Source organism: Sander vitreus, chromosome 15, assembly GCF_031162955.1.
Source record: "Sander vitreus isolate 19-12246 chromosome 15, sanVit1, whole genome shotgun sequence".
In the NCBI taxonomy this organism is placed as follows: Eukaryota; Metazoa; Chordata; class Actinopteri; order Perciformes; family Percidae; genus Sander; species Sander vitreus.
In genome coordinates this window covers 14,984,737-15,056,825 of record NC_135869.1, presented here as the reverse complement: position 1 = coordinate 15,056,825, position 72,089 = coordinate 14,984,737, and the positions used below count along the sequence as shown (strand labels likewise).

At 40.1% G+C, this 72,089-nt stretch overlaps 1 protein-coding gene across 1 annotated transcript; it reads right to left on the bottom strand.

The window, feature by feature from the left end:
• Positions 1–26,645: 26,645 nt before the first annotated feature.
• baiap3 (BAI1 associated protein 3) lies at positions 26,646–66,763 on the bottom strand. The gene is made up of 34 exons (XM_078270133.1): positions 66,591–66,763; positions 58,701–58,843; positions 50,744–50,831; positions 49,584–49,667; positions 49,307–49,414; positions 49,082–49,141; positions 47,971–48,037; positions 46,940–47,153; positions 46,664–46,708; positions 45,904–45,981; positions 44,754–44,859; positions 44,493–44,600; positions 44,309–44,401; positions 44,032–44,135; positions 43,823–43,940; positions 43,525–43,649; positions 42,301–42,391; positions 41,504–41,560; positions 41,282–41,379; positions 41,101–41,152; positions 40,813–40,964; positions 40,532–40,655; positions 39,559–39,699; positions 39,304–39,399; positions 38,836–39,051; positions 37,264–37,332; positions 37,084–37,163; positions 36,350–36,458; positions 32,325–32,396; positions 32,151–32,234; positions 31,711–31,831; positions 31,494–31,617; positions 31,214–31,419; positions 26,646–31,025 (listed from the first exon to the last, which is right to left on the bottom strand). The coding sequence occupies exons 2-34, from the start codon at positions 58,832–58,834 to the stop codon at positions 30,922–30,924; spliced, it is 3,528 nt and encodes a 1,175-aa protein (XP_078126259.1). The 5' UTR covers positions 58,835–58,843; positions 66,591–66,763; the 3' UTR covers positions 26,646–30,921.
• Between the last annotated feature and the right edge of the window lie 5,326 nt (positions 66,764–72,089).

The following is a 72,089-nucleotide window of genomic DNA, read 5'->3' as shown; positions in this document are numbered from 1 at the left end:
TTCAGATGGCAGGGAGGAAGTAGATAAATAAGGGGTGGAAGAGCTCCTCTAAGTCACTATCAAGTCAACATTTACAGCTCACACAGATGGTTGATGCAGGATCCTGCATACTTAACTAATATAAAATTAGACAGCATGAAGACTTCTGCCTTTTAATAGAAATAACCCATGTTTTAATGATTGAAAAGCAGACTTAATTGCAATGCATAATGCATTTGCACACACCCACACTACTAAAAACAAACAAGTGCAACGCTATGTAAAATGTTGATATGTACAGCTGGAGAGCAGAGCTTAGATACTCCCATGATAATCAAAAACAAGTTCATAATATAAACATCAGGATAAAGCCTGCAGCTTGTTTTTGTTTTGCCAACTGATTCACCGCCACACTGGGGTCTGTCATCCTGTCAGACAGCTTCCTTGAAAAAGGTTTCCTCTGTAGCAAGATGTGTTTGTGTCACCAGGCCTGTTTATGGAGGCAATGCATGTGTGTGTATCATCCAGTTTTTTAGTAATGTAAATGTGAACATAAATACAAATATGCAAATGTTTTAAATGGCAAAATAATGGTGTTGCAATAGCAGTGGAGCCTGGATTAATATGACCCCCCGTAAGCCTGTCTCCAAAACTGTGTGTGTGTGTGTGTGTGTGTGTGTGTGTGTGTGATTTTTTCCCTGCCGGGACAAATTATGCTTTGGAAAAATAATTCATTTTGACATTCCCCTCCCATCTGTCTGTCTCCTACTATATTTACTTCTTCCCAACAATGAATTAACCTTTGCCAAATAATGCCATGAGCAGTTGTGTTTTTGCTTTGTCCTGGCTCACAGCCATGCTTTTTGTTTATGCTCAAGTGAGTATTATGCCTTGGCAGAAGATGGCAAATAGCACATCTGCTAAACTGGAGCTACTTCTTCTAGTCTCAAAAACAGCTAGTGCAATAAAGGATTATATCTTCAGACATGCTATAATTTCCTTTTAAAATCATGTTCCCTTGACCAAGACCATGCATATCAATTCTGTGTACATGCAATTCAATAGCACCTAACAATAGCAAAGCCAACTGCAGAGGAAATGTTATACTGCTGCCTTTCCCTGAGGTGTGCATCAGGTTTCCCCTTTGGGCTCCTTTCAGTTTATCTTGTTCCTACCAACCCTTGGGCAGATAAGTTATACTTTTATAAGGTACTATGCAGATGATATCCATTTATTTATTACACACAGATTTACATGACTTGTTGATGGGTAAAGATGAGTTTTTGGCAGCTTAATGCAGGACAACATGAGGTTCTTATTTGTGCCACAGAGGCAGTTTTATTAAATTGGAACAATGTATTGGGTCTTTTTTCTTCATTGGTAAGGTCTGGTAAATTCTTAAATATGTAGGTGCACTTTTGATTAGGTCTTTATCAGCATGTCAAATTAGTGTTTTTTGACTTATTCTACTGTTATGACTTGTAGGTAAAAAGACTGCATTTATATAGCGATATGTGGGCAACCCACTCTACTTCCTGAACTCTACCTTCTGAGCCACATCAGGCTCACGTAGGTCATGTAGATGTTCTGACTGAGGTGTGTTGGTTGCCCCTGTACCCTAAAACCTGTTACTCAATACATTAGTTTTCATATCTGTAATGTCTACATTACTGTAAAGCAGTTCATGATGTTTGCTCACAAAGGGCTATGTGAATAAACTCACATTTTACTTACTAACTCAATGGGCTTTCTTTGGTTGCCTATCCTACAAACACAATGTGAAGTTTTATTATTGCTTGATTCATGAGCAACCCTAACCCTGCACACGTCAGCATGTAGATATTATCTCCTGTAGTGCATAGATGCAGAGAGGCCTGCATAGCTTTGTAACATTCCTGGAGTAAGTGAAGAGGACATGTTTTGGTAATGGGCGTGTTTAAAAGGAGGATGAAGTGTAACTGAGGTGGTGCAGGGAAAAAAAACATGCAGACAGCTGTTTCCACCCACTGCTCTGCTGTTAGTTTGTCCCCAGCAAAGGAATGAGCCCTGACCTTAGGTCAACCTTGTAATGTATCCTTTTCAATAACATCCACCTCAGCAGTATGCTTAAACAGTAGTTTTGTGGCACGTTCCTTGGATTTTCACTGGTTCTCAAGGGACATTTATCTGTTGCCTTTTGTCACAGAATAGGAGTCTAAATCAGGTCAGCTCGCATGAAGCTTTTAGTGTAAATACAATCTAGAAGATTGGGGTGACCTCCATTAGGAATGTGAGTGATTAAATAGCCTCCTGCTCATGTGCTTTGTCTCTCGCTGGCAAATTGATCATCACTGTGATGTTTGGATCATCTAGAGGCACTTACATTGTCCTCATCCTTATTTGGAGTGTTGTTCATATGTTTTAGGTTGCTTATAAGCAGACCCAGACGGAATCTAGGGATTTCTTTTCACAGTTCTCAGCTGTGATCCAGAGTAAAAATTGAATGAAGAATTTAGCTGAATGTGTTTTGCTTGGGGTAGAGGTGTGTTAACATTCTGAGTTTCATCAGATATATTTTTTATTTGTTCAAAATCTGCGGAAAATCTGCAGAGGCGTCAACGGAATAACATGTGGGCCAAGTTATTGGTTAGTGGTAACAAAACATCTCTCTGTTGGTGGTTTTTGGTGTCGGTGTGAAAGGCGGATTTCAGGAATTGTTTTGCTACTACATATCTGTTTAACTTGCAGAAAGATCATACTGAGAAAAAAAGTGTATAAACATACAAGAAGACACCTGTGTCCTACAGACACTGTTCATATATTCTTAAAGAAAACTTAAAGATCCTATGGGTAATATGAAGTCATTCCTATTATAGGGGAAAAGAGAATCATTTCATTATTGTGTGCAGATAAAGACAATCTTCAATCTTCAAATTCAACTATTTGCTTTTAGTTTTTAGAGCTGCTGAGTCTGGGGCAGCCATGCAAATCCTCTTGCACCTAATCAAGTTAGGAATGTATTGGTTTTATTGCATAAGAGTCTGGTTGCTTTGTGTTGCCCTTTATTGTTTTCTACTTTTTATAACAAATATATAAACAAATATAACTTGGACACACAATTATATTAAGGCATCAGTTGACCCTGATGGATATTTCTAATTTGAACATTATCCTCACTTGAATGAAAAAAACAACAACTTATGCACGTGTGGTTGAGGTCCATATGTCCTCACCACATTTTCTTCTTTCATGTTTTTTCTCTCTCAGTGGGACAGAGAGGAGTGGTAGGGGATCCGGTGAGGGCCCTCAGGACTCCCACCTCATGGGCCCCCTGCTCCATTCTGCTGTGGCTGTAAGGCAAGATTATTCCGCTGTTTAGTTCCACCAGATGTGGCAGCGCCACTGGATGGGCACTGTCTGGCCCTGATGAGCAGATTTAAGAGGGATTAGTGGGCTGTTGTGGTGGTTCGGCAAGAACAGTGGGAGGCTGTCCACACACAGCTGTGTGTTTGTGTGTTTCATAATGCTCTGGCCTCTGGCCTGTATCTGGCTTTGGCTCCAACCCTGAACCACCTTTCCCTCCCACTGACCTCACAGTTCAGGGAGCTCTCGGACTGCAGACAGCAGGAACTCCGAACTTTCTGGAACGGCATGAAAGCTTTTAGAGAAACACGATTCTCCCTCAAGGATTGTGGGAGAGATGTGCTCAGACAGACACACCGTATCATCTGAAAGTGTTTTTTTTTTGTTTTTGTTTTTTTTATCATTGGCTGCAATTGTTTGGGATTCCTACAGCTTTACAAATATGTAAAGCATTCATCAACAAATCATTTTAGAAAGTATTTTTTTGCCAAAGAAAGACATTTTTGTATCAATACTATATTAAAGGTATATTTCCTGAACATGAGTCAGTGTAATTCTTGGCTACAAACTAAATAATCCTCTCATACATAAATAAATCCTTGTTTGGACCTGAGAAACTGTGTCCTTTCAGTGACATTAGTCATATTTCAAGTCCCCATAGCAGCCACTGTTAGCTGGTGACAGGTTTATTGACAGACAACAATCCCCGTAGTCGTGGACAAAGATTTGGTGGAAAATGTCAGGTGATAAATGTCTCATGGAAAGAAAAGTCTCAACATTCCAGCATTAAAAAGGCCTGGAGAAGTAGGATAAATATAAAAAACACTGCTACGTTTATAGGTTTTGCAAGTGTTGGAAACCAGCATAATTCAAATAAGTCACGTCATCACAGAAAAGTGTTAAAAATCATTATTTATTTTATTTTTTTAAAAAATAGTGCTCTAATCAGAGAACTACACAAAGCTAATGACCTCCTACTCTTAGTATGTTTGATTTCACTGAACTATTTCCTAACATGAGACTCACACTAAAATAGGAGCACAAATACAAAATCCAGCAGCAACATCAGTTCCCTGTCTGATCTCATCGCTTTATTGACCTAGAGTTTTGTTTTTGGCGTGGGCCGCATTGTTTTCTCCTCTCTTTTTCTCAAAACACTTTTCCTCAAAGACTTTTCCAACGAATCGGAAAGTGGAGCGGTCAAGAGAAATTGCTGTCCTTCCAAACTTTTTCTTGAATCCCTTTTAGTCCGCACACAACATCGCTAACAACTGTTTGGATTCAGTGTCTCTTTCCTCTCACTAGCTCTCCGTGTGTCTGTGTGTTTGATGTAGTGGTTTGGCTGTCCTCTAAAGCGTTCATTTCAGAGTGGTTACTTTGGGCCTCATTTTGACTCACTGGCTGTCCGCCTACACCCTGTGGTCTAGCATCCACTACAGCAACTGCCTCTATGTGTGTGTGTGTGTGTGTGTGTGTGTGTTTGTGATTTTTCTTTTTGTGCAGAAGTACTGTACATTCCATAATAAACTGTCTCTGCTATACACTGTATGTTGTTCTCTCTGGAATATAGGCTTGTTTAGTCTGGAATCGGTGGTGAACCATAAAGAAGAGCCCCTGGCTGTCAGTGTAACAACCAACTTCCAGTCAGCTGATGTTTTTCAGCTCCACTCATCATGCAGAAGCATGCAGTATATTGCTGTCAGCTCATAAGCCTATTAATGTAAGGATGAGGAGCGTACATGGAACATGCTCATTATTTTTTAATGATATCCGTCATCTTTAATCACAGTCAGAGCTGCACTCTACGCTGACTGCTTATATACTGTAAGTGCAAAGCTTATCTTGTTAAAAGTGTTCCCTTTTCACTTTGTCAGATAAAGTAACTTCTGCTACACTTCCCCCGATGCCTTCCAGACACAGAAAAGCCAGAAGCCTCTTTTACATTCATTGTGGAATACAGGAATATGCTACTGTATGAGAAATGATGGCTTTATGTTTCTGGACAGCCATGAGATCCCTACTAAATCAGAACTTTGCAGCTTGGGAGATAATTGTGGAAAAGTTAAAATATTACCTACGAATCCTGTTTGTAGGCAGAAGTAGACAGACAGACTGTCCTAAATCTCCATAATTATTAAATCCTCATGTTTTGAGCAGCATTTTGAGCAGCTTGCAGACCTTGCAGGTCTGAGCAATATACCTACATAAGGCAGATGGTGAGCCACTACCCTGCGTAGCTGGGTACAAGTACTTCCACTTTTACAGTATCATGTGTTAATCAAGTAATTCCTATAGGTTAGCTACTCCACACATGCTTTTTCATATCCATCTTTCACTGTCAGTGTTCAACTCCGCTCTGTTACTGCAGTAATAATCTCGCTTTGCCAGACCATCCACACGCTGCAGAGCGGAGGAGGGTCTGGCGAGTCCACACAGCATTCCGCGATGGGAGAAAAATGTGCTCTGGTTTATTGGCATTTCTTTAAACCAATCACAAATGTCAAGCTCCCCACGGAGCAGCTGTAAAATAGTTGTGCGAGAGAAAACTCAGATTTGACAGATAGTCTAGCTAGCTGTCTCAATTTAGCATGCCAAGATCTGAGGAGCAGTCAACCATAGTCCTCATAAATCCACCAGAGTTTAAAATTCCAACACCAAGAAAGCACAAAGAAATGGACATCGGCAAAAATACATGCATCCGGCGGAATTTCCTGCGGCTCCTGCGGCACTGGAGCAATCCCGGAGGTGGAACGTCGAGGATATAGACATGTAACGTAAATGAGCCACCAGATTTGTCTATATCAGAATCAGAATCGCCTTTATTGGCCAAATAACAAACAAGGAAGTTGACCCTGGTTCATATGTTACATGTCATATATCAACTAGTATTCAACCATACCTTTCCACAGGCTTAGTTGAACACTGAACACATCATCAACATGCTGACATTATGCCTGATACATGAACATGTGACAATGAAAAAGCTAGAACACAGTTTTGGTTACAAATGTTGTGGTTATTGAAAATGCATACTTTTTCTTCTTATTTTCTTTTTTACTAGGATCCTCTTTGACAGAGACACACATTTTGAAAAACAAAACAAAACAATGGCGTATTTTTCTTTTCATGTGTGATGCCTGAAGGAAGTTCAGGCCTATTGCCTCTGAAAACATTTTCAGAATAACTGAACCAGACTGACAGGAACTGTGCGGGGAGTGACTGGAGGAGAAAAAGGAAGTAAATCGAGAACAAAGAGCCCATGGACCTCGGCGTTTATGACTCTCGATCTGCGCATGGAGATTGTCTCTGCTGCATGGCTGTTTGAGCTACTCACTGTAAATCAGGCCAGGCTCTCTGAGTGTGGAGAATTGAATTGGTGTGGATGTTTGTACAACTGAACAGAAGACAGCAGGGGAGGAAATGCTAATGATCTTCATGGGCAATAAACAGAACATATATCTTAAGGTTGATAGATGCACATGACCTTTGGGGTGATTTAGTTACACTTAGGAATCTGAGTGAGTGTCTGGGGAAGCCTGACGTCAGAAGGTCTTTTGGAGTTCTAGTAAAGAAGAGTTGACAAAACACAGAAGTGGAGAAGCCCTTGCCTCAGAAAAAAAAAGATCTAGTCTCGATCTCCTCTTTTCTTCCGGGAACCAGAACGTTTTTGCTTCACCTCAGTCCAAAGACTACAAAATAGTATCCCAACTCCCACCTTCATTCAGACTCCCAGTGACTCACTAACATTAATACAGTATATCCCATTGTGTCATTTGTGTAACATTATTTATCGATCTTTCTGGTATTTTCTAGTCTTTGACCTGTGTGTATTTGTGTTTTTAAACGTTTAAAGCTGTCTGTGTTGTACTTTGTGATCAAAGCTGAGGAGTTTTACAGGCAAAAGACTGATGGCGGCAGCCTTCACAGTGGATATATATACCTCACTCTGCAGCTCTTAATGGAGCAGAACACCCCCACCTTTCTCGTTTTTCTCCTTCACCTCCCATGAGCCTCCTCTGCCACTACCAACTTTGGGGCCCCTTCATCAGATAACACTGCAACTGATAAGGCTCGTCTGCTGCCTATAGACTACTCTGCGAGGGGGCATTCCTTGTAATGGCCAACAAATATTCATGTACGAACAACTATGTAGTAAACTAGTATATTAAACTAGAAGAGCATTCTAAGAGCGTAGACCTCAGCCAAGGCATGCAGTGTGAATTTTCCCGGTCAGGACCTAATTTTTCTGATTTTTCTGAAACCACATGAATGCAGCACAAATGCCCTATCTCGCAATGTTAACGAAAGGAAAACAAAATTTCCGCCCTGTGATTTGGATCTGCGCCAAAATCTAAAGGGTTCTTGCTTGGCCCATGCTACACCCTAACACCAAGTTTTAAATAGGGCCAGTAGTTTTTTCTGTAATCCTGCTGCCAGACAAACAAACCAGCAAACACGTATGGTTTTTGGCTTTCTAGCTGAGAGTTACATGAGAAGATACCATTCTCATATCTGTATAGTAAATATGATGCTACTGCCAGTTAGCTTACTACAGAGACTGGAAACAGCTAGCCTGGCTCTGTCCAAAGGTAACAAAGTCTGCCTACCAGCACCTCTAAGAGCTGTTACACACCAACCAGACGGCCGACCGTCGGCAGAAAAGGCAGTCGGACTGATCAGTCGGGTCCCTAGCAGCAGGCGGCGCTTCTCTGTATTGTTTCCCAGAAAATGAAAACCGACCGCTGATAGAACGAACGCGTCACGTGGGTCTTTTTCTCCGGAAATTCACAGCCAGACTGTCATGGCAGCTTGTTCAGAATACGATCTCATGTTGTACTAAAATAGTTCACCGAAACGTGTTTCTGAAAACATTTTAAGCGAGAAATAGGCCATACAGTTACTGAATCTGTCTTCATTTCAGATCGACAAAGGTCAGTTTAAAAGATTTTAATGACCCATGAGCATGTCAGGTCGGCCCAAATAAAGGCCGACAGCTCCTCCGACGGACGATAGCACGGAACACACTGAACAGACTCGAGTCACTGACCTCGCCAGACTGTCCGACGGCCGATAATCGGGTTGGTGTGTCAGGGCCCTAAAGCTCACTAATTAACACATTCGTCTTCAATGGTACAGATTAAACAAAGCGATATAACATACAGTTAATTTGTGAACTTTAGAGGTGCTGGTAGACAGTGCCAGACTAGATGTTTCCCCGTTTTTATGCTAAGCTTAAGGTCCTGACACACCAAGCTGACGGCCAAGAACTGATGGCGATGAAGGCCGACTGTGGCGTCGCCTCACGTCGGCCCACGTCACCCTTGTCTTGGTCCAAAGTAGAACACACCACACAGACTAAGTACCACGTACGTTCTGCACCTGCATGTCTCACAGCCGTTTGTTTACTTTCCTCACTCTCATTTTCAAGATGAACAGCCAATCAGATAAATTGGCTGTTTGGCCGACAGCAGCCGACGAAGGCCGAGCGCGTGGTGATGGTGCATCTTCTTATCTAACTCTTGGTAAGAAATGAATAAGTGTATTTCCCACAATGTCAAAATGCCTTTCTTTATTACTGTATGGTAACAGATATGTCGACACTTACACTTTTTGAAAAATGTATGTTTAAAACAACTTCCCCCTTTCACTTATTTCATCAAACTGCCAGACAAAATTGTCCATACATGTGTTTTCGGTGTTGGAGAATAAATAATATGTCAATTCTAGCCAAGAAAGCTAAGGGATTTAGCTCGTCGTTCTTTTTAACTGCTGCGACAAAAATGTTTCTGACACCTGCTGATGTCAGTTTTTGATAGAGTAGTGGTCTCCTTCCTTTTAATCACTGATGATGGATTTCTGCAACAATTTTGTACTGTTGTACTACATATGACATCCACATGTATTCTAATCAAAATGCTCTATACCTTCTTGTTGTGGTTATGGCTCATGTTGTAGCTTCACCACCAGATCAGGCAAGAACCACAATTTCTAAGAGATTTATCTTTCTCCACCCTTGTGGTGTACCAAATGGCCGCCAGCAGGGGATCTAACTTCAACCAGCCATTTGTAGAAAAAAAAAGCCGCAGAATAGGACCACATGTTTCACAGTCACATGAGGTACACGTTGGCTTGAAAGTGTTTGTACAGCAATGGCTCAAGTCATAATTTCTAGATGGGCAAAATATACTGTATAATATAAAATACACCAAAGAGACCTCATGTGTTAGCAAATGTATGCAAACATGGCCCAAAACTACATATTTATGTCACCTCTTTTGCCTTATCAACCCCTGCCAGCACCTGCGGGTGGGATTTTTTTTTTTTTGGCTGACCTTTTAGGCATAGCTTTTATTTTCTTGTGGTATGTTGCTATGGTATAAAAGCCACTCTCTCATGTGTGGCAATGTAGAAAGCAATCTTTGCTTCTATCTAGTCTCTTATTGTCCTATATCAAGACACCTCAGTGTATTTTTGCCTACCCATACTTGTATGCGTACTATCTTGTTTATTGGTTTTGGTTTGGTTTTATTGGTTTGCACACATTCATAGAAAACAATACAACATAAATCACAACATATGTCTTTCACATGGAAAGAGAAAGACTGGTGGTCAGAAACAACTAACAATAACAACAAATAACATTTTTTACAGTTTACATAGAATACAGGCCATACAACAACTCTAGACATCACAATACACCTGTTAGTGTGTGAGGAGGGAGATGCATTGATTGTGAATTAATTTCCTTGAACTTGCTTTCAAATGGTACCAAGCTTTCTTAAGCCAGAAAACATACAGTGGGCTGCATTTTTTGTATAACCAGCTTCAAACACTAATAATCCACATTCCTACACTAATGTTCCTCCAAAGTTCAAAGAGTACCATTCTCCCTCCGGGGTTATTCTATGTAGTACTGCAGAACTCAGAGAATATGAAACTACACGCTCATGAAGTCCATTGATCTTGCTCTGATTCAAATGATATGGTTGACTGGCCACCTGAAATCTCTCAGTACAATACACAAAAAAGTCTCAAATTAAAACTGTCTGTTGTGTGCATGATGTACTTCAGTTTGTGAACTTTCATACAGAATCTTTAGTGTTCAAAAATTGATTTAATATTTTTTTCTGTGTTATTCTCAACTTAGTCTTTTTCAAACAGGGGATTTCTGCTTAAAATATCACTTAAAGTAGAGGAAGGAAGACAAATAGATCTGAAAATATGAACAATAACAATCATAGTGTATTTACACAATGCTGCTCTGACTCACATGAGGATTACAAAAAGAGGAAAAACAATATCAGCCTCTCTGGCATAGTTAGATGTGCTATTAAATCATTATCTTGGTCGCAGGGATAATCTTTTGTTGCGCGCCTCCAGCCACAATGATGGAGGTCTGCACAAAGTAAAACACCATAGGAAAAGGGCAATGATGCTGTGGGCTTTTGTCATTATTCAAACCTGTCACATGTCTCTATTGTGCAGTAACAAACTTGTGAAACAAAACTTGTGTCGATGTGCGAATAATAATAGATAACAAATGTGTTAACCAACAGTTTGGTGCATATGTTAGAATCCTTTCTAAAACATACTGCAGCCAACACTTTGGCCATTTTGTCTCAATGTTGTCCTGGTATTCTGTAAGATAGTTCGAACATTTTCTAGACGTTTTTTTGCTTGTTCCACCCTTCATATATCACCAGCACTGTCATTTCAGATCCCACAGACAAACTTATGATACAACTTGAGGGAATCATGCACCTCATCACGTTGTTACACGGATCAGGCCAGGGGAATACTGAATTATTTGTTTGTTTGTTTTAATGGCTCACATGCAATAATAAAGACGTAAGCTGTTGTCAGCTTATGTTGTACGCTTTGACGTCAGGCTGTCCTATTTCAAAGACTGGATCCTCCGAAGAACGCAGGCAATGAAGGTAGGTCATTCAGAGGCCTTGAAGGCCAGGCTGAACCTGTACACCCTCCACAAATGTGACAGCGTAGCCACAAAACTGACAGTCCATTAGGTTGGTCAACTTGTAAAGTAAAAAAAAACGTTATCACTAAAAAGATGTCCTCAAAAGGCTGACAAAGTATAGCAATTGGGTTAGCTTAAGCCAGGGCATTTGCTTTATGATGACCCATGATGATGGTAGCCTGTGTAGCCTCCATCCAAATGCAGGCCCACCATCCAAAGGTACATTGTATTGAATTTACTGTAGTCATTATTTCATGGAGGGTGTTGGAGTTTTGTGTCAGATAGAGCTGACATATTTGAAATCTGATTTCATTCATTGTTCAAAAAGCATTGCCCCCCCCCCCAAGAATTTGATGGTACAATTTCTAGATTTTGTTATCACCACTATGTCTGAATAACAAAATGTAGCAGCTGATCTGTGAACTGGTGAAAGATGATGGCAAAACTCATTTGCTGTGCTGTTTTCAGAGTGGTGCTGTCAGCATGGCGCTGGTTGCCTCCCTCTCTCTCTCTATCCTGTTACACTGTGGGCCTTTCAGCCGCCCCTCTCTGGGGCCCCATCCCTTCCAAAGCCCTACTACTCTCTATTGTTTTTGTGTTTGGTGCTTTGTTTGAGGCCTTCCCTTATCAGATGTGCAGGCTCCAGCACTCCTATTTATAAACGTCTCAAATATCTCCCCCTTCTGACTTTCTCCTCCGTGCTCCCTAAAAAAAAAGCAATATTGAATATAACATTAAACAGAGCTAATCGTCTGACAAATCTATGGGCTGTGTCTGTCTGCTTCCATCACATCTCACCATCCTCTCTCTACTCCCTGGACATTCCCCACTCTTTGCCTGCTAGCAGCCTTGTTTATTGGCCTTTTTAATGCATTGTGGGAGGTTTGTGTGGAGGTAGAGCTGAGGTGGCCACCCTTGTCTGAAAGCCTTGTTTTATGGGAGGTCTACATTCACCACACAGGATTTTTAAGAGACATGCAGACTTTAGCAGACGGCAGAGCATTGGGACATACCCACCTCCTTTTCCCACACAGAGCTGGAATCAAGACATTGTTAGAGCATAATCCATTGTCCTTATGTTCCTCATGTGTACAATATTTATGTATTCAAGGTGGTAGAAGGATGAATTGTGCGAGCATAGTGAGGTCATGTGAGGGACTCTATGGTTATAGCCAACACATGGAGGACCTTGGGTAGGATCAGTGAGCCACAAGGGTGTCATTACACAGTTTTTCTTACATCAGCCACATTTCCTTCACACCCAAAAATACACATGACTGTAGTGAAAACAAAGAGCATGCCTCTGCTCTGTCCAGAAACACAAAGACATATGGACTGCTAGAAAACCATCACCACAAAGTTTTCCTGGGTTTGTCTGGGTGATATCTTGAACTTGAGTCACTCTGCTGCAGCTGTGTAGGAGATTTAACCTCAGGCTTAACCAGTTTGTATTAGAAAGCCTAAATAAACGCATGGGCCTCTGTGTGCTTTCAATCAGATAAAAGTATGTCCAGGGAGCAGGCATGGAGCATTCCTCTGCCTACACACTAGGCAGTGTTTGTCTGGCCTCCATATCTGTGGCCACTATTCCAATGGCAATGCAGGATGAATGCTGCTTATTAGATGTAGAAGCCTTTAGTCACTTGCACCAAACTAGATCCCACGGAAAGATGACATGATCAGAGCCTACATCTACTGTGCATAATGGGCCAGCCAGCCATAGTATGTGGCATTACATGACATGGAGATAGCAGAGAGTCAATCACTGCCTCTACATATTATGTTATCATTATGTACGGTTTGTTTACACCACTGCATTTATTACATTTTTGGTGTTTACTTGGTGCACTTGACCCCTATTTTCCACCGGGTGCGTCTGCACTGCATTCCGGAGGCGCCGCGATCCCCGCGAGCAATCGCGGCCATTCAAGTCAATGCTCGATATTCCACCAGCCGCGCCACGGAGCGTCCCAGAAGCGTGCATGAATTGGCTCTCCGCTCCTCACCACTAAAGATACGCGCCAGCCAGGTTTATTTTCATGCGGGCCGCTCGGACAGCCGAAACAGTGAGAGCATCCAGTCAGTTTACCAAAATACACCCCCCCAATATCGTATATGTCTCCTTTACAACACCACGGACAACAACAGATTCATCTTGGAGATGGAAAAACATAAAAGACACCACAGGACAATGCCAGAAAAGATAAGGCATGGAGTTTAATTGCAGGAGTGCTTGGAGTGGAAGGTAGATACTAGCTTAATAAACAAGTGATTGTTCTGTAAAGTATTTGTAGAGACAATGTAATCTGCGAGTCAGGCAGCAAGATGCACTGCTTCTGAGACGCTCCCGGTGTGGAATGGCGTGTGGCGGACGGAACAAAACCACGCCGCTGTCGGAACGCAGCACAGACGCGTTTAGTGGAAAAAAGGAGTGAGAAGGTCCATCTGTCAGCATGTGTGAGTTACACCACAATAAATCTTGAGCTGCTGATATATTGTAACATATGATTTAACTGAAGCTGTATGAGGTTAATGGTCTCTACTGGGACACACAGGGAGAAAAGGTATCATTATATTTGGAACGCTCTCAGGCATTCTGACATTCTACACCTGGATCCATTAAATTCAAAGCAAGTATGCTGCAGAAGTAAAAAAAACAACTGACAGACAAAAGATGATTTACATTGTGGTGGTGAATAGAGTGTCATCTATACTGCCTGCAACAGCTATTTATGACTGTGGTAGACAATAGATTATTTTAGCTCATCATGATATATGTCTCTTAAGCACAAACAAAAGGGCAAATTATGAGCTGGGTCATACTGAAGTTAATGTGTCGCATTTTGAATAAAGATTTTAATATGAATACAAAATATGACTTTACCATGAAAATAAAACAATGTGTTTTGTGCTTTGAACATTTGGACAGCTGCAATTGATCCTCCCTCTACCTCTATGACTCTGTCAAGTAAACATCTTCCTGCCTTTTGACTGCAATTTAATATTCACCAAACAATTAACAATCTCTATACATGACCTGAAAATATCTCCAATAATCCATTGCTTTATTCTCAAGTGATGTTTGAATAACACTGCTTGCAGAAACAAAATACTTTCAGCTTCTCAATTTGACTTGAAGACGCTAATTTCCATATGTTTAAATATATGGAAATCTTTACTCTGCTTAAAAGCTGACATTAATCACAAATTGCCCCAAACTCTTTTTGTTCATGTTGTTGAACTTCTGAGGTTTGGCTGATGGATTAAATTGTCATGAAGTATTTCCATGCCAAATTTAATTAATATCTGATGTCATTATGTTGGCATTTCTCCTTTTCAGAATGAGACCTACCATAAATAATACCTCATTATGTCTAATGGCTTGTTTACTGGTTTTGGCTTGGTTCAGTTTGATGTATGGCCCTTTAAACTGTGTACACTACACTGTAATTCAGCCACTGTGCCATATGGCCAGAGATTTATGACACTGATTATTTTATAAATAGCCGGTGATGCAAAAAGACTTGTGTACTTTTGCAAACTGTTGTCTCTTTATACTGTAACTAAGAGTAAGTCATACATTTGTTATCTGCTTGCTCCTGCTAAAACCATATGTAAATGATGGAGAAGAGAAGTTTGGGATAGATAGAAAAATAAACAGACAGACAGACAGACAGCATGGTTTTACAGCATGACTTCTTTACCGAGATGAACCCATCATTCCTCACTTCAAAGAGAGCAGTGCACTCTGGGGCAAACTGCAGGATTTTGCTGTTGTGTAACAACCAAGGGGTGTTTCTAGGATCTGTGTGTGTGTGTGTGTGTGTGTGTGTGTGCGTGTGTGTGTGTGCGCGCGCGTGTGTGTGTGTGTGTGTGCATGCGTGGGCTAGTATATGTGAGTGTGTGTGGCTCAGTGAATGCATTTGATCTGATAAAGTATAGTCTGTCTGCTCATGCACTGATTATCTGCGTGGTATTTTCCATAGAAGGTTTGATATGCATGCAAATGCAATTGGTTAATCCCATACTACATTATATGGTGTGTAAAAGGTGCTGTTCCTGTATTCAGAACATTAATATAGCAGGAAACAACTATTGGCTATGTAAATATATAGTGGAGTAATGGCGTCCTGAGCAGAGAATAAGGTCACAATCCCTCTGCGTGTTGTAATCCAAGCTTCTTTGTTCTTTGTTTTGATAGTCAGTCCGGCTACGCATGCATGTGAGGGCCTTGTGCGTTGTATCAGACGCCAATGGGAGGGCCGTGACAAAGCATCAGTATTTCACGAGTTGGGAAACTGTCTGTGAGAGCTGTGTGGAGGCAATCCCATTTTCAGAATTTCAAGTACAGCCCCTTTAACATTGGAACAAGAGAAGCAACAGCAGGTATCTTTATCCTAAGTTTAAGTGGAATCTAAAAGTTGTGAATGTTTACCTTTAAATTAATCCAACCTTCACCATGGGAAAACCTCTCCACACACATATTCAGGCTTTTACTGATATGTTCTTAAAATTCAGCATTTACACAACACATTCTTGAGAGTTCCCTTTAGACCATGAGCCAGATTTCTCACAGCTCTCTCTATTTCTGGACCCATGCTGCGTGTTATTGTTAGATTATTTTCAAATTTCGAAAAGATCGTCTGATCATTTCAATAAACTTCCACCAAAGTCAAGACGTGTACAGAGTGCTCTACTGTCATTGGGGGAGTCCACCATGTTGTTGATGGAAACCAGTCAGGAGTATAGGATGAGACAGTGCTGGTGTTGCCAAATAGCAGGCATCTGGATTGAGTTTCACCCCGTTAGGGGTACAGATGGTGCTCACCAAAAACAAGCAACACAACTCTGATTAGAACCAGAGGGGCGGTTCTTGCACTTACGGGCACTCATTTTACTGCATGCTTGTCAAAAGGCCAATTTTAATAACATGTAGAAGAGAGCTTCCACACTGTTCTGTGGTAGGGCCAGGGAAAGCTTCATCTAATGTAAAAGCTAGTGCCGATAGATAAACATGTTTCTTTCTGCTTCTGTTAACCTCAAGGAGAACCTTCAGGTGCTTAGTCTGAATATGTATTTTAGGTTTTAATTAATTTCATCGTGGGCAGCATTTTTGTATGTAAGCAAAAGGAATTTGGGACAGATGGTGTTGTGTAAACAGTTCAATTGAAGCAGCTCTGCAGTAAAACATCTTCATCAAGCTTGCCAGTGAAAACAAACAAGCACAAGGTGACATATGAGTGAGATGTCACCTCGCTGCAAGCTGGCACACAGACTCACAATATTCCCTTCTTTTCATCCACACTGAGTGTACCCTCGAATTACCAAGCATTAGCTCCTGGATCCTTTGCAAGGGGGGGGGGCACTGAGCTACTGTTCTGCTGGAATACAGGATGGCAGGTTCTTTTGAAAAGCTCACCACATGATGTCCACATGATACAAAAACGCACTGCAGCGCTAACCCACAATAGCCACAGAGTTTACCAGCTGTGTGGGAGCTGAGGAGAGCAGACTGTTGGCAGCTGCCATGGTGGTCCCAGCGACTCAACGACGACATCCATCAGGCTTTGAGCAGACTAAAGAGGCTGAATGTGAGATTTTGGCTAAAGAAAGCCCATGTGTAGAGGATTTTGGCATTTTTGGCATTTTGAGGGCCATATGGTTTGCCTTGCAGTAAACTGTCACCTTCAATTAGTTAGCCCCTCCCTGCAGTGGCATCTTTGTTCTTCTGACACACTTGGGTACAACAGTGTTAAAGACAAGATCCACCACTACAGAGACTGTAGTGACTGAAGAGGGAGTTCACTTTTTATTTTTAAGTTGCTACTTTATTCAAGTGGCTCTTAAGTGGTCGTATATGTTTAGGCGAGAATGTGCATTTAGGGAGAAGGAATGTGCTGGAAACAACATGACTATTTAAAGAAATACTTTTGATGGCCCTCAATTTGCTTTTGGCTGATGTGGAATCATTTTTTATTTCAAAACAAGTAAGGAAAGTTAGAGTTAGTGGCCATTACAAAGCAAAATGGACAAGAAATGTGTTGGTTTATATGCTAGAATACACTGTATAACCTATACTAGAATATATTCATATACAATAGTCTACAGTCATTTTGTATCCCACAATCAGCAACATCTAAATAGGTTGTCAAGGGGGAGGAAAGTTTGTATGCAGAGACTCAGTTATCACCTACTCTAATAATGTGTCATGTTCATTTCTGAAAGCGTAAATGGGCTCTCAAAGTTAAAGTCAAGATTACAGGTGACAGCGAAACAAAAGATGGAACAGCTGAGCCAGTTGTGAAACATCATGTGCTTGGACAGAATGGTAGGATAACATTTTAACAGCTGCTCCTGTCCTGAAAAAACACAACTTGAAAGTGCCAACACTGATCCCCCCTACTACCAGTGTGTGCTGTGCACAGCACTGCTGATGTACTGCAAGAGGGAGGAGTGGTGGTATTTTGGCCGGACAGAGGCTTTGTCGGGGAAAGCTGATGTGACTTATGTGAAGGTCTGGGGGCATGAGAGCGAGGACGACAATCATACACTGTTCCTTTGACTCACTTACTGTACCCACAGGCCCCGTGACCACAGAGGCTCTCTTGAGATTTGTGTTTCTCACCCTTATTCCCTTTGGGGAGGATTCCAGCGGTCCTTTCCCACAGCCTCCATGTGAGGGTCTAGTTAGAAGAAAGACAGAGAGCGCTACATACAGTTGTACCTCCCAGCCTGTGAACTTTGACTGTGGAGACTTTTAATGAACCCCCCCTGAAAAATTTATTATATTTACGTCCTTTATACAATGCCTCACATCCAATGACTGCATGGAATGAAATGTGGCAGGATATCTTTCAGTCGAGTGAAAATATTCCAAGGAAACTGAATAGTTGGCACTGGAAGACTCTATACAACACTCCAATACATTTTATGAAATATTTGAAGCCTATACAAAAGCATGGAAAGAGCAAGCGAGGAAGCACATTGTGTCTAAGTCGGCTTCAGGCCCAAGTATGAATCATAACATCGGTTTCCAAAGGTGCTGCAGTGTTCTGGTGCAAAATGTGTTTCTTGTCCAATAAAGTTTGGGAAGTGTGAAAAGTCTGCTGACCTTGAAATGAACCGGGAGATTTTATCTGTGGCAACTGGTCACATTCTCCCCCTTTAACCACCGGTGGCCATGGATACAGTCGTCTTTGTTGGTTAGTGGCCATCAAAGACTTCAAAGACAGAGCAGTGGACACTTTGGCTTTGCGACTGACCACTTGACCCTCGGATGCCCTGCTTGTGGAGAGCTGTAATAGGAAATGAACTAAAGATTACTCCGAACACAGTCAGTCAGGGGATGAAAAAGGGCTTTGCACCAGGGGATATTAGCCTTTGCAGCACGAAAAGAGAAGAATACACAGGCCATTCAGAGATAAATGCTAGGGTGGTGGTCCTTCAGATTCAATTAATACTGACTTTGGGTGGCATGGCTGCTACTTTGAAGAGTTCAGACTTTGGCTCTGTTATTTCGTGCCTTTGAAAAAGACAACAGTGAAGGAATAAATGATCATAGGATTAAACAGCTCTGGTTCTAAATGTCATCTTTACTGTCACCATTGACAGTGAATGTGCTTTCATCAGCAGTGGATACAAGTCTTTTCCGCTAAATCTTTACCTTTTGTAACCTTTATGCCCTCTGTGTGTAATTAAAGTGGATACAGTTTGTGTATTTCTCTTACAAAGAGAAGAAAGTTATATTACAGCCATCACTGCAGTCAACATTTGTTCGAAACAGAAAAGGTTTACATTTGCTTGTGAATTGGTAGTAAAAAGCAAAACTGTGTCACACTGTATGACTAATGTGATGAAAAATACACGCAGTGTCGAAGGAAAATGATTCTGTTCGAACTGTTTCATCAAGGCCAGATTACTGGCATGATCCCTAAATACAGTTTTCCTTAATGTCTGCCATTGTGCTCTCGCAGCGCCAAAGCAAACAGTTGGAGTGCATAAAAGCACAGCAGATTTAGTAATACACAAAAAGGTCCTCATGAAGAGAGAAAGAATTGTATCTATTTACAACCTTAAATCATCTCATTCTCATCATCTTCTCAATGTTATTGTGATATTATGAAATTGAAACGGTAGCTTTTTTTCTTCCAGTATCATATTCAACATTAAGATTCGCAGCAGTATACAGTTATGCACATTCTCACGCTAACTTCTTTTTTAATTTCAAACTTTCTCGGAAAGTTATCAACAATTGTACAGCTCCTATTTGGAATGTTGTCTGCTGCACATTAAATGTTAGTGACAACTTCCTGTTTAATTAAGGAAATCGTGCATGTGAAGAAGGATCTCACCATATGGCAACAAAAGTGTGTAGGCCAATGTTTCTAGGCAAGGTATCATTTTCACACCAGTTAACAGCTAGTCTCCCCTTGCGCACATAAAACAAACTGCCAAGAGAAAATGCATACACACTTTCCATAGACAAAGGAGAATACCAAGAGAGCTGATGAAGGCCGTCTAATGCCCTCTTCCAATCCTGAAATCACTGTAAACACAGGCATACAATAAAAAATGTCCAATGAAGGCACCCTGCAGTCATCAGAACCAAACAAAGCAAACGTGAACTTGAGCCAAAATTCGAGTACTGAAAATTTTCCACCATTGTGATTTGTTTATGAGTTTTGAGGGAGTACACAGAAATAGCCAGGGATGGATGTGCATGTTTGGGACCAACCGAGGGAACCACAGTTGGTGTGCTTGCCGAACTGAGTGGATAAACAGAGGATTCATGACGACATTCCCTACCACAATAATGACTTCTTCACAGAGCCCTCTGTAAAGAAAGAAAACAGTTCTGTTTTCATTTAAATCCCAAAATGAACATTCTTCTCAGAGATCAAATTATGATGTTGGCCAGCTTCCAATGTATGCTCTTCTCTCTACATGTCACGCTGTTTTTTGTAGAACCTCCTTCTCTGCGATGACTCAGCCATTCATCGTCTACCAGCAAGAGAGCTACAAATGACAAAATGATGAAGTGTTTTTAAAGGAATCAAAGACTCTGGGGGATATATCAAAGGCTGTAAGGAAATCAGATACTGTTCATGTGATAACCACTTGGGCTCCAGCATATACTTCTTATGTATGTACTGAGCCATTGCATATGTGTGCTGTACACAATCTACTTTGTGCAGCTGTAATAACTAATTATATTGAGCTCTTCACAGTTTACAGCACAATTAACTGTGTGGACGCTGGACGCCCTGAATATTTTTCACCAAGAGTATGCATAGAAAGTTGGGGTTAAGGCTGGGAGCCAAACTTTGCAGGTGCACCAGCAGGGGAGGAGCTAAACAGTGGGGTGTCTACTTGATTAGTTTGTTCACTGTCACCCTCTCCAGGAAAGAATGGGGAAGACGTTAATTATTACTGCAGTTTCCAGGGGCTATTTTATATAATGTAACAGTGGACAAAGACTGAGAACACATAAAAAGAACAAAAAGAGAAGAATTCAGTTGTAGCTCTGAACCCTCATAGACTTTAACTAACATCAGCTCAAAGTCATTTCTGTGGTGGCTCATATTTTTTTCATGTAGTTAAATATGAGTGTTTGTTACCCAATCTAAGTGTATTAGCAAAATCATATTGTTGTTGGCTCAAATCACGAAAACATTTGGAAATTGTTATTATTGGAACCACAACACACAGTGATTGCTACTGAGCTATGTACATGTCGGTCTAAACTTGTTCTTGCCAATGTTTTTTCAACAGAGTTCTGGATTTTCCCTTTTTAAAATGCAACTATGCTATGATTTGTGGGTAATTCTGTTAAGCGAGGTTGGCTGAATTGTAGGAAGGAGCCCTCAAGCACTTACTGGTTTTACAGTGGGGTAAACCTAATCAGATCGCGTCAAAGCCTGTGTGTGTATGGAGTAGGATTGGACCACTCACTGTATTGACATCAGTTGACTCTGCTCTGTGTGAAGCTGAAAGGATGATTCTGTGATGGGTTCTGTTAAAAGGCTCAGTGGAGTCTCTGTCTTTGGCTCAAGCACTGTCCCAATTGCATTCCTCAGGGGCAAGCTGTCCAATATTGTCTCTGCTCACTCCGACAGAGGCCCCTGAAGCCACAAAGGACTTGCTGTGTTGGCCTCTCCTCACCCAGGGCTCATCACATTTAGTTAGGAGGAAAGGCAACATAAAGAAGTGCCTAATTATGCGGTTGCCAGCAAAGAATGCACCTGCAGACAACAGGTGTTTATGTCATTAGTCAGCGAGAAACCTTCCAATATTCTAAAGGAAACCTATCATGCTTTGGTAGTAGCAGACGTTTATTATTTGGCACATCTGATGTAATCTCATTTCACTTGAACTTCCAAAGGAGGGAATTTTTGTTAGTGCATCAGAAGTATTCCTTCCTTCACTTCTTTGAAGACACTTAAAATAACTTAATGCATGCAAGCAAGCACATGCAGATACACAGGCATACTGTACACACTATAGCTTGGATAGTTTAAATTAATGATCGTCCTTGGCAGATGTAAATTCATCAGGGGCAGTGTCATGACTAAACCTGTGCTGTCAGTCTTCAAAGGAAACGCACACAGTGCCACGTCAGGGAATCTGCAGGTGTGTGATCTAAAATCTTTAATAGAAAAAAAAGTGGAAGGAGTGTCTGTGTGGGGGCTCCAGGTCGAACTTTTCCAGTGGGAGGGGACAGGCTCTGGAGTGTAACATTTCTGTATGGAGGATTAGGGTTGTTTGAGGGAAGATAAGACACCGCGGGATCACAGTGCTGTTAAATGTATCTGCCAGAGCCAGCAGAGGAGCAGCAGCAATGCAGAGTCTCTGCCAACATTCCTGGGGATCAACACCAGCTGAAGGCTCCGAACCTCTCTCCCCTGCGGTCAAAACTTAGAGAACACCTGACAAGGGAGGCTCACTGCAGCCTCCCACATCACAAGTACTTTTGAATACTTATTTTTAATTTATTTTTGTAGCAGTTAGATAAGGACCTCAAAAGTGCATTAATGCAGTTTGTCCATATGACAAGATTAGTCATAGTTGCCCCTCTATTTTCAACTATATAAGCTGTAGTATAGTGCCACAATATGTTGGATATAGTTGTGAGACATGCTGATTCATTTTCATGTAGCTTAAATAATTAAACTAGCAGCAGTTACTTGGGAAACCCCCAGTGTAAAGAGTAAAGGTTCTTGTTTACTTAAGTAAAAGCACAAAGGTTTTAGCATCAACATATACTTAAAGGGGCTATACTCGATATTCAGCATTAATATAGAAGCAAACAGATATTTGCTTTGTAAACATATACAGTAGTGGAGTAATGGCCTCCTGAGAAGAGAATGAAGTCCCACTCACACTGTGAGTGTTGTATCTGCACTTCTCTGATCTTCGTGCTGATAGCTGGTCCAGCCGCGCGTGCATGTTAGTGCATGTGGTCGTGAATTGCAGATCATGGTGCACGATCACTGAGGGCTTGCGTCATGTGGATGCTCCGACAGTGTTGTTGTCATTACTTAGAATTCCTCATAGGGACAACAGAAACTATGCACTATAGCTGAAAAGTAGGCTACCAAAAATAAAAGTAATCATTATGCAGAATGCATACCCATAAATGCAAACCCATTTCATTATTGGATCATAATTATTGATGCATTAATGTGAACATCACTTTAATGTTACAGGTGGGAATGGTAGGGCTAATTTTGCTTGTGAATTTACCCAATAGTCAATCAATTAATCAATCAATCAATGTTACGTTTTCCTTGTGACAGAGATGTTATTCTCTGTTTCCTGCCCAGGGAATACAGATGAAAATTAGCGTATTGCTAACTCTGGTACTGCTAGGAGCTGTGCATTGTCCCTGTCAAACAAATGAATGAATAAATCAAGTCTCATCTTAACCTATAAAATACATAAATTAATTGATTATTGGCTGTATTTTATATTAAAGTGCCCATATTATGAATTTTTTTTCTTTTTTTTTCTGGGATTTGGGGTGTTATTTTGTGTCTCTGGTGCTTCCACACGCATACAAACTTGGAAAAAAAACATCCATGCTGTTTTGAGTGAGATACAGGTTTCTGAATGTATCCTGCCTCCTGTCTCTGGGTGAACTGGTCAAAATCAGCAGGGCCATCTACGTCATCTGCCGAAACATTTGAATTCTCTGAGTCTCAGGTTCTGCAGGAGACTCCCCTCCTTCTTCAGGATCCGATTCTGGTTCGAACATGTATGGTTGAACTACTGCCGCCATGGCCATAACTTTGACACGTGATTCTATCCAGTCACATTAGTCTACACTCTCCCCGTTACTAATGTCTATGCCCAAGCACTGACTAAGTGAGTATCTACTGCGCATGTGCGACTCCCAACAAAGATGGAACAGAAGTGAGATGCCTCATTCGGTAGCTAAAACAGAGAGCTCAACACACAGGGTGAAAAAAGGAGCTGCAGCAATGTGCAGTACCATGTGTTTTTTGAAAATTAAATCTTAATTTAGTTTAATCTTAAACATAAACCTATTCTGGTACAACCTCTAAATACAATTATGAAACTGAAAATGAGCATAATATGAGCACTTTAAATACTCAAGTACAGTATAAGTACCTCCAGAGAATGTCTAAAGGCGCTGACACACAGAGCCGATTATTGGCTGTCGGACCGTCTGGCGAGTTCGGTGACTCGAGTCTGTTCGGTGTGTTCCGTGCCGTCGTCCGTCGGAGGAGCCGTCGGCCTTCATTTTGGCCGACCCGACATGTTCAGTCGGAGACAGGGCAGTCGGGCCTCACCCGGAAATGGCGAGCGGATGAGCCTCTCAAAATCTGACGAAAATCTTTTAAACTGACCTTTGTCGATCTGAAATGAAGACAGATTCAGCAACTGTATGGCTTATTTCTCGCTTAAAATGTTTTCAGAAACACATTTCAGTGAACTATTTTAGTACAATATAAGATCGTATTCTGAACAAGCCGCCATGACAGTCTGGCTGTGAATTTCCGGAGAAAAAACACCCACGTGACGCGTTCGTCCTATCAGCTGCCGGTTTTCATTTTCTGGGAAACAATACAGAGCAGTGCCGCCTGCTGCTATGGAGACGTATTACGTTTCGTGCACGCACAGAGCGTACGCTCAAGTCGGCGTCGCCTCAGTGTGTTTTGAGGCATTTTTTTGGACCTCGGGGACCCGACTGATCAGTCTGACTGCCTTTTCTGCCATCGGTCAGCCGTCTGGTTGGTGTGTAAGCACCTTAATAAAGGGAGAACTTCCACTCTCAGGAAAACTTCTGGCTTCTGAACTGGTTGCAGTTCCACTCTGGTTCTATATGAGGGCGTTCACGGGCAAGTGCAGAATGAATGGAGGTCTATGGATCTATACCCCTCAAAACCATTTTTTGTCTAGTAATTTGAATGTTGCATTCAAAGGGGAGGCAAAGAAAATACACACTGCTGGGTGTTAGATTTTTTTAAAGTCGCTTTTTTGTTCTAAAAAGCCTTTTAAAATGTCATTGACGTCATACGAGAAACTGCTTTATGGCAAGCTCTGAGTCACTTCCTTTCCACAGCTGACAGGTTAGGCTCCTCCTGTCAATATATATGCTAGAAAGAGTTTTGGTTTGCTAATGTTTTAAAGACCACGCCCATAGAACATTCTGGTTCCGCTTCGGATGCCATCAAGCAGGATCTCTGGTCGTAATCAGTCCTTCACTGACCAATCGGCATTCATTAGCAGAATGCTAGCGTGTTATGGGCAACAACGACTCAACCTGTAAGAAATCGAAAGGACATAAGTATCATTCATTCAACCATGTTGAACTTGTAAAAACTACAATCAAATCTGAGATTTCTCAACAACAATCAGGCGAAAGAGACAGATTAGCCGTCTAGCTCCATAGAGTCCCATTCATTTTGCACTCGCCCGCGATCACCCCCAGTGGAACTCTGGTGGAACTGCAACCAAATTTGGTACAATGGGACTTAAAGCAACACTAGATAACTTTTCCCGCTTCGGTCCCCCTACAGGTTGAAAGCGGACTTGTCCATTACATTGTCCAGTTCATTCGAACTACAGATCCGCTACCCGATCTGGCAAACTTGCATAATGTAATGTAATGGACAATTCTGCTTCCAACCTGTAGGGGGACCGAAGCGGGAAAAGTTAGCTAGTGTTGCTTTAATAGAGAGTGAACAGGCTCTCCGTAGAAGGGCTCTGGTACCTCAAAAGTGTACTTAAGTACAGTACTTGAGTGAATGCTCTTAGTCTCTTTCTACCACTGCAAACATTTAAAATCAGTCATCCCCTTGATGGATGAGGATGATGATGAGCCTTAAGAGGCTATCTGGGGATAGAGTCTTGTTTTGCTGCTCTGTGCTGCCATGACTGATGGCAATGTCGTAAGGAATCAGAGGACTACCAGCATGACTCACTCTCAAGAAAGTATTTGTAAAATTACGAGGACATCTAGTGGTTAAACTCAGAAGTCCCTAATGAAAATGTCTGTCTCTTGAGCCTCTCTGTAACTCACATGTATTTTATCTGACATGTACTAAGTGCAGCTGGTATTTTACGATTCAGAATGGATGAGAGGGAACCAGTGAGAGCATTATTAACCTATATGAAGCTCCCAGCTGCAGAGACATTTAAGCAGCAGAGAGCTGTCAGGTGCACCGATGGATGTAGTGGGTGCAGGCGCTGACCAGAGGGCACGATGTCTGCACTAGATGAAAAGGTCTTCTCCACACCTGAGACAGCACACTAGTCAATACCCTTTTGAATTAAAATGTATCGACCAGCATTCAGAGTACCAGTGCTCATAGACACTCATATCCTCCAGCTATGAGAAACCCTTGTCTAATCTACTATGATAGGAGCTCTTTGAGAAACGTGGACAGTAAAATGGTTATGTCAGGGTGAGCCCTCTGGCCCTATGATCTCTGGACATAATAACACTCCTGTTTCCCACTATTTGTATGTGGTCTTTCTCTAGGGTTGCTTTGGTGTGACAGGATGCGTTTGATCTGCAGGTATAGCTGCTGCAGAGGGGAAGTAATTTTAAAGGTCGAGGCGAGACGGAGAGACAGAGAGAAGGAACATGGGAGATTGAACGGGCAGATGATGACATTGTAGGAAAGATGAAGTGTAGAGAAACAGGTCAGTGTCAGACAGTGACATGTATTTACACTAAAGCCTAGAAACAACAGGTGCATGAATTACTCCACTTGTTCATTTAGACATATTAAAACTATTATTCATATATCCCTGCTACTATTCAAATGCATTATGCTCATGTCAGTGAAAGCAGCAAGTTCAAATTTAAATACAATCTTTATTTAAGGTGATAGACATCTCCCAAAGGTATAATCCAGTAAACAGCAACACAGGCATTTACAATTCAAGGACAAATAATTCACTTTTACGGTAACAAATTGAAGGTGTTTTGCTTCTTGAAGATACATTTCAATAGCTGTTGCCTTTAAATTTGGACAGCAGACGACAAAACCAAATACTCAATTCAATAAATATTTCTAAATTATTACCTTAAATAAAATATGTCCATGTCAGTGCTGACAGTCATGACATTACATTGTGATGCTATTCTGTTAATTTAGTCTGATATCCTTTGCCTTTTTTAAATTATGGCCAGCAAGACTAGTCTTTTAAGAAATCCACTTATTAGGAAATGAATATGATAATACAACTGACTTCACTGAACATTTAAAGACTAGAATACTTTCTTTGAATTTTTTTAAAATCACTTTACTCAAGTAATACTGACCAGATTGCCTGTTTAAGGGCAACATAAGGACATCTACAACACTGTGACTGAACATAGACAAGTGTATTTAATAGGAAAAGACTCTTTCCTCACAAAGAATCTGGAAAAAGATTTTCCATTTAAAACTGTCCCTGTTAGAAATGTGTAAATTACCTCTGAAAGTTTTCTTGTGACCCTAGTATAAATTTTGGTATACAATATTAGCTAACTTTTTATTATATAACGGTTTAGATTCAGAGTGAGGTTGAATTTATTTGTGTAAACATCTGGCCAGAATATCTGGTTTTAAAGTAATTTAGAGAAAATATCACTGCCACTCAAATCCATTAACTATTCAAATATACTGACGCACTTCTGTGCTTGTTTAGGACAGCACTGTTAACAACAAAGATGGCAGCAGATATTAATATACTAACAATGACAGAGTTCAGTAACAGTTGTTAAGACAAATTCTGCCTGCGATATCTTAAAAACAAAACGTAAAAGCAAGTGCTGTTCAGATGGACTGAAAGGATTCCTCGCTCCTGTTAAGTAAGGCAAGCTTCTTGATCAACTGAACAGTCCCTGCAATGCAGCACACTCTTCAGGCATAGATATGTTTTTTTGCGTACTTCATCCTCACAACTTCACAGAGTAACGACAAAGCACTACACAAGCAGCTACTGTTAAGTTACATCACTGACAAAACGCTGTCGGTGTGAAATCTCAGGTGCTAAGCTCTCGGTACTTGCTACAGTGTTTTTCCAGTGTTTCTTCACTACACATCTGTTGCTATTTTCTGTTGTGTTGTCATTAAGATACAATACAAGTGCCACATTTAAAGTGGCATCATTCATTAACAACTCCTAAAGGCCTGATTTGTATATATTACTAAAATCCTTTTAAGGTGCATACAGAAACTCAACATCATGATACCCGTTTTTTCTTATTGTTGGGTGGTTTTATGTAGGGTAGAGGAGTGTTCCTCTTCTGCATTTTTTTTAGATGCATATAACTGCCTTGTCTTTTACCAGTTGTAAACTTGAAGCTACATTTGTGACAGTAAGGGCCAGTTTCCTGGACAGGAATTAAGCTTAAATATACTAGATTAATTGAAAATAGTCCTACATTTAAGTCAGTTTTGCACTGGAACGATTTCCTGAAAGGAAGATTAAAGTTTCTCTAGGACTAAAGGGGCTTAAATTAAACCTCTATACATTTGCAGTCTGTAGAGACATTAAGTATTTTTCATGCTTTTAATGTTTTATCTGGTTTTTTTTTGTTTTCGATTCCACTATATTATGGGGTTTTTGGAACCAGTTTCAGCTCTCATGAGCAGCTTCAGCCCAACGACACAGGTGATTGATATTAACCTCGTTAGTGAGAGCTGAGTACACTCTCACTAGAAGACGAACACAGCTGACTGAAATTAAGCTCGTTAGTCCAGGACTTTGTATGAAGTAAAATCGTTTTTTAAAAAATCATTAACTATTTTAGATGTAAACCTAATTCTGCTTTAATTGAAAGCCTCTACAGGAAACTTGACCTTTAGACTTGCTACGATAGAATTATTTATTATTTCTTTATACGAAAATATTAATCCCTACCCTTTAGTCACAGACGAGACACACAGCTTTGGAGGACTGGTGAGAGCATGGTGTTGAATTATACCTGGCAGGCCAATGAGAGCTGGTGCAGGGAGCGAGGTCTTGCCTTACCCCTTAAGTATAATTATGCCACTGCAAAGGTTCATTATGCTTTTCCTTTCTCTTTACCTCAAGAGATTAAGCCCCACACAGAGACTGAAACTCAAATGTAAGGCCTGTCATGAGCCTGCATTGATTTAAAGTTGGGATAAAAAATGGGTTTGCCACATTTAATGGCTGTTTCCAGAACTTTCTGAACACTACATGAGCTCATTAGCTGCCATTAGCTACCATCTGGCCACAAACTGTGCAACACACTGTGTAATCTTTGGGGACGCCAGGATGTATTTTCTCCCTTTCAATTATCAGGAACAGGGTGTATCCCCATAACCATGAAAGTATGAATGGTTCTGAATATAGCTTCTGCTCCCCGAGGAGGAGAAGCAAGGTGCAAAAGTGATTAATTATTTCACAAATTAAGTATTTGTTTAGTTAGACTGTGTTCTTGTTTACACAATAGTTAAAGTTGACAAAAAAGTATTTTTTTTCAAAATTAAGCAACTAAAACTTGAAATAGTATCTTAAATAAATTATAACATTAAAAAGCAAAGAACCTTGTTGGTAATGACTTTAATGCTGGTTGGCAACATTTTGGGAAATACACTTCGTTTTCTTGCCCAGAGTTTAAGCTTAAGTTTCCCATCTGCGATAATGAAGTGACTGAACTGAACTGAGAGTTTGAGCCGTACAAAAGCTGAAGTGTAAAACACATTGTGGTTTTATGGGGGTTATGTGCAGGTCTATTTCTTGACTGGGCGCAGTCACTTCTAGTTCGTTGGCTAGCTATGGACATTTCACTCTTCGGTACCACTCAGGGTGGCAAAATCTAGTTGACATTTTTTAATATCTGTATTGAATATTTGTCTATATATTATAATTTAATAATTTCAGGGGTCTTGTCATGACCATGAGGTGGCCAGGCAACCAGCAGAGACTCCAGTAAGTCACTGTGCCCGGTCATTATCACAATTAGTTTTTTGTTTGGGTTAAATAAACAACATTTAACGTACTAATTAGTGAGCTTTAGAGGTACTGGTAGGCACATTTGTTTTACCCTTGGACAGAGCCAAACTAGCTGTTTACCCCTGTTTCCAGTCTTTGTGCTAAGCTAAGCTGCGAATGAAGCTGTAGAAGGGTCAGTTAAGTCAGTTCTCTAAATTAACCTGTTCATTATTCAACACATTCTTAACATATGACAGATGGATTTGTTTCTGTCAATGTGCTGATTTTGTACAACTTATTTGCGAACTTGTGCCAAAAAAAAAAGAAACTGTCACATACATTTCTGCACAGATGTTGGCTCGCTGATGTCAGACAGCAAGAAGCAACTGAGTTAAAATAATTGGTCCTCCCTCCACAAGGTTCTGGGCCTTTTCAATTTCCCATCATGAGCTTTGTGAAGAGCAATCTGAAAAGACGAATGAAGCAGAGCCGTGGCCTGTGCCTCAGGGGAGTATTAGGCCTCCCTGCTGCTGAACTGTCTGTCTGGCCTTAAAACACTAAGTCTCAGAAAGTGCAATCCCCCAAAGCTGTATGTGTCTTCATGATTTCCTTCATGACAGGTATTTTTTACACATAGCTGTTTGTTCATAAGCCACTGTATGATCAGGAATACAATGTGGGTTCAAGCTTTCACATCTTAAATAGGCTTTCATGCAATGTATCTCCACAATGTCCATGGAGAATGAAAAGTCTCAATGCCTATTACACTCCCCTGCAACTAATGAGCATATCTGAGGTATAGATTTAGACTTTGACTGAATACTTTTGGATACATAAGCTACTTCCACAAAATAGTTCTGAAATGTTAAATATATCATATCAAAGATCATACAACAAAGATAACAATTACCTCATTACAAAAAATATAGACTAGTAACATTCAGGATCAACTATCCATTAAATTCTAAAATATAGTTTAACTGAGACAGCATAAGGTTGCACAGTGACAGGATGTTCATTTCCCAGATAGAAAACAGTGTTAAGCTTTACTGTTTTCCTTTTTTCTTTTTTTGGTATAATTACTGAACAAACAATAACATTGGAAAAAATTCAAATATTGTAAACATGATACCAGTACAAAAGCACATATGTCGCAAGACGTGGTCAGAAAACACCAACACAGGCAGCGCTGACAGCTTTTACTCCTCCTCCATTGATTTCTCAATCTCCTTCAGCCTGCGGACAAACTCCTGAGCCTCCCTGTCACCGATGCGAGCGTCCAGCATCCTCATGATTGGCTTTTCTGGAGGGGAGAACAAACAGATGAGAGTGGTTCCGACACCTGACACAAATATCTCTAGATTGAATGGCTTTTCATGTTGTATTGGAGAAGTAATTGGAAACTCAGTCCAACACCCTCTGGTTTCCCAAGAAGCCCAAATTATGTTTGTGTGAAACAAAGAACTTGCTACAGCCTGGAGCTATATGTACCGCTGGGTTTACTGCGAGACAGGTGGAGGATGAAAGGCTGGACGCTCTTTCCGGCGGCTGAGGCGTTCGGTCTCCCTGGCCAGCAAAAGTCGCTGAGAGGAGCCACGGCTTCACCGGCGAAGTCGTTGGTGGAAAGCCAGTCATAGTCCATCACAGTGAATGTCAAACAGGCAAACCTGTGTCTGTACTGTTCCGGACTGACATGGCTGGAAGACACAAGAACAAATTAGACTCAGGGTATGCACAAACAGGAATAGGAAGAGAGGAAAACAGTACTCACAAGTAAAAGAGTTCGTCGAATACTGGGTGCAGGGTCTTAAGTTTCACTTGCGTGCGTTGACTCTTGGCCATAGGGAACAGGTGGTGAGGACAGAGCTCCACTATGACAAATGGGTCACTCAGACCTGAAGAGGACCAGAAACAGTGAATACAAAAAAAATACAAAAATCTACTTTAAAACAACAACCTGCATTTTATTTTGACTGTTACAGTTTTACCGTTAGCATCCAGTGCAAGGATATCTGCAGCGTGCAGAATCTCCACCGTCAGCCTTTGCTCCGGAGCATCATAGTAGCACTTCACACTGATCCGACCATAACAGGTATGTTTGAGTGTTTTCTGAAACAAGTTTTTATCACAGAGGATTATTATAATCAGGATGCAAAAGAGAAGTAACATTGAAATGATGTTAAAATATGATGCACAACTCATTTTGAGTTTCCCCCAGCAGAAAAAAGGTGAAGGAGTTATTCAAAGCATATATCAGTCTGCATGTTGCTTCACCTGGCAGAATCATGTTTTTCAAGAGTCCAGAAGAAGGCAGACTTTCAATCAGAGGTAAAACAACAGAAGACAGGGTGTTGCGCTATCCAATCAATACACCTCTGTGCACCTTAGGGCTAATATGAGAGTGTCAGCCTGGTAAGTGGAAACACACCTGTTGGGAAATCTTCTCCAGATAGTACTGTTCAATCAGCTCAAAGGAGGAACATTTATTCAGCCTAAGCTCTTCATCCAGAACCTAAAGCAGCACGGTCAGAAAGGGAAAATGATTAACAACACCTTAGGTAGGAGGATATAAATCCTAAAAACAAATTGCAAGAAGTCCCACCTTGTAGTCTCCACTCTTCATGTCTTCCAAGGAAAGACCCTCTCCCTTCACATGCAAGAACTGCAACAGGGTCTAAAGCAATCCAGTAAAAAAAAAACAAAAAAAACTTGTGAGCTAGGACTCATCACATTCATCCCTCTAATTCTGATAGAATGAAGTCTCAGCATAGTAGCGAGACATGTTGTTCACATAAACAGCATGAAACCTCTGGCAGGAAAACACCAGATCTGACTGCCAAACTCCAAACTCAGCCCTCTTGTGTAGCATGACTTGACATGCAAATCTGTCATGTCCACCGCCAGCTGGCTAAATTGGCATTAGAATATATACACAATGCATATATACACACAGCACCAAAGTGAGTTCTCTCGAATTACAATGTAAGCTACATTGTAATTCGAGAGAACTCACTTTGGTGCTGAACTGCTACTGAACGACTTCATAAATATCTAATATATGTTAATGATTGCACAAGAGCAAGCATAGAGAGCTAATTAAAGGCTGATGGTAACAGTAGTGATGATTATCTGTACAGAGTTGACCATGGCCGCGGGAAGTGGGGGTGCTGGGGGTGCTGCAGCACCCCCTATTGGCGAGAGAGAGATTTTTTAAAAATGTATTAAAAATATTTTGCACAATTTATAAATTCCTTATGAATATTTTAGGAAATGATTTTGACATACGTAGGCTATTACGTGTATTTTGGATTTTAATTTAATTATTTTGAGGCCTAATCAACACAGGTTCGGAAGTTACGTTGTCAACGTCAGGCAGGCAGGCTAGTGGTCGCCGAGGTTTCCCGCTCGTTCCATGCAGCATACATCCATCCATGGCAGCAGCAGACTAGTAAATTTACATAGTCTGATGACAGAAACGAGGAGGAAATATGGCACAGAAACGGATTTCGGGTTTTTTTGGAAAACCACCACCAGCGAAGAAGAACACTAGTACCGCAACCATGACAATGGAGAGCAGCCTGAGTGAGGAGAGTGTCCGTCTGACCTGCCTGCAGTTGCACCGGCAGGCCCAGCCCTAGCACCCGCAACCCAACCTAGCGTGATTGGATTAGACAAGCCCTTCCAGCCAACATCCAGTTTCAAATTTCCTGCCCGGCGTTGTGGTAATGAAACGTTCTCACGTTTTGTGGCACCGGCTTGGTTTGCTAGATGGCAGTGGCTGCATTATGTGGAAGAGACTGATCATATTTTCTGTTTTGTTTGCCTGAAAGCAGTCGGAAAAAAAGTCATACCTAGAGACAAATTTAAGAAAGACAACCCCTTCGTGAATGCCGGCTTTTCAAATTGGCTTAAAGCCACTGAAAAATTTAACGAGCATGAGAGATCAGAGTTGCACAGCGAGTCAATACAAAAGTTGGCCGCTTTAGATGACATCCCCATAGATGCTCGCTTATCCAGCGCTCATGCCAGAAAGCTACTGCCCAACACTGTTTGGAGCTTCTCTTCAGGACCACCCGATTCCTTGGCAGCAAGGAAATTGCCTTCAGGGGCGACACAGCACACAAAGGAATACTGTATGAATTGATGCTGGAGCGCACCTATGATCTCCCTGAAGAAAGAAAGTGAATAGAAGGAAGAGACAACTGGATGTCGGACACTATACAAAATGAAATAATTGAAAAGTTTGCTCATGCTATCCAGAGGGAAATCGTTCATCGGCCCGCTCATCGCACTGCCGATTTTATGGCCTCACAGATGATGGTACAACTGACATTAGCACCATTGAGCAGTTCTCCTGCAGTCTGAAATATGTTGACAGCAGCTTGGAGCCTCACACTGTGTTTTTGGGATTTTATAACGCCCGGGACAGCACTGGAGAAACTCTTTTCAGTTGCATCAAGGATATTTCTTTAAGACTAAACATCCCCATTGAACGCATCGCAGGATTTTGTTTTGATGGAGCAGCTAATACATCAGGGTGTTTTTCAGGCGTGCAAGCTCGGCTTAAAGAGTTAAACCCGCACTCACTTTATGTGCATTGCAGCAACTACTCACTGGATTTGATTCTTGAAGAAGCCGCGCGTGAAGTGAGTCTTGTGGCCGAAACTTTGAACTTTGTTCAGGGTGTCTCATCTGTGATAAGAGAGTCATCAAAGCGAAAACAGCTCTACCAATCGTTTTTTTGGCTGTGATGAGGTTTCTGTCAATATCTTAGGCCTTTGCCCGACAAGGTGGTGTATCCGTGACATGTCCATTAAACGCGTCACTACAGCTTACCCCCACTCTCCTGACTACGCTGCACGAGCTGAAGGATGACAAGAGTGTCAGGGGGGACAGCAGAGCAAAGATCGGGGGACTCTACAAACAGGCTTTAAAAGGGAGAACATATTTCAGTCTTTCATGCTGCCATGCCCTGTTTGAGCCCTGTGAAGCAGTTGCCACAAGCCTACAGAGTGCCACAGCAAGTGTGCAAGGTGCACTGGAATGCACAGGTGTGCTGAGAGAACAAATAGCCACACTCCGGGATGATGCAGTTGTGGACGAGCTGATCCGCAAGGTTGAAACCTGCGCATCACAAACCTCCCTGAAAATGCCAGACACCACCACCCCTAGAGTGAGCAAAACCCCAGCTCGCCTTCGCCAAACTAGAGAGCCAGAGGCAGTGTCGCATGGTGCACAAACAGTGGATTGGCGACGTAGCTTTTTCGAGGCTATTGATGTGATATTGGCGGAGCTGGACAGAAGATTTGATCAGACCAGTATGAAGCTTGCCGCAAAGCGTGAGAGGGTGGTTATCAAAGCAGCAGAGGGAAGGAGTGTCAATCTGGAGGCTCTTCAGGTCCCGGAGGAGCTTGACACAGACCGCCTTGAACTCCAGCTCAAAATGCTTAGGCCAAGCATCGCCAAGCAGCTGCCAATGTCACAAAAGACAGAGGGTCTAAGTGTGTCACAGTCCAAGACGTAGCATCATGTTTGACAAAGCTCCAGCCACAAACAAAAAGAGCCATGTTTTCAGAGACAGAAAAACTGATTGAGTTATGTCTGTGCCTACCCTTCTCCGTGGCCTCATCCGAGCACACTTTCTCCGCCTTGCGTCTTTTGAAGACATAGGTACGCAGCACCATGACCCAGAAAAGACTCACACACCTTTCGCTGATGCATGCCCACACAGACATTCTGAACTCCCTGGACATTCGTCCCCTCATGAGAGACGTTATCTCCACGACCCCAGAGCGTACCTCGACATTTGGACACCTGTAACCAGGGCACCCTGCCTGTAGTGCATGGTGCCACCGCGCTTGTAGCATTTATTTTTGTGTAAGTGGGATCAGCTTTGACTAACCAAGCAATTGTAAGTAGTACACTATAGTATTTTTGCCATGTGGTGGGGATGGAGATGGAGAGTGTTATTTTGATCGTGTGTTCTTTGCGTAATGGATGTGGAGAACTGTTAAATAACGTTTAAATAGTCAGAGATTATTTCCTTGTGGTGTGCGTAAAAGGATTTTGGAGCTAATAGAGTTGCGTGTGACATAAACGTGCAGTGACTCAGGTTCATGCCAGCTGACCAAATCGATTGCATTGTTATAGCGTTATTGTGAAGTTTAATTAATATTATATGTTGTTATAATATTATATGTTGGATGTAAATATGTTGTATGTATATCTGGAGTTGTAACGAAAGTAATTCCCCCCTGGGATTATTAAAGTATTTCTGATTCTGATTCTGCTTCTGATTAATAGCGCATATATTCATCTGAGAGCTGATGATGTCTGTGTGTTTCAGACCCTGGCTGTGTGCACTGAAGTGTATATGACAATAACGTAGTGAATCTCAATGTATTTATTTTTAAAATGTATTTCAAATAGGCCTATAGGCTCATAGGTTTTTTGTCCAAAAAAAACAAACTACAACAACTACAAACAAATTTTTCACAGCATCCCCTATTCAAAATGACTTCCAGCGGCCCTGGAGTTGACACGTCTTTTACTTCTCTTAGTCAAACTATGCCAGACTGGAAATAGCTATAAAACTGTATTGTGTGATAAAATGCAGTTGCCACTGACCTCCACTGTGTACTGGAAGCGGTTGTAGAACTCCACCTGAACACCCCTGTTTTCTGCAACCGCATCTAGGATCATCCGCAGGAGCAGCTCCCACATGCTTTGGAGAACTCTACAAGGCAGCAGACACAATGAGACACCCACACGTTTGTGTTTACCGGCTCTTGTTATAACAACTCAGTACCCTCACTTAGCCTTGTGTATGTTTTCATAGATAATAGCTTGATAATGGTTGTCTGAGGGGTATTATTATTATGGCAAAGATTACACAATTACAGAATCTTATTTGCTGAGCTGTCACAGTTTTCACCTGGTACTATCACAAAATGTAATCTTATTTAGAGAAGAGGAAACAGTGAGTATGGTTATGTAAGTTGACGTAAGGATATGTCCGTTATAAAGTTCCACAACAATCAATTTCCGGTGTGCTGGCATTCTTCCTGGTTTACAAGTCAAACGTATGCTGATGACGCAGTGTTATATTTGTCTGCTAAAAATAGGCAAACGACTGGACAGGAGTCTTATTCTCTTGTTTGTATTTCATAATTTTGTACTAAATGTTTTATTTAAACTTTTATCATCAGCTGCACAGGCACACTAATGAAAAGGAGCAATTAGGCAGAATGTGGAATTTATAATTCAGACAAGTTATTAAAATTAATTTGCATTGTCCCTGTCAATCAGAAAATAAATAAATGCATATTTATAATGAGGAGAGAGGAGCAGAAAGTAATTACCTAGTCAGATTCTCCTTCACAAGGTTTTCACTGATGATGACCATAGTGTCTTGTAAGTATTTCATAAGAGGCGACACAGCCTGGAAGAATGTCAGATTAACATACATTACATACGTACTGGGGCTGCAAACACAAGTGATACGAGAATGAATGCTGTAGAGAACCATTACAAGGCCTTACTTCATCATTGTTAATGGAGTCTGGGGACAGGCTGATGTGCTGGATGTACCTCCGCAGCTCAGGCAGCATCTGCAAAGAAATATCCTCTCATACATGTGCATGCAGGTGCATATGCATACAACTATGTGCATAATGCATATACATAAATTAATTAATTAAACCTTTATTGCCCCTAGGGGAATTTGCTTTGCACAAAGAGCATATATATATATATATGACAGCACATGACAGTACAACATAAAAACATAAAAAACATGAACATCATAAGAACATTCAAATGGAAAGCATAAATTGGGAAATCGAGACATCACCATTTCAGACCATGTGGTCATAACTTCTTATGGCCCTGACACACCAACCCGATTATCGGCCGTCGGACAGTCTGGCGAGGTCAGTGACTCAAGTCTGTTCGTTGACTAACGCCTCTCAAAATCTGACAAAAATCTTTTAAACTGACCTTTGTCGATCTGAAATGAAGACAGATTCAGCAACTGCATGGTCTATTTCTTGCTTAAAATGTTTTCAGAAACACGTTTCGGTGAACTATCTAAAATATGAGCTCGTATTCCGAACCAGCCGGCATTATGCTCGGTTGTAAAATACGGGAGCAGCCAGACCCACGTTCGTCCAATCAGCTGCCGGTTTTCATTTTTTTTCTAATATAGATTAGCGCCGCCTGCTGTTATGGAGACGTATTACGTCTCGCGCACGCGCAGAACGTACACTCAAGTCGGCGTCACTTCGGTGTGTTCTGAGGCACTTTTTTGACCAACTCGGGGAGGCAGTCTGCCGAAGGTCGGCCGTCGGGTTGGTGTGTCAGAGCCTTTAAGCAGCTGAAAGCTGTGTGGGTCAAAGGATGTGATGCCTCTTTTAGTCTGCATCATGGGCATGCTATACCTTCGCCCTGAGGGTAAACGTGCATATTAGGCCTTAGAAGATGCAGAGGATCTGCTATGATCTTGTGTGCTAACCTCGTGGTGTACCGGTCTGTCATGTAAGTAATACTGCACATTTGTTCCCCAGCTATCTTGCTACCCAGTATTACAACCCTGTCCTGTTTGTTTTGGTTTTGTACGGACGATGTTCCTCCCAACACTAAATACAAAAGGTCAATATACTCTGAATGAAGGTCTTGCAAAACATTGTTGTTGTCAACATTGTTCTGCCCTCATTAAAACTCCTAAGTTTCCTTAAAAAGTAGAGACATACAGACACAAAAAGTTTACATATATGAAATGGTACAGTGTATTATCCCCCCCATGCAAAACACCCAAGCACATAGTATGTCCTCTGCACTCCATAACAGCAGCAATGGATCACCGAAAGAGAGGACTAAAATTACTAGAAGCTTGACTCCCATTACAAAAAACAAAAAACAGTCTTGCATTCAGAGATGGACATGCATTTTTTGTCCAATTTCTACAGTGTTTTTTGAACATATTTCATTAAGTCACTGCTTGTAGAAACCAGTACCAAGGTTTTCACTGGCAGTGAGAAATTGCTATATGTGTACCATGTAGCATACTATCAAGCAGAATTGATCTGTAGGTATTCATGCTTTGAGCACCACACCTTGTCAGTGAGCAGTGTGATGAGATGTTTGGCTTCTCTCTGCAGGTCCAGGTCCATGTTGAACAGCTGCCCATTGAGAGCCTTGTAAACCTGCTCCTTCCCCTCCACCCCACAGGACTCCTCCATGGCCCGCTCCACACCTTGCCAGTCCAGGTCATGGGGCAGGTGACCCAGGAAAACGCGCACACGCTCTGTGTTGTTCAGGGCGATGCAGAGCTAGCAGAAAGCAAGGAGGAGCAGAAGAGGAGAAACAGAGGGTGGAGGTGGAGAAACAAAGAAGGAAAAGAAGCAGGGCTACAAAGAAGTAGAAGGACGGGGTAGCGAGTGTAAATGATTGAGGACGACAAGAGGCGACTGCCTTTTTTTGTGTGTGAACATATCTGATCGCCTGCTGAGCCCTTTGTGTTGCCAGGGAGAACACTTGCTGACGTTTACCCTGACCCACTTCTGTCTTGCTACAGGCGTTACCTGCACTGTGAAGCTCTTTTGGTCTCGGCCCAGCTGGTTCCTCTCAATCTTGCGTGTTATCATCTCAGAGTAGCACACAGCCTCGCTGCAGAAATTCTGTGAAAGATAAAATAGCAGCCCTGTTATTACAGTGAAATTCTCAGTTTCCGGTAACGTCTTTTATTAATCCATACCATGTGAGTTTGCTTAGAGTCATGTTTTGATGTGTGCAGGATGTGCGTACTTGAGTGTGGCAACACTAGAAGCAGCACTCACGTCTGTCAAACGAGTAACAAAGATGAAGGCCCCCGCAGAGTCTGGCCAGGCCAGCTGGAGCCAGATCTCGCGTACCTGGCTGAAGCATGTTGTCACCTCCACTGCTGAAGAGCTGTGTTTGGCCTGCTGCACAGGCTCGAGCTGCTCACAAAACACATGCACTTGTTAATAAAACAGGGGACATGTTTTTCAGGACTATACAACAACCGTTTTTTTTTTGTTTTTTTTTAAAGTTCAGCAATACTTTATTTCAACCCCCTATTTAGCATTTCAAAGGATTATGTAAACAGTTAATACATGATTAATAACTAATTATAAAACACTAATATGTAGCTGTGTCCAGCTATAAAGAAATTCTTTTGAGTGTTTATAAATGTATTCGCCAACAACTCTAACTACGTCTACCGTATGACACATCTATAACTGATGTACTGTATAAAGAGTTAATGAAAGCTTAATAACACAGTTGTAATTACATATATATTGCTTTAGTAGTTTTTAAACGCATTTACAGTACATAATAGTTTAAACCTGCTTGAGGATGATTTGCACATATGTATAAACTGTTAATAAGTACTTTATAACGTGCTGAGGAGTTTATTACCAGTTTTATCACTTGTATTAAGTAATAAATATTTTCCAACCCAGTAGTAGTTATAAGCCAATCAATAAGTATCTTTATCTTATAATATCCTAACAGGTTATCTAAAAATGTCTTTAAAAAACAAACATATTGGGATATTACAAATCATTTTACATTCTACCTACAACGTATTTGTATGTGTATGGTCGTTTATGAATGTATTAATAAATGCTTTATAACACTATAACTGTAGTAATAAATTAATAAATAAGGATATCTTTATATTAGATATAATTTTTAAAAAAAACTTAAAATACAAAAAATTAAAAAGTGCCCTCCTATCTGCTAACAACTACATTATAGCACATTTGAATGGCAGAAGACTCTCACGTTGTCCGTTTCCACTGCTTTACGAATTCTGTCACAGGATCTGTCATGAACGATCTGCAGCCACTTATGAATCGAAGACTTGAACCAGTTATGAAAGCTTGTCAGGGCCAAGATTTTAGCATCCCTGTTAGAGAAGAACACACATTTTTTTTTAAATAAATTTAAAGAAGACGAAAAGGTTGAATTCTCATCTCCTGGCTGACATTTCAAATAAATAACCACCAGTCAGAGCCTTTTACGCTGCTATATAAATTGTCATAAGAGTCAAACTGATAACCAACTTGAGAGGAAGAAACTCCCGAAAGCCTTTGAGGATTTTCAAGGACATGAAGAGCTCAAAGATGGTTTCTCCCATTGTCTGAGTCAGTCTGGAGCTCTCCTGCTCCAGAGTCCCACAGACCCGCTCCATTGCGACGTTTACATCATCGGCTACCTGAAGGATCAAATAAAGTGCGTGTGGGTTCACGTACCTGTGTCAAAGTTAGCAACAACAAGACTGTATGACTCACAAAAGGCTTTATAAGACTTGTTTTACGAGGACTTTTTTCATATAATTTTCAATGACATACCTGTTTCTCCAACTGCCTGTACGATATGCTGAAGAAATCTACTTTCACTGCACTGTGAGGACAAACAAACAAAGGACGAAATACCATCAGTCCAACAATAGCCAAATCAATGTTTCTGTGCTATAGCACAACATTTCCACATAGTCTTTTTCTTGATGAGATATATAGCGTTGATGTTCACCTGTAGAAGAGTTTATTGTAGATGTTCTGGGCTCTCTGTACGTCTGCACACGTGGCATCAACCACCTGAACCAGCTTCTTCAGCTGCTCCTCCAGAGTCTATGTTGCAAATACAAAATGAACAACATTCTGGATAGCCGCTGGATTCAAGCTACAGTCGGTAAAATTTAGAAAATTGGATGATAATTAACATTAGGACTTATATTAATCAGTATAAACGTACCCCGTCCTCTGGTTTATATCTTGCAATTAGGCTTTGGTACCACTCCACAGTCCCTTTCTGTTGAAATAATTACACAAATTAAGGAGGATACGACAAACAAAATTTGTCCTATGGAGTACATTACTGTAGTTGATATACATGTGTCCTTCATGCTGCCTTCATACAATACAGACATATACATGGACCTGCTAATCAAGCCATTCATCTACAGCAGGGGTCTTCAACATCTTTTAAGCCAAAGACCACTTAACTGAGAAAGACAAATCAGGTATCCCCTACTACATAGTATATTGTATAAAATGTAGTTGCATATTAAACTGAGTCTACAATAAAGTGTGGGCTACCTAAAGTCTTTATACATACCTTTTTAGTGTATAGAATTATAAGCTATTAAAATAATAATTGTTGGCATGATTTTATAAATCATGTTTAAATGTTAAACATACATGAGGCACAGTGAATCCTTAGGATTAACTAAATCTGTGACTACCTTACCTATAGGCAAGTAAGTCTATGATTAATGTTTTTTTCACAAATAGGCTGATTTATATTTGCTAATAATTTGTTGAATTTATGTTAAGACATTTCAATTTTTGAAAAAAACTGTCAAAGAATTAACAATAATTTGGTGGACCCCCTGCAGTAACTCTGAGGGTTCCGGACCCCGTGTTGAAGATCTCTGATCTACAGCACACAATACCTCTAGTGGTCAACAACTCCACTGGGGTACCTTTATGTGAAACAACTGTAAAAACAAATGTTTGGTTTTTAATTGTTGTTTTAATTGTCATGGTTACCTTGGCAGCAGTAGTGATGTCCAAATGCAGTTCATTTCGAAGAGGACACACAGACTTAAACGCTCGCATGTTCTGCATGTAGCCAATCCCCCTGGCATTCACAGACAATACAAGACTAGTTTCAGGTCACGTTTCACATCATATTGTTCTTAGAATATTAAATATTAAATAAGCACAAAAGCTTCAATCTCACTAAATTGTATGCAGGCTGCTGCACTGTCTCTGCAGTAGAGGAGAGATGCAATTTCAACTGTTAGGTGAGTCACTGTGTGTGAGTGTGTGTTTCTGAGAAGTTTAGAAAAGATCTCCAATGAGGTGTTGATCACTGGGCAGAGCTGGACTTTTTACTAGGAAAATTAGTCATCATGAACTTCAATAATAAATAAAGCTGCTTTTACTCGCTGGTATTTACAGAATCTTTAATTTGGTGCATTTCCCTGCTCTAACATTCTTCTTTTGTGCGATGGTAAGTCAAAGCTAAGTCGGTCTGTCCAAGACTTTGATTCGGAGCAGAATATCTCCGCTGTACGGACCAGATTGCCAAGTACATATATCCATGGTTTTCCATGGATTGTTTCTCATGATTTTATGGACACCTGGTCAAAATGTCTCGATAGTCAACACATTGGATGGTACAATGTGTCTAAAAATGTATGCCTGGAATTCCATAAAGCTCACCGTGGATTTTCATGTTTCTCCAAAGGATGAATGCTTATGATTTGATGATTTTCTCAAGCTAAAGGTTGCACAAGCACTATCAAAAAAATATATCTAAATATACTATAATCTTCAATTTGCTGAGCACATTCATGCTTTAAAATGGTAATGACTGTATGGCCCTCATACCAGTGTGTATGACAGGATTTGGTCACTGATTTTACCAGTGGAATGAAAGCATAATATTATATAGGAAATAATACATGTTACGTCAGGTAAAACTATCTAAGTTGTTGCTTGAGACCACAATATGTTGCAGCAAATAACAATAATATTTTTTAAGGTTTTATTATACAAAAAAATCTGTGGTCAGGAACAAATGTTTAACATTTTGAAATGAGTAATGAGCAATGATAAGGATATTTCTGTTTGAGTTGGGAGCTCAGCACTGCTTCCTCCACACAGTATGACTGACTGGTTGAAGTCTCTCTGTGTCTGTTGGGGTGAGAGGTTGAGCCTGTACCTGGTATGGCTGTTTGATGTGATGTGATGGCAGTGTGACTTTACCTTAGCATGAGCTCGTAGCGTGTAATGGCAGCGACACTGGTGCAGGGGAAAACCTGACGCATGTTCTTCATCAGGCACAGGCAGTGCTCTGTGTACAGCCTGAAGCTGTCTGAAAGCTGCCTCTCCTGGACACAGGAAGGGCCCTCAGTTATAGCTTCAAGTACACTGGCTGTGAGACATTTTTGGCTGGACCAAAAACCTTGATGCATGTCAGTGAAGAGCTGAGCTAATGAGGTGACTGTTTCCAGATAATGAAAGGTTTTTGTTCCTACAGAGAGGCTGATGGCTGAAAACCTACCAGGTCTCCCCTCACAGCGACGGGGTCCCACTCTGCGTCGATGGTCCTCAGGAGACGCAGCAGCAGGGAGTAGCACACCCTCTGGGTCCGATGGTGGCTGCTGTAGCACTGCCAGCGACTGGGTTTAAAAACAAAACATGCACCTTTTGACTTGATGCTTAAGTTTTCAAATTTGATTTGATCAATTTTATTCCTCCATTAACACTCACATAATGGCCTGTTGGAGAGGTGAGAGATCAGTTTGCACAGCATGGTGAGTCAGTACAGTCCATGCTGGAGGACAAACTTGCCCATTCCAGTTGTACGGCTCTCTCTAGAATTATATGTGGTAGAGAACCACGTCAGTTCAAGAAGAATCTGCTTGTACCCATTAAAACTTTTAGTTTGTTTTACAAAATGGCATATGTCCATAAACGAATAATGCAAATTATAAACATAACTATAAACTAATATATAATGAACTACAAATATCTGCATGAAACTCACTTTAACAAGAGCGTGCTCATACTCCACAATCTGACTCAGCAGTTTCTTGTGAATGGAGACATTTGAGTCTTTCTTAGACAAAGCTGTGTCCCTCTGAAAGAAGAAATCAAGTATTAAAAGTCGTTATTCTTTGTATCCTATACATGAGAAAAAGAAGAGGATACTGTAATCTGAATACACTAACCTGGCTGGTGAAGAGCTTCAGCATCAGGTGACATTCTCCCTGAACTTTGGACGTACTTGATCGAGGCTCCAGCTTAAACCAGGTGTCATAGCCGACAATTGGGATCTCCTGCAAAAAGGAAACCAACCAGATTAACAACACTGACACACTTCCAGGGAAATCCTACACATTGTGTCCTTCGAAGAATCTATTTGTGATTGTGTTTGATTTGTCACAGTAGCTCTGACTAGTGAGAATTTGTTCTGAACTTCAAACGCTCACATTCAAAGGGATGTTGATGCATCCGAGGAAGTCATCAGCGTTGTCCTCGGAGCCTGATGATGCAGATCCATTGGAACGCACTGACTTTGCTATTTGCTTAAAATACCTGACAAGAAAGAGCAGCGTGCAAGGAAAAAAGGAATCTCGTTTGTCACAAGGCAAGGCAATTTTATTTGTATAGCACATTCCAGCAACAGGGCAATTCAAAGTGCTCTACATAAAACATTAAAAAGCAAAAAACGAATGTTTTTTTTAAATAAAATAAATACGAGAATAAAATTCACAGTGCAGTATAAGAAATTAAAAAAAGGCAACATAAAAAAGATAGGTCTTCAGCCTCGATTTAAAAGAACTGAGAGTTGCGGCGGACCTGCAGTTTTCTGGGAGTTTGTTCCAGATATGTGGAGCATAAAAACTGAACGCTGCTTCCCCCTGTTTAGTTCTGACTCTGGGGACAGAAAGCAGACCTGTCCCAGACGACCTGAGAGGTCTGGGTGGTTCATAGTGTAGCAGCAGATCAGAAATGTATTTTGGCCCTAAACCATTTAGGGATAGTGGTCACAGGTTGAATTCACATGTAAATGTACTGTGAGAGCTATAATCTAACAATTTTGATTTATTTATTTATTTGGCATTTACAGTAGCTTATGCTTTCATCCACCTTACAATTAGAGCATCGGCAGAATGAGTTTCATTTGCTAATGGAAGTTGGCTATTTCTCCGATTTTTTTTTTCAAATAGAAATTTCACATTTTCCACCACAGGTGTATGATCCTTTTGTCCTTGGTTATGATTGACATTCTCAGGTTTACATTATACATGTCTGCTATATATTAGTCTCTCTATGGCCCCGGCTGAACTCTTTGTGTTCTTTATTGGCACTGGGCTTTAAAGAACACAGCCTTTTCTTGTTTAAGGCTAAATGTCAAATACCAAATGATCCCCTAAAATTAATAAGCAAGTTGGTGTCAGCATTTTTCAACACATGTAGTTAACATTCTTCATTCATTAACTGCCACTTTTGGCTTGATTCAAATGGAAATGACCCCTTTGATTGACAAGATTGAATAAGATGCATCTAAGACAGTTGCATCATTACGCTTGATTACATTCATGGTAATTCAGAATTACACAACACTGTTTCTTCTACCTGCCCATTCCTCGAAGTCCACTGACTTCATTGAGCTTTTTGCAGGCCTCGGCGACAGACACGTCATCGTCATGATCCCTGAAGAAAAGAGGAGGATTCAGAGATTATTACAACCTCTCGTTTCCTGCAAGGACATGCTTCAATAACTTTGCACAACAATGGACGGAACTGAGAAGTGAAGGAGATCTATAATCTAGCCCCATTCAAGAAAAGCATTAGCCTACTCAACTTTTATTGGAGTCAGGAGTGAGCTCTTGATCTCTTTTACCGGAGCTGAGAAAAGCCTCTATAACAGCTAAATAATGACTTATGGCCATTATGTATTTTAATGGCTCCCAGTTTTCCAGTTTGTTAAAATGTACAATTTTACAGTTTAGAGCCGAGGTACAGTAAAAAGGCAACTTCATTGTCAAGTATGAACAATATCAATCTTTTTTTTTCTCCATCCGACTTAAAAAGACCTTTTCTGTTAAGCTAGGCAATTGAAAAACTGTGACTGCAAAGTGAGTGTGTTCAGAAAATGTTGAAAAATTGTCATATTATTAAGATTTGGGGAAATAAATTATTGATTTCAAATGGTTTTGCAAAGTGATTGTAAAATAAGTATCACAGCTAAAGACATTTGTTGGACTAGCTTTCTATTTCCGTATACAGTATTCGTATATACAGTGCTATAAAAAAAATCATAAAAAATCCTTCTTTGTCCCTCTGGCATGGTGACATTCAAGGGATTCAAGGTGTTTCTGCGTACTAATCTTACCATATGTCAAGATGTAAGAGGTCATTGTGGACATCATCTATGTCACTGGGGAAGAAAACCATAAAAAAAACAGGAAAAATCATTCACTGAATTATCATTATAAGCACTGATAATAAACACATCAATCCCACAGTGATCTTTCCACAGAGATGACACTATGCTGCACTGGTCACATATCTAACAACTTTAGTGTGAAACAAATGGAACTGTGAATCCTGCATGTCACACATATCACAATGTTCAGCACTGTGCTAAAGGTTAAACTGCTGTACTCACAACACAAAGTGCTCGTCCCACACTGGGTTGAGAGTCTCTGGTTTGACCTCAGTCACCTGGATACACCTGGCAGGTAACACCTCCTTGATGCTGGAGCGTTTCTCCAGCTTCTCCTTTCTCTTCCTGAAGCTGAACTTCCTCTCCTTCTTCTCCTCCATCTCCCGCGGGCTCTGGCCCAGCAGGATTCCCAGCATGCAGTAGGGGTCGCTGTACCCTGGCAGGCCGTGGGTTGACACATAGAAAGGGTTATCACACACACAAAACACACACACAAAACTGTTTATATCACCCTGATGATGCTGTTACAGCGGTGAGAAGAGTGAAGCCTTTGGGCGCATTTGTGATTTCAACCAGTCTTGTGTTTTGGTGCTCATCAGCAAAAGGAGTGCAACTGGTTGACAATGGGCTGAAATTAATATCACCTAGAATGAAAAGCAGCACAGGTAGTTGGCTGTGGATGGGGGGCCGTGACAAAAACCTGCAGCCATTTTGACAGACAGAAATAATACAGGAAGTCCAATACTTGCGAGGCCAAGAACTTTTTATTAGTCTTTTATATATTTAATCAGGTACAAGTTATTCAAATGTCATTGATGTGGTTGTGGTATGAGGTATGTCTGGCTTTTTGACGCGCTTGGATTGAGAATGTTTTAATAGGACACATACATACCTGTGTATTGTGTATTATATAGTGTACATAGTGGATATGCATATAAGTTGTTTTTTTAGAAAGGTCATGTAAGTACCATGGCCACCCAAACCTTATTGCCATCTCACATTAAAAGAAATGCTATTCAAATACCACCGCCCATTATGCAGCTGTCAAATAATTACATGCATACTGTACATACATAGAGAGATGAAAATAAGAAGGTATGCATACAAGATATTCACACCAATGACGTTGGATGTTAGACTCAATTAGAATATGGGACTCAACATTTATACAGATTTTATTTTATCTGTATCTGAAATGTTACACTATAGGCAAAGTATACATGTAGAGGTATCTAATGCTTGAGATGTCTCACCATTTGCATCCTTGGCCATGAGATTCTTTGCTTTCATGACAGAAACTCTCAAGGAAAAACTGGCCCGCTGTGAAAAAAGGAAATTTATTGTCTGTAAGAAACCATAAATGTGACAAATCAAGGGCATGCATTGAATACATTACAATGCTCCTGTATCTCCATTTAAATAAATGTCAGCATGCAATGTAGAGTAAGAATGTTAAAAATTAATTCCTGATTGCTTCATGAGATATTTTATATATACTAGCTGTGTGAGTCACAACCTAGAACAACTCAATGTTCCACCAGAGGCAAAATAACTGTAGCGAAATGGAAAAATATTTTCACTTTGGTCACAACATTTGCAGCAGTCTATCATAATGGCTAACACTTCTTAACAGACATATTTGAAAGGTCTCTGGCAGTCAAGTAAACAACACACAATCATACAGAATGGGGCTTTCAGGTGTTACAATTCTTACATCTCTCTACTCTCCAAAGACATATCAGTGGGCTCCAAATGTTTCTCTCCCAGCCATGCTTTAAGCTCATTACTTTCGAACTGTGCAAACTATGAGTATGAGAAAACACCAGGAAATACACTAAAATACCAACTGTGGCTGCACAACTGAGGAGTTAGTGATGCCTTTAAATCTGCACTTTGTGACCACTGAGTTCACATATGTTCATTCTATTATCTATTTTATTAACTTAATAAGGTAATGACTTAAAGAACTGCACCAGAGGTTTTACATGTTTTAGCACATTCACCACAAGTCAAATACGGTTGCAAACCATGTTGTATGTTAAATATTTTTTTTATATTGTTCCAGGTCCCAATTGGTTTCAATTTACTTCTGTATTACATAATATGACAATATATTAGGATATTCTTTACGTTTTTAGATTTTCATCCCGAAATCACTGTAATATACCAAAGTCTGCCTGGAACATGACAGGAAAAATAGATAAAACTCTAAAATTGTACAGCATTCATTAAAAAATAGAAACTACTGTAGTGTAAATTCTTCCCTAAGACAACTGACGTCAGCTATCACTGCCACGGTGTATCTGAATAATATTTTTATGGCAACATTTGAATGGACTGTGGCTCATGCACAAATTGTCTCACCTTGGATTCTTGAATTTTTTGGAGAATGATGTCATGTTCCTCTTCGCCCATATCAAATGCCTTGGATGGTCAGAGAATAAGAAATAAAGCTGAATAAATATTCTAGAAACACTTGATTTCTTGTTACAATAGGATAGATAGATGAATAGATGAATAGATACATAGATAGATAGATAGATAGATAGATAGATAGATAGATAGATAGATAGATAAATAAATAAACACCTTTAGCAGGTATGCAAACAGCTCTTCGTCACTTGTCACATGTTCAGATGAAGGCACTCCCACCCGGTTGACCACCGTGTACACAGCTTCCTCATAAAGCAGGTCCAGCTACATGAAAACACACTGCACTTAATAACAACCCTTCCAAAAAGCTCATGTTCCTTTGCTTTCATGCTTTCTGCTCTGCTGCACATCAAAACCAGGGAGAGTTCTGTTATTGTGAATTTTACAATGTAATCGCTGCTGAAATACGATGAAAACAGAGAAGCTGACGCACCTCTGTCCTTCTGCTTCTGTCAGGGATAAAGGCCTGGTCCACATGCTCTTGGGGCGGCGGCACTGTGCAGGCCCCTCTTTGGCACTGTTAGGGGTCAGAAACAGTTCATCCAAAACAAAACCTGCCTTTCTTATGAGAACTGGAGAGAGGGGAAGTTGAGGTCGCAGTAAGATATTATTGACAGTAGATTCTCAATCATCTCTTGAAAGTATGGTAGTTTAGTCCAGTGGTTCCTTATTTAAGGTTGGGCCCCCTCCAAAGAGCCACAACTAAATCTATGTGGTCGTGAGATGATTAATGGGGTAGGAAAGAATAATAAATAACAAATGGGTATTCATTTTTTGGCGAAAAAAAATTCTAATCTTTGCTTTTGTGAAATATTGGAATTCTTTCTTTACCACATTGGGTCTCAAATACGTATTTGGTTTTAAGCCTTTGCACTATATTGTATTGTATAAGCTTACATTTTATTTTTTGTGGCATTTAATGCCTTTATTTCATAACGATAGTGGAGAGAGACAGGAAATGTGAGGAAATAAACTAATGGAATGCACCCTAACCTTTTGGCTGCCATTAGGTTGCCCTATCATGTGGTTATTATGTGAAATATTAATCTGAAAAGTAATTGGTCACTGTAGCTGTCAAATAAATGTAGTGGAGTAAAAACTTCAGTATTTTCCTGAATGAACCATGCATTGTTGACTATCTTTCCACCACTACTGCACCAAACAAAATCAGAAGACTGTCTTCAAATTTAAATAAGGAAAACGGACAAAAATTGAAGTTTTCAGAAGATTATATTATGTTTTACCAATTTTGACATGTATAGTGGATGTTCCTTATCTTTTGATGATGACTATTCATGTGTTGCCTCTTTTTTAACTCTCGTCTAACAGAAATTTGGAAATGAAGACATCAATTGCTCTCAGCAAAGATCTTAATACAGCATCATTGCCTTATTAGCATTGGCAGCAGGAGGAGCTGGACATAGCCATCGACAGCAGCTTGTCATGGCTGAGCTTCCAGTCTTCTGAGCACCCAACTCAACGCGGCCCTTCTGTCTATACAAGTCATACTGGTACTGAGGCCTACTCGCTACAGTACATGAACGTGTTTCAAGGATGTAACAGATGGAAAGGTGAAAGTTGGGTGGGGGTTACCTCAGCCTGGGCAGCCCGCAGCATGTTCTCCTGCTTCTGAAGGATGGCATTCACACGCTCAAAGAACTCCAAGCTCTCCTCGGAAATCCTGCCAAGAAGAGGAAGCAGATTGACAAATCATCTCTAAAAAAAAAAAGATGAAATACTTTCATTTATGAGAAAAAAAAATGTGTGACATGCATGTTGTGTCATGGTAAACAGATACATCATCTCATCAGTCTAATAGAATATTTCTGGATCGCAGTTAAAAAACAAAGTGGGATTCAGTGACATTGAGAGGATCACACTGCATCCTGTTTACAGACACTTTGGAGAAGTGTTTGTCAATAACGATCTGTTTCCTTTTATATGTCAAACTACTGAACTCCAATGCCCGCAGTTCAGCTCCTTATTAGCTATCAAACACCTTCTTATTTCAAGCGCTGAAAAAAGCAAAGCAGGTCTAGACCAAAGCTCTCAGCAATCCCACATGCCTGCACTCTGTGTGAACCTTGTTAATCTACTATGATGAGCAGGGCTGTGTGCAAAATACAAATGATGCTTTCCGTTTCCCCCAGGTGTGAGTGAATCCCCGGACTCTCTCTGGCCCCAGTTGTCATGGTGATACAGGCAAATTCAGGGAGGGAGTAGCTGGCTGAACACATTGGGAATCCCCCCCACCTTCACCACCGCCATCTCTCACCCCTCCCAAATCTCACACTGGGTGTCTTCATCCTGGCCTGTATGGAGATCACCTGGGCAGGCAGCAGCTCGGATGTGAGCTGTTGCAGAACCGTCTGGACCAGCCATGCCGTCTGCCTAGAACTCCTCACCCCCATAGCTCCCACACCTCCCAGCTTCTGTCTCCTTCCTCATCTCTTAGCCAACGGCGTCACATTATACAGAGGAGCTGTCCACAGAGGCCCTGTCATGCTCCTTTATTAGCGTCATCACAGCAGGCATGTGGCAGCCCATCCCAGCCCCCACTGGCTCTTGCCAGGGTGGGGGAGCCGATGGCAAACCCCTGAGGTATTGATGAGAACTAATGGCAGTCATGCTGACAGAGTTGGTCAAGTTTCCATTGGCGTCAAATGCAGCAAAACTTGAAAGGTGGATGTATTCTGTTAAAGGATGGAGTTTAATGTTTTAATTTGTTAGCATTAAAACTATTTAGCAACAAAGGCATGGCTTTATATTTTTGCCTCACTGGTGCGTTTGTTGATTTTGCCAAATACTGATCAAAATCTGAGTTGCTATTCTGATCTGAAACCCCTCAGTCAGTGTTTGAAAGCTTGAAGCCACAAGTCGAGTCTACATCTGTCATATCTGTGAATGCCTCCACAAACAAAGACTGTTCCGCTTACAAGAGAAGGGAGGCTTTGTTTTTCTGGAGCTTACAGTTTTCATTTGCACATGTAGTAGAAATAAGCTTCATTTGATTGTAATACTTGTGTTATGAGCCACGCAATTCTCTCCGCATCAGTTGTCAATCTTCCAGGGCATCCTCTTATCCAGAAATGTGTCCCATCTTTTGTCAGTCAGATTGAGGATTTGTCCAGACAGTCTGGTAGCTTTTGTTTCAAGCTTTGAGACGATGTGCTCATGAGCAGAAACAATGGTCAAATGATGAAAATCCAGTCAATCCTGATTTGATACATCTAATAAAACTATGATGCTGATCTCTTTTAACCTTTATCACACACACACACACACACACACACACACACGATGTTGCTAGGAAACAGGTCCTTTTTATTGTCATTTTATATCATTTATTTTCAGAATTCATTCAATTATGTTTTCATGATTGGAGAGTAAATCAGAAGGAAAACATGAATGCAAACATGAACACTGAACTTCTATCTGTGAGAATATGTGTTTAAATGTGACTAATTGTGAGTGTGAAGGTGACAGCAACCCCTCACTTCAAACTTCAATTGAATATGGCAGTGTACGTAGTAATTAATAGTGCAGACATTACTGTTGTCTGCAGCATGAAAGGCAATGTGACGTCTGTATGCATTCTAATCAAATAAGCAATTATTTAATGTGATTGATCACGGTTGTCGGTGCATAATGTCAGCCTGCAGCTCCTATCATTACATAGGATCTCCATGACAAGGATCCCCTCCTCAATACTACACACTAGACTGTTTTACTCTAATTACACATTTGTTTAAGCAACAAAACATTACAGGTGAAAAGAACCTAATGTGGAGATATGATTGCATAATTTCTTCATTCAACAACTTGTGAAACAAACAGCAGTCTCTACTGACAGACAGAACAGAAGCTTAGTGGGAAATTATTTTCAACTTGGATCTTCACAATGGTGATTAATAGTTTTCACTTCCTCAACGTGCAGGAACACGACACATTTATAAACAGGCAAAGCGCAACTCCAACAGGAAGCTCTTACATGATCCCTGACTACAAGAATGCCTGAACAGTGGACTTCTGATATAGGTTACTCGTGTTTTATTTATCAGAAAATATTGGGGGAGGGAAAAAAAAAAAAAAAAAAAAAAAATAAAAAAATCGATACAGCATAGTATCGCAATATTTTCCGTGGAAATACTGTATCGATACACAGGTGCCAAGTATCGATCTATTATTATATATGTGTTGGTCAGTTTGTCTGCTTGACATTCTCATTTTGCAGCAATAAAATTGAAGAGAGATGAACAAACAGAGAAATGTATATTTTTAGATAAAACAGATGTTGACAAAGTTTCCTTTTGGGGACATAATTTAAAATTGGGAAAAATTTAAATTGCAATATATCGCAGAATATTGCAATATGTTTAAAATCGCAATAATATCGAAGTATCGTGATGACATCGTGTCGTGAGGCCTCTGGGCCCAGTCTTTCAAAAGTAATCCAGTGGGATTTCGGATCACGGATTGGATCAAATCTTGGAAATGGGTTTTTCAAAAGCAAAAGAGGGATTCCGAACTAAGATCAGATCATGTAATCCGATCTTACATTTGATCTGGATCAAACCTGCCCTTTGGGTTTTTCAAAACTTTGAACTCGGTTTGGAATCTATTTGATCCAAAAAAAACAGGATTATGCTGATCCCATCAGAAGGGTGGATTCAGTTGCGATTTTTTGAACGAAATAAAATGCCTTTTTTTTTTTTTAAGTGAATGATCATAAAGGTTTACGGATGATATATACATTTCCTCATATTTGAAGAATACATGAAGCATGTCACATCTAATGAGATGTGGACTATTGGATAGTATTGTTTTTGTTTTATTTAACATTATAACAAAATAAGGAATGTAAAATGTTTGTTTATTACAGTGTTTCTGTTCCCCAAGACAATATAGTACTGTACAGTATCGTTATGCTATAACTTAAGTATTGCTGAGCTAAAGGAAAATGACTCCTGGATGTATCTGACAGTATTAGGTCATATCATAAAAAATAGTAGTATTGCATTATTTGAAAATACGAAAAACAATGAAGTGATCCTGCTAACAGGTATTGCCTGTGTAGCCTCAGATTTCTTATTCTTCTGTGCCACTGAGCTCCCATTGTTGTCCAAAAACTATTAAAACCACATCAATGAGCCACACTGTTGAATGTCCCTTCAATACAATGAACACATGCACTATAGTTTATTTAAAGTGAATCACACATACACCATTCTTGTGCCTTAAATTGTCACTTATAGGCAATGGGTCACTAGATAAATCCAAGGGGGTGAGAGAGGATTAATTGGAAAGGGAAAAACACAAAGCAGAGCAATCATTTCTTGAACTTTTCTGTGATCTGTGTGTTTTTTGTGAAATATGTTTTACCTCGTCAAGCCTCCAACAATTGTTTAAATGACAGAATCTGAGATGTTTAGAGGGGGAATCACACTTTGGTAGAACCACTCAAAAGGCATAGACATCTGAAACCTGTGATGGTGGGTGTAGTAGACTGCTTTATTTGAAGGGGTCAAATGCCAAAAAAGGTTTGGAGCCTCTGCACAAGAGCACCAAAGGCCTATTAATCCTCGGCTAAAAATAGTCCCCAACAAAACGGTTTACTCCTGTTTGATAGGATCGCTGAGACTTTAAAACCAATACTATAATTGAAATGTTCTAAAGATTTGTAAATATAGAAACAAATGGGCTTGGAGCTGATTGCCACACACAAGCTGGGCAGATCAGGAAAATATTGAGTCGGAATAACACATTTTGGTCTTGAGGTTTTAATGAGACCATGATTGACAATAAAAACACAGAATAACACCAGCCTTATCCTTTAAATTTATAATATATGTCATTAATAATTACTGTAATTGCCTGCACATTAAGGGTTTCTGTTTAATGTCATTCTAAATTGATTGTGTTATTCTGCATCAATTAAAAAATGAGAATGACACTGCAGCAAGCTCACAATTCAAAACAGAGTGAAGGCAAGTGTGAAATATGAAGTCCACCGCTGTTGACAGATGGAAAAGAACAGTGAAATACGCAAACAATAATAAACCAAAATATACATTTTAAATATAAATCCCTGTGTGCTATAGAACGCCTGGTGATCTCCAACAGTGTCTTGTGCATTTCCACAGACTTAACAATTGTCTCTCATAGAGGCAAAAACATAATTTGCTCAACTGAATTAAAAAGTTCACCTCCAACGTGCGGGTCTCTGCTATGAGAGCTCAGCTCTGACAGCCGACTGTACTACTGGGTCAACAACTGTGGACCTTGGCCCACAAAACTACCCGGCCTCATTTGCAAATTCTCAATTAAAGTGAGAGAGCAGGCAGGCCAGCAGCAGTCTGAATGGATAACAAAGATCAACAGCCTGCCTCTAATGACGAGCGCTCAGGGTATGTGCACAGCGGAGACTCAGTGGGAAGGATGTGGCACCAGGGAGCTGGCATGGGAAATGAGAAACAAGGTGAGATACTGACAGTTCGAATCAGTCTTTAATGAAGAACACAAATAGGGTCCTATAGGAGCAGATTTACATTAAATTGCATTAAGAATATAATTAAATTCTAAAAAAATCAATAAAAAACATACTGGGACAGGATCAAGAATATGCATTAAGTAACAAAAATTCATGAAAAATGGTCAATCATTAGTCCTTCAAATTCAAGATTGATCCAAGAAATCCAACAAAGCATCGGAGGTTATCTTCCACGTTAAAAATAGACATTGTCGTCAGTACAAGTATTAAGTTCACACAGCAGCAGCCTGTGTTTAGGTTGCTATAGAAACCTCATGTTACTTTTGGCTTCAGATGAAGCTTCAAAACAAGACTGAAAAAAACCCAGATGAATGATATTAACTGTGCCACTTTATTTGTTGCTACGAGGCGGAACACTCCACAAGAAAACCTTTAAAAAAGAAAAAAAAACTAATAAACCTTGACAGAGGTCAGACAACATCAAATCCACTAATCCTGTTTATTCTCCCCCAAGATCTCAGCGCTGTCAAGCTAATAGTAACACATGACATTAATCAATACATTACAAGAGAAACCTAAAGAGCCTACAGACAATAAAAAAAGAACAGAACAAAAAAATTATACATACATACAAATATACATATCCACATATACATTCACACATATAGTACATGCATACAGTATTTACATAAAAACACATAATAAATAATAAAAACACATAAATCATGGGCCGTGGTCAAACAGTGAGCAGCTCCGTTACAAAAATGAAGTGGTGTTGAATTTTACATTAATGACAAAAAAAAAAACCTACAATATTATAAGAGAAGTGGCGTCTGCTAAGAGTAACATCTGGACTAACTCCAAACAGAGTACGTTTATTAAAATAAAATACTAATATAGTAGTAAGAATTATGTTTTATACAGTTTATCTAACATCTTCATATTCCTGAGATCTATTTTAATATCTGGATGGCATGTTTGAAAGATGAAAAGTGCATTTGTCTAGTGTTTCTTGATCAACTCATTAATAGCTACGTCTTTCAAATAAATAGCCATCGCAATTTTCCAATGTATTAGCTTCTTTTGTTCAACCAACAGTGCAAAACCCCAAAAAGATTTAAATTTACTAGAACTTAGAAAACCAATACGTCCTCACATTTGGGAAGGTGCAAACATCAAACATTTATAAACCCATGTACCCGTAACTTTCATGTATCTCACACACACACACACACACACACTGAAGGAGACTAATGGATATCAGAACCATGTGGTGTAAACTGATACACAAGAAAACAGTAGCATTTATGATGCCCTCAGAGCCTGACTGTGCATGTAATAGTGTGGTTGATGTATCCTTGGGGGAGAGACAGCTTGTGGGTTTCCTGCTCACAGCGAGTTACAACTCTGGAATAAATGTCAAACGCATTAAAACATTCTGTTGACAAGAAATAATGACCTGTGGCTTCAGCTGGACAGCCAGGCAAAAAAAAAAAAAAAAGAATGACAATGAGCTTGTGCCGCAGTCTTTGAAAGGCTGTCATTTTCCTGAGCTACACTGAATGCAATTTCATTTTCCTTAAAAAATAAAAAAAAGACTCTTATTATGGGAGCTTTTACTTGTCCTAAGCGGCACCAATCAAGAAAATAATAACTTTAGCTAGAAACAGTAATATATTCACAAGCAGTCTGGCTCCTGCTGCTTAAACTCAAGCGGACACTTAATTTGTGTCTGACAGCAATGCAAGGAAAAGCAGAGAGTGCATCACAACTTTACTTTTAATATCATAAGTTCAGGCAGAGCTTCTTTACATCTCTACATTTTCATTAGTTAAAACATTTATGAAAGTGAATTCTGAAATCCCAGTAAAATTATTAGTGACATGTTAAACAAAACACCACCAAAATTCTACCAAAGTCATATTCATGAAAAACAATCATCTATATATAAATTGAAGGAACGTCTGTCTGTCTGTGTGTGTGTGTGTGTGTGTGTGTGTGTTATGCGCATACCTCTCGAACAGTTAGTCCGATGGATTTCAAACTTGACAGATGTCTTGCTACAGGCACGAGTAAGCGCAGTGCCAAGTTCGACGTTGTTTGGATTGGAAATGCAAAAGATATCGTTAAATATATAATCGGTAAAAGAAGCACACATTGGCTTTTGCCGCTCTAGCCGCTGGCCACTCCCCCACACTGAGGACCAGAGACAGAGAGAGCAGCGGTGCTTTGGCAGCTAAAATGTGACATACACCTCAGACCCACAAAAATGTGCAAAGTAGCACTACTTTGGACTGTGTTTGACTTTGAATAAACAAACGACAATTCCCGAATTTAACGACGTTTCAGAATTCCACACATGCAAAGCACAACTAGCTATACAGACAACAAGTGGCAGACAGAGCGTGATGCCACTTATAGGCAGGCTATCTATCTTATAAAGCGAGGCGTGTATATGTGTGTCCGTGTTTGGGGGCGTGTTTTTGGGGGAAAGGTAATCTGCATATCACACGCAGACGCCACATGCAGAACGCTTTATAACAGCGGGGGGACTCTTTTCCTGCTATTGTAGGCCTATTAAATTGCTGTGAGCTGGCAGAACATACCGTAATCTCGGAGATTATTCTTTCAGAGCGCTGTGCAATGCGAGAAAATCTCAGAGTTGAACCGGGCACACACATCAGTTTTCATCAGACTCACCCTGGGTCGGGTTAATTAAGTCGCCAAAATACCCCTGCGAATCAAATCCCCTACTTCACCGTTAAGCCACTAAACCTGTATGGAAATTAACCCCTCTGCTGAAATGTTAAATTTCTAGCCTACACTGTAAGTCAGTAGTAGGCTATACAGTGGAGTTGCATATTAAGTGGTTTGGGGTCCTTCTGTAAGTAATTTTGGGGTACAATTTTGGTTTTGAAGAATTCTACAAGCAGCAATACCACAGGCCAAGTAATCGCCCGTTCCAAACAGGCACATTTTCAACGGGCACTGTACTAGTAATAACCGGAATCCATCTACAGTGCTTGCAGTAGTGTGTGTGCTTGCAAACCAGGGACTCACCTGCGAGGTAAGGGCTCAGGACTGTGCGTGAGGGGGCTGCTGGAGGTGGGTGGTGGCTCCCTTCGGCTCCTCAGCGACTGGCTCCTCTGCACCTGCCTTAGCATACTACTCTTCAGGTCCAGCAGCGTCGTCATGATCTTTCACTGCCAGAGCACACACAAAGAGCAAACATCAAGACGCTGTCATTCTGGTGAAACCCATGATTGGGTGAGCGAGTCAAAATACATTTAATTTCGGCTGTGGGATCATATTTATCAAACCGGTTGTTTCTGGAAATACAGTTGGCCCAGGGGATTCTTTTAGTCTAATCCGCTGCATAATCACCCCCCTTTTGCTCTTTTAACATAATTACACTCTTCCTCAGCAGAAGGTGTGTTCTATTTCTGTCTGAGCCTGACTGATGCCACGGGTGTGCAATTTATCTTCCACCTTTTGGTCTGGTCAATTCAGAGTCAATCAACCTTTATTTTTGGGATCACACTTTGTGCAAGATATGCAAATCAAGAAGCCTCGCAGAGCTGAGAGCCACAGGAACCCCATCACAGCGATGTCATAAAAGCCATATCACTCAAATTAAAATGGCAAGGAAATAGAGCTAAGTAAAAGCTATGTTTAGAAATGATTCTCTTGAATGTCTTAATCATAGACCTGTAGCATCTGCATGGCAAAACCTAAGAGGATCTAATAACTAGACCTACAATATGTTGCAAAAACAGCTCAGTCAAAGCCAGATGATGTGAAAACAGAGAATATTAAGATCGTACTGAGGGTCGACAAAATATGAGCTTGTAGGGTGTGTACTGTAATGTGGGCTCGATGGTGTTTTAAGCCCCACTGTTGACTTCAAGGCAGCACTGCGACCGTTGACTTCAAGGCACCTAACCCTAACCCTTGCCTAACCCTAGCCTTCCATGCAGCGCTGCCTGGAAGATGACGTTGGGGGCTTAAAACACCAAACACCGTAATGTGGGCTTTACAGAGAAGTAGTCTAATAATACAGCACATTCAGTAATAATTCCTGTACAGCAAAATTATTATAATCTATAATAAAAGTGAATTAACCAGTTATTGCATAATTTACTCTTTAATCCTCTTGGTAAAAACATGGTAGCTTTGCAATCAGTGGCAGTTAAATGTTGATTGTGTGCACTAAGTAAGTAATATAATTAACTTTCACAACAGGACACTTCTATCAGGGGCTGCTAGCATTTAAGCTTAGCTTAGCATAAAGACAGGAAACAACCAGTTCAGTGTCCAATAACTGAACTGGTTGTTTTTAGTAACCACATTACTTGTTAATTAGTGAGCATTATAGGTGCTGAACCAGGAGGTGGATTTTCCAGAGCTAGCTGTTTCCAGTCTTAATGCTAAGCTAAGTTAGCCTGCTGCTGGCTGTAGCTTCAATATCATCATCATTATCAATATACTGTACAAGTATATACAATCTTCTCATCTAAGTCAAAGCATATGTGTATATCACAAAAGTAAAGATATCGTGCCCTTTGACCAATCATTGCATTTTGTGGACAACCAATATATCACAGGAAACCACTGCTAATAACAAATGTATTAATTAATCCACCTGGGCCTAAAATTCGGCTTAATGAATGTTGACTAACAAATGATCGATTCCTAATAGCAATAACCAGAATTATTAAAATAGAAAGCAATTTAGGATAATATTGGACCACAGGCATTCTATTTAATAAACAAATACGATATAAAATCAGTTCTCTTTTTTTTCTTTTTTTAAATTTCTACAGATGGCAGCTTTTCACTTTGATACGGTTCAATAGACACAAGAACGCTATCCAAGCATTTATAGAAAAGGGTATACTTGGGTTGTTGCGACTGTGAAATATGAATTTAGAAAAATTGATCCTATCTTGAGACCTCAGTGAGATTGGCACTGTGTTGCTAAGCAATTCGCTGACAAAGAGTGGGTCTTTCTCGGAGCCATTTGCTATAAAGTGAACTCTCATTTTGGCTTCATGGTGTCTTTAAAGTATAACTGCATTATATGACTTCATAATAATATTGTGCACCGTCAGTGACCCCCACAGTAGAAAAGCTAAAGAATAAAATAAATCGTTCTGTTCAGAGATATTTAATGAAACTGTGCACGTTTGCATTTTCCCGAAGTAAAAAAGTCAAGAAAACTTTGGTTTATTTGCAATAGCAAATTGCTTTTATATCAGCTCGATTTATCCTCTTAACAATGACCAAAGCTGAGTCTGAAGGCACAGGAATTCTAAATATATACTGTCTGTAAATAAGGTATTCTATCTGATTAACTCAACCACATAATTGGCATTAATATTATTAAGTGTAAGCCCCTTTCTGACTTTTTTTGTCAAAATTCAGAAACTAAACTTCATCACGTTCCTTCAGTATATCTACCCTCTATTAGGAGTTAATCCTTTCAATCTCAAGAGAAGGTTGGGCGTCTATAAATACCCGGTTTAATGTTGAAGTCGGTCACTAAACCCTCACATTCAGAATACATGTATTAGCTGGCTGCCATATTCTTAAAGTAAAACTTAACATTTGCATTACAACAAAACGGTTTACAGTGCATGAAATGTTTAATTTCACTATCCATTTCAAGTCAAAAAGCATGAAGATTATCTGATTGCACGATCATTAATTGCATAAATGTCAAGAGTTCCGACAGCTAAACACTCAGGGATGCTCACACATCTGCCTAGCAACTGAGGAAGAGAATGAAGCTTATTGTCAAATCAAAGAGTCTCCTTAACAGCATCCAATCGCTTCTGTCCCTGCTTGACCAATTTACTGTTGCATGTTAACGGTTAATCGAGCTTTGGTGACGCTGGCTCCACCTGGAGTCTTTTGAGAGCTTCCTACAGTCAGCTTGCTGATGAGCAACAGCGAAGAAAGAAGATATTCAAATAAAGGAATGACAAGGACACAAGAGAGAGGCTTTGATTGATGGAAAAGTAGTTTCAGAAGACACAGACAGTCAGACACTCTTTTCAATAGTTGACAGCTGATGTCTGTACATCTGTGTGAAAAAGAACCAATTAACCACGGTTGCTGGGAGCTTGTTCTGATTTTCCTACCAACAAAAAAACAAAAAACAGACACTGTTATTAACAAATAGAGGACAATTAGCTCAGTGTGCCTGTGAAAAGAGATTTTGAGATGATGCTGCACAATTTACAACCAAGGTTGATTTTTTTGTTGTTGAAGGTTGTCTGTTTTGAATTGCAGCCTTACACCAAATGGATCCAGAAAATAAAACATATTTGCACGTATGAATGCTGTCATTTGGTGCTCCAGGACAATTGCAGAGAGCAGCGTGCAGTCAGCTTTCCAGCTCGGAGAAAGCCAGAAATTTGTGATACAAGATGCACCATAGGCTGAGCCAAAGGACAGTATGCTATCGATCCAGGAGGCTGACACCTGTTATCCACTTGGTGCATCCACATTTTACTCCATTAGACTGAAGTGTCTGTGCTTCTTCTCTGTCAGACATCATCAATGTGTCATTTCCAAGTGAGAAACTGTTGGAATTTCCTCTTGTTCTACTTTACATAGTAATTTCATACATTTTCTAAACGGTGCGATGAATAATAAATCGCACAGTATAAAATAATACTTTTTTCAATCAAAGGTGGTGGATGTATAAACATTCAGCTTGCCAACATGGCAACATATCTTGAGGTATTGATTCAGGATGTATTTAAGCGGCTGTAGCTGCCTCATGCATGATGGATTTATTCCTGTGTGCTTTTTGAATGTCACTGCTAAATGTCTTGAGAAAGCTCTTGCTGTCGGAGTCTGACTGAATCCCAGAGTTGTTGATACTTTTCTGCTATCACTCTCCATTGTAGCTGTACTAGAAATATGTCATAATGGCTATGTTTAAAAATTTATATTTATCAACAAGAATATGAAACAGGAATAAGAAACAGAGTGACTGTTTTTACCTCTCACAAAAGTAATATTATATTTGTCAATGCATGGTGTGTGTATATATATATATATATATATATATATATATATATATATATATATATATATATATATATAAAAAATAGTTGCCTGTCATCAGTTTTGTATTTTGTCATGTTCACCATACGTCCTTGTGGAAAAGTTTAGTTACCACTTCAATTCTTATTGGATTTTAGTTAAGTCAGAGGAAATTAAAAAAATATATATATTTAAAAAGGAAATATTTTGATAGTTATTTATAAACAGACAAACAACAGTGCACTACTGCTAAATGTCAAGGAATCACAAAGGGTTACCAAATTTTGGTGATGATTTGAATCAGGCAGTTTTATTTTTTGTCCATACTATAGATTTTATGCAATATTACAATACAGGAAAGTCACAATTTCTCAGACCTTAAGGTGCATTTGAGTACATTTTCTGACCGTCAGAGGCTTTGTAAGGTGAGACAGTGTTCACTGTTTTATGCTCTTCTTACTGGGTGACTTCTATTTATCAGTGCTATGCTCTCTTCAAGACAGCTTTAAAAAGCCGTGCAGCTGAAATACCTGAGGCATGTTTTCTCGCTGTGGTAAACAGGTAAAATATTTTAAACACACCAGCTCAGAAAACACACATGTCCACTACATGCAGGCTGGTAAGCACCAACTGTTGACAGCTAACAGGCACCGCAGAGCAGCTGTCTCCCAGGTGAACTCATTTCAATTATGGGAGTGGATCTCTCCCAACTGGATAACACTCTGTCTCAGCCGTCAACCCATAGTGACAAAACGGGTCGACGTGCCATCGCCGGTGGGGCGCCGGCTGCCAAGGAAACACCATCAAAGCCAAAGAAATGCCTCTCGCTACATTGGTGCTGAACTCCATACCAGGGAAACACTTCCTCTCTCCTGTGAGAGCCAATGAGCCCGGCAGCCAAAGGCGCCTTGCTGATAGGGATGGAGTGTCTCTATGGTAACAGCAGAGGAACGGGAGCTGGTAAATACAGGTAAATGGAATACTACAAAGTCTGAAAATAAGCCCCTTGGTGTGTTCACCTTAACGCAGTAAAACATAAAGGCCATTATATATACAAAGTCACAATCTTTGTCCCCTAACACAACTGTGATAGAGATGATTGTACACTGTTTAACCCAACAGAGTCAATAAGTCCAGAATCATGGATAATATTTCAATGTAACTCATGCCTTTGCACATCTCATCTTAACTGCTGTTCACATTGGTTTCCTGTGTGATGTTTCCAAGTCAGACAGCAAGATAAACTTAGCATGTCAATACGGAAACAAGATTGGCAATGTGTTCTGCACCAGTCGGTTCTTAGCAGCTTCAAACAAACACCTCAAGATTAATCTTTGCACGGTTTTCAGTAACGCACCAAGTCAGTAGTCTTTTGTTGATGAACAATTCTTCGAGTGTCTGTCTGAGCGTGAAAACATCATCCTTTAGCGTTATTGAGTATTTCAAATGAGGGGGAGACAGAGAGAGAGAGAGATATTATGGTTTTCTACATGTCTTTGTCTTACAATCAATGTAATTAGGAGCATGTATTGAATTCATTACATTCCTCCTGAGCCTAAATGAAAAGGAAATATTAACCGTCTTCTTTTACGATGACACTGACAGTTTGTGAAATTAAATGAAAGAAGCAGAGCACATTTTGAACTTAATTTAACCACATCAGCCTGAGGGGATGCACATTCAAATCCCAATTGAAAGTAGATGATCCTGTAGCACTGATGTTAAAAAAAAAAAAAAAGCATGACTATCATAACCTTTATGACAAAAGCAAGATCCTCATCATTGGCCATCAATGTTACAGCCCTTGGGGACATGGGCTAAATGGATCCAGCTGCCAGTTATTTGTCAAATCTTTAACAAGCTTTTCAGTTGAATATAAGTGGAAAAGTGTGGAAATCAATGTGAGCTATACTGTATACACCTGTAGATAACACAATCTATAATCCAGCAGGCCAGAAGAAACACACAGGCTGGATGCTGCTATTCCCAAAAGATCCCAGCGTCTAGGTTGTCAAGGCACAAAATGACAGGCACTTTGGCTTGGAAATTGATTGCAAGAGAAAATCCAAGGAATTGATGGTTGTGAACTATTGTAAAGGGCATCTGCACCACAGCCAGAAATCACTGACAGCCACGCACAAAATATAAAACCTAAACAATAGCACAAATCCTTGCTTATTGTACCACATATAATACATCCTTTGTCACCCTGAAAAACACTCAATCCAGCAATTAACACTGCTGTCAAAAATAGCAGCCGTTGAGTCTTTATGCAGAAGAAATAATGCCACTTCCATAGTTTACACAAAAACATCAATCTGCATCTACAAGACGCTGTGCTGCAAACAAGTGTCATACAACTTCAGCTCGCACACTATCGTTAATGCCGTACTTCCGAACACTAATTACTACTATATTTCTCCGGCATTACCATAACCTTTTCTATGACGTCTCTTTAAATGTGTGACATAGGGGAATCATTGGGAAAGCTTTTTATCGACAGTTTTGACCAGTGAGAAAATGATTAATTACTAATGGTAGTCATAATGATTCATCTAAAGTGGAGTTATGACCTGCACCAGCCAGCTTCTTAAGAAGAGAGGAGAAGCCACACATATACAGACATTCACATTGATTTTGTTCTGCACATGCCAACCACAGCTCCTGTTCTATGAGACTGCAATTTCACGCAGTTGATGAACAATGAAATGTAATGTAATTGTATTACCCTTGTAATCTGCTGCACTGTGAATATTAAAAGCAAAAGGTAAAATGCAGGCTCACAATTGCTGTTGCTGTCACTGGGGGAAAAGATAATTCTAGCTGAGAGACGTTTTTGTGTGTGCGTGTGTGTGTGTGCGTGTGTGTGTGTGTGTGTGTGAGAGAGAGAGAGAGAGATATAGATAGATATAGATAGATAGATAGATAGATAGATAGAGATCACTCCATGAGCGTCTCCAAAGCGCAACATTGATTTATACACAGTATGAAGCTAAGCAACCATAATCTGTCAGTTGGCTTTATGTTCAGAACATTTTTTAGACCATTGTTAACTGAACCCTGTTTCGTGTCGCTTTGTTCTCCGAGATCTCGCCACTGCTTTCAGAATCAACTCACAGGGGTCAAGCCAGTAGATGATAGGATTTGAACCACAAAACAATCCTGATCGGACTGTTTCACAATACAAGCCTACAAATGTTTCAAAAAGTGCATTTAGAGTAAAATAACATGTTTATCTGTATCTGATGCTGCTCTGTTACACCTGCTGTGTGTGTGTGTGTGTGTGTGTGTGTGTGTGTGTGTGTGTGTGTGTGTGTGTGTGTGTGTGTTCATTCTTAATGGGTGTGGGGCGTTTCTGTCTTTTGAAATGTGAAGAGTTATAGATTACATACAGGAAAAGCATTTTCATAAACACACAAAAATGGTAACAATACATCCTTAGCCACCTGTCAGGTTTTGGTGAAGCCAACGTTATGTTAACATAACATTTTACTGAAATGAACTTCCAGAATGTGTCTGGCTAAATCTGGTTGTTAATAGTGGACAGAGGGGGAACTTTTGGCCATATGGCGCACAAAGTGTAGCATTTGATCTTTCTTCTCACAAAAAGTGAAACAGCTGATCTAAGCTCACGAGCATCATATATGACAATCAATACTAATTCTTGCACTGATATTATCTGTGTATCAACAGAACTTTATCCTCCGTCAAAAAGGCTATTTCTATTTATTTTCAACTAACATTACAAGGAATGAAGATCAACAGGTGCCAATGAACCAACCTCCCTAACAATGACATTACGAGTCAGTATAAAGCTGATGCACGTTTTTGCTTTAATTAATCTAAACCAAAGGTGTCATCTTCATGCTGTTAAATGATAAAAATCCAGCTCACCTGTGTCTCCTGACAGTTTTCCAGTGTGAAATGTTTTTGCGTCTGCGTGTGTCAGAGTTCCTGTGAATCAAAGCTCTGAGCACTGCAGCAGCAGAAAGGACGTTGTTTTCTTCTGTGAACGAGGCGCAGTCAACTTCGGTGAAAAAAACGTTGGGATGTTTTTCTTGCGATGGACGACAGAGACAAGCTCATTTTTTTGTCCTTCGAAATGCTTCCTGAGCTCACGCTCCACCCAAATATGGCCATAGGAAGTGCAGTGACACTTTACTGCCCTCGACTACTGTCGGAAATATCGCAATTGACCAAACGACATAAAAAAGGTTGAGGCTAAAGCCAATGGTGAAATGGGATTTTTTTTATAAAGAAAAAATTCTGACGTAAAGGGGCGGAGCTATGTGCACAAATTATTGTTAAAGTCTTATTTTAAGATCTAAGTATATTCTTGTGTGTAGCCTACTGATTTTACACGTTTTATTAAATAGCTGAGCCTCGTTGTAGGCTACAGCATAGTTGCCACATAATGAAACAAGTGATTTCACTTGACCTAATGTGATTTATTTGCCATAGTTTGATATTCAATGTAAAAGGTGGTAGCATAGCCTACATGTTGCCTATGACAACTAGACTTTACAAAAAGTGAAAAGAAATACAAAGCAAATGGAATTTGGCATAAAGAGTCTTTTTTCTACAAACATAAAATAAAAGAATACAAAATACATTTCTGAGTTTATGCCAAAACGAAAAAAACAGTTTGACTGATTTTCTTTCGTAAAGTGAAGCAATTTTTCAAAAATGTAAACTGCATTTCTTATAGAGTTGAGATTATTTTGTCCATAAACTGAACAATAATAATTAGATCAGCTGGCCAAGAGAAGATGAAAGCAATCTTGGCTTTGCTTGTTTTGTATTTTTTAATGTTAATATTTATTCATTTGTTTACAGACATGTTTGACATCAGACCATCTTCCATATTGTAATTGTTTTTCCATTTTATTTTAGAGAAACTGCATTGTGATTTCACTTAACTGTTTTTCTATTTTTCTCTCTCCATGCCAGGTTTGCTCGGTGGAGATGATTATTACTTCTGACCAAAGGTGCTTGAATGAAATGAAAAGAAGGAGGTTATGATGTGCACATCAAGGCATCAGTTGTCTGTTGCTGAGGGATGTCACTGAGAAAAATCCCCTCAGCGACAGAGTGAGCAGGTTCAGCTGTCAGTCAAACTGAGATTCATTTAGACTACTTTTACTTTGTTTTGCCTAATGAGCTCATCAAGTGTTTTAATATAACACTTTGATAGGATCTAAATGTTAATGGGCTACTCCGGAGACAAGGAAGCTATCACAGACTTTACATAGTGCACATTAGGCCCCATATACAAAAAAAAACTAACTAAAAAGATTTCTCATTTTTCACAATCTGCCAATGAAATTGAATGTCCTTACTTCATTTGTCTTATTAACAATGAGCGAAAGCAGGAGTGTCACGATCGAAAACTGGAGAAGAGGCTTTTCAAGTTCTTAATTCATGTATATTTATTAACAAAACCAACACCAAAACATACTCAAACCAAAATACAAAAACAAAATATTAAAGTGAGGCAAAATAACAGTAACCAAAATGGCAACCTCGCAGCAAGCTGCCAAGTTTCTTTCACCTTCTTCTCCTGAAGCCCTTTTCAACTCAGCCTCCCCTAATTGGAACCTATCACCTGCACAGGTTAGGATAGGCTGCACAGGGTGAACTAACCTGAGCAAGCAACAGTAACACTTTTCAAAAACAGACTTTCTCAAAACATCATTACAATTGGGTAGATCAGTTACTGCTGACATTACTATTTATACATATATCTGCACCCACTATAGGCACCCCAAATATTATAAAAATGTCATTTACTGCAGAACTATCTTACCTATTGTTCTTCACCTTAGGATTGCCCAGTCCCTCCCTACAGAAAGGACCTAATGAGGCAAACCTGCATCCACTCCCAGATTAGGGTGGTGAGCAGCTGAGCTAACCCCCACATCACAGGCAGAACCATAGCAAAACACTTATGGACCCATAAACCTGCCGAACAGGCCTATGTCAAATAACAAAGTAACAAAACTAAAACAATAACCTGGAACATTACACTGAAATTAAGAATTAGGCAGACACCAAACAGTATTACATTTGGGAACAGGGCCTGGTGAAAAGGGAGAAAGGCAGCCTTTTCACGAGGAGTAGCTTAAATATTGCCCCTTTTTTGTTTTACTGTGCTTAATGTTTATTTTATTTATGTATAACAGAATATTAAAATGTTCTATTTACATTTTAATATTTCATCCTAGAGGATTAACCATGGGGTTAATATGTAAATAAAGGAAATAAAACATAATTTCCTTCATATTACCTGTGTTAAATTGACTCCGATATATTCTGTGTCAGTGCTTCGTTGTTTGACACTCCTACAGTAATATTTACGGTACATGCAAATAAGATTGAGCCGATGATAAACAGCACTTCGGAGGCCTCGTATCATAGGACTCGTCAGGCTTTTTCTCACTCCTAATGTTTGCGCATTAGGAGACATGAATGGAAGGGCATGTGCACAAATGCTTTAAATAGACACAGGGGCAATAATTATATGCTTGTATGGTAGAGGTGCCTCGCTTCAAGCATAGAAATTATTTCACACATGGCCATTATAACAGAAGCTGCAGTCAGGCGTGTAGGACTGACAGTTCACAAATGGAACCCTTCATTTGCATTAACAAAGTCAAAGCACATCAACATCCTGCGATTAGGGAGTTTCCTTATCACTGTTTACCAACAATAATCTACATTGAATCCAATTTTGAAGCTTTGATTGTGTCATGTGGAACAATGTATCCAATACTGAGAGAGAAGTTTGTTTATAATGCCCAGGTGACATAAAATCAAATCGGATCTGTTATTTGGAAATAATGCGTGGTATTGCAAATCACTGCTGCAAACACCAGACTGCTCAAAAGGTTTAAAAGCCATATTCAAGCCACTTTACATTCCTGTCAAAAACAATACCACAATTCAGCTGTATGCATTGGTCAAACACAGGCATTTAAAGAGATAATAGCTGCTTTTCAGCTCAAAGTCGATGATAATTACTTGATACTTAGGTGGCTCATGATCGGTATCATCATAATCGTCATATTGAGGACTTGGGTTGTTTACTTTTCAACTTTGTTTGCATTTTAAGAGAGGGGCCTTTCTCTTTGATTGTGAGTGCCTCCTGAGCTGTGAACGAGGATGAAATAACAGAAAGAAGACAGAAGAGGAGACTCAAGCTCGGGTCTGGAGAATTACATCAGACACCGTCTCTAATTCACTAATGAGGAAAAGCAAAAGCTAGATTTCTCTCTGATTTTGATATGTTTTGACAACATTTTAAAATCTCAGCAAAATTGAACAGGCTTTTCCTGTGTTGAGCGATACGACACATGTGACCCTTTGCCTTGTTTCCATGGACACATCATTGGAGAACTTCCCCAGCTGGCCCCAACTGTTTGTGTTGACGACAAATAACAAGTGAAGGATTGAATTATTACCAAGAAAAAAAGATAAACTGACTTTTTGATTAAAGTCCTAAAGCTGTGACATAATGGAACAATTACAGAAGATTGGAAATCATGCTTTACAACTATATGTTTACTTATGTTTCTTATCTTTTGTTGTTGTGTTATTTCTTAAAATTTTCATTAATCTATAATAATTATGTATTAATACTTTGATGCAATTCAATGCAGTACCAATCAATGTCCAGTCACTGCACTTTCTTCCCTTCAAATCACATGTAAAGGTCATTCAGACACTGTATTAATTTCAATCAGGAGAGACTTCGTTGAAAGTTGCAAATAAAACAATTTCATCACAACTCAAAATATTGAAATGTACAGAGTCTTTGCTGATTAGACTCCATCGCTATATAAATAATTTTATATAGGGTCGAGAAGCCATGAGTAGGCATATCTCCCCCAATGGAGTCTAGACACTGGTGGTGGTGAAGTAGCCTGAAGACTGGATGGAAGTACAGGAACGGGGCTTTTGGAGGCTGGTGGTGGATGGGGTGGAGGTGGGTTGCGCGATTTGCCTGAATTGACAACTGACAGCAGCAGAGAGAAGAACTGATTTAAAGCAGGGATGCAATTATGTGATTGGCTCGTGGAATTCACGGCCAATTCTGGTTGGTTTAAATGAAGAGTGAACGTCCCGAATCAGCTGATCAGTTTAGGAAAGAGAGAGAGGTGAATGAAAGCTTAGAAGTCGTCACGCTGAGCTTCAGTAGTCTTACTATTGGAGAAGCAATTTCTTTTCTTCTCTCTAGTATATCTGAGATGTTTGACACCAATGCAGAGAAGAGAGGTGTAATTGTAGATCGTTATTTGCTCTCAATCGGGTTGTCTCATTGCCTTATAGGTGGAAGTGGCAGAATGAGCATGTGCACACTGAATGCTTCCCGATGGCATGTTCACCAGCATTTCAGATTACATTATCAGATTACAGATCAATACAGAGCAACTGCTGATCCTGCCGTTCGATATAAGAGCTCAGCCCCAAGCTTGCAAATTGTACAATAGAAGCAGCAACATGTTTCCAGTGCTACCACTCAGATTTGATCCACTTTGTTTGGAGATGAGCAGTTCAAAGCTGTTTCCAAATATCACTTAGATCTAATCTGGATGTGTTTTGGGGCACAGAAATCGCTGTCATGCCCCAATCCAATTTTCTTCGACTTGTATTGATCTCTGACTGTTGGAGCACTTCCACTATATGACATCAGACAGAGGTTAATCTCTACACAATAAAACTGTGGGCCAATCAGTGTTACCAAAAAAGACGAGTAGAGTCGAGGAGTGTAGTTTGAACCCCTTCGTTTTTTCCCCACGGCAGTAAGCTTCACCAACAAGGCCCTGGACCCACCACAAACATTGTCTTTTTTTTTCTTCTCCATATTAGCTTCATTTGGCATCAATAATTAAATCCTTGTGATATTTGTGGGTGTTTTTCCTCTTCTTCTTTCTATCTTTTTTCATATTATCCACGCACTTACCTTAAATGTAAAACATGTATTATCTGTCCAAATGGTTGATTCCAACCTGGTCTCATGGGATAAATGATTCATATTGATTAAAATACTTATAATGTGTTAAACACTGACTCAGTGTTTCCGCTCTCAGACTCTCTCATACACTAATCATACATACCCTGCCAATAAGGTAGCAATGTTCCAACTATGTTGTTTCACACTTAAGATGTGCAAAGAAACACACACACACACACACACACACACACACACACACACACACACACACACACACACACACACACACCTTATTTAATAACTGCAATGAGGTACTCAATATTTAGCCTCACCGTGCCTCCCTCAGGCAGAAGAGTGAACTGGCAAAGAGCAGTGACACAATTAGGCTACTTACATTTTGACTCAGGCTAGATCACAGCTGCTTTTGTCACTACATGTGC

Excerpts from the sequence above, each read along its gene's own strand:
- baiap3 (XM_078270133.1), bottom strand. The coding sequence starts at position 58,834 with ATGACGACGCTGCTGGACCTGAAGAGTAGTATGCTAAGGCAGGTGCAG. Across the intron at positions 40,656-40,812 it reads CGGGAGTTTCTTCCTCTCAA|GGATGCTAAAATCTTGGCCC; the intron begins GTTGGTTATCAG and ends CTTCTCTAACAG. Across the intron at positions 31,832-32,150 it reads TGGAGAAGATTTCCCAACAG|AAAACACTCAAACATACCTG; the intron begins GTGTGTTTCCAC and ends AACTTGTTTCAG.